We start from the raw sequence: 72,089 nt of genomic DNA on the forward strand, positions 1-72,089 counted from the left end.
ACTGTTCTCTTAAGTTAAGGTTTGTGATGTTCTTCTATACTTTTCTCTCCATTTTAGGTTCAATATAGATTTCAGATTAATCCTGCCTTGGGCCTCAGAGTATTAGTTCCACTCTTAGAATTCCATTTTATTTCATGCTTCATGTGCTGGATGGTTTTGACCTTTTCAACAATGTTAATAAATGCCACAGTGGTCTTTGACCTCATAATCTCTAAGACGACTCTGGAGAGCTCTGCTCAGAGATATAATACTCAGAAAGAACTTTTTGCTAGATTTGTAGAAAGTAAAGTGAGGACAATACCCATCTATGACCTAGAGCAGTCAACACTATGTGTAAGCAGCAAGTATTGAGGTATTGTCAAATAATAAATCAAATAATAATTAAATATAGCATGAAGTCAACTGGAAAAGGGAACTGGAAGAAATCAGATATTTTAGTTTAAATTGCCTTTGGGCTACTTTGTGTCTTAGAGAACAGAATCTGTCAGAATAAAGTATATTCCCCACTGTCAGAGGCAGCTGGTAACACAGTAGATAGAAGGTTGTGCCTTGAGTTAGAAGATCCAAGCTCAATTATGGTCTCAGATACTTACTAGCTATGTGACTCTGGGCATGTCACTTAACCACTGTCTGCCACAGTTTCCTCAATTATAATACGGGATAATATGAGCACCTATCTCCCAGAGTTGTAGGGGTTAGATGAGGTAATATTTGTAAAGCACGTAGTCAATTCTTGTTTCCTTCCCTCCAAAGGAAAAGGATAAATTATGGCAATGGTCATTGACCTCACGTCCAGTTTATTATCTTAACATTCTGTGAGAGAAAAAAAGGCAAAATGAAGTAAGTTCACTGAAATAGAGTATGTTGAAAGGGGGGAAATGGAATAAGAAATTAATTTGTTCTAAAGAAGAGAAACCAAGTAGGTTCTATTCATAGAACCATCTGTTCAAATTATGTATTTTCACAAACAGAGATCATTTTCAGTAATTTTGAAGAACAATTTTACTTCCTACTTAAATTAACTATGTCAAAAGTTCAAGACCCCCAGGTTGTCCTAAATTTACATAACAACTTTTGCTAAAATTAAAATTCCATCTGTCAACAATATAAATTTCCTACTACATAGAAAGCATTATGCTAGATGATGTAAGGCAACTAAAATTGTAACACAGATGTCTTGTGCAAGGTACCTTACAACTTAATTGAGAAGATAACAGGTATATATAGAAAAACATCCCCAACAATATGACAGCACATGAATGCCAAATGAATTGTGCAAGGATTACCAAACTGTAGTAGTTCAGATATTTTCAAGGCATAGGGTGGTTAAAGAATATGTCACACCAGAAAAGAAATTAGAGAAGGTCTTAGTGAAGGATTGAGGAAATTGAAGAATAGTTGGGGAGCCACCATAAGCAAACCATAAGCAAAGATACTGAGAAAGTTCTGATGACGGCTGGAAGCCAAGAGGGGGGTGAGACCCCTGCAAAGACCAAAGTACAGGGGGAGGTAGCCTGGAATGAATTCATGGACTCAAGCATTCTTGTGGTCAAGGTAGATTTATTACGTTTTTCAACAGGAAAGAGTTCTTAGGAAACCTGCAAACTTAGAGGGGTACAGGTAAAGTTTATATAGGATATTCAATACTAAAACATGTTCCAAATGCTCACTAGGTTATTCAGGGAGAGATTAGGGAGTGGTTAGTTCTTAAAGTAATAGGTACTTTCAGTATCTACTGCACAGGTATTTTACCCAGAGTTCACCAGGAAATAACCCAAGGAAGGGCTACCTGGAGATATGGTTTTAGGCCTGAAATGTCACTGTCAACCAATAGTCAGGGCTGACTGAGAAATACCCAAGCTGCTCTTATCAATATCTTGTGACATTGTAAAGGAGTTTATGTACATATAAGTCTAGGATATATATGATTAGTCAGTGAGTGGTAAATGTCATTACAACTCAGTGCACAGCCATTTCAACCAGGACACAGCTGGTTCAGATTAATAAATTCTATAGGTGCAGTTGGCTACTTTATCAGGAAGGGAGATAACACTTGTTACTGGGGCAGGTTGTGTCCCTGAGCTGGTGATAAACTGCCTGGGAAAGTGTTTTGAGACTAGGGAGAAATGTGATTTAAAAAAAAAAATTATTTAAGTTTTCAACATTCATTTCCACAAAATTTTGGGTTCCAAATTTTCTCCCCATTTCTCCCCTTCCCCCATCCCAAAACGCCAAGCATTCTAATTACCCCTATCACCAATCTGCCCTCCCTTCTACCATCCCTCCCTTCCCTTATCCCCATCTTCTCTTTTGTCCTGTAGGGCAAGATAACTTTCTATACCCCATTACCTTATTTCTTATTTCCTAGTTGCAAGAGCAACACTCAACAGTTGTTCCTAAAACTTTGAGTTCCAACTTCTCTTCCTCCCTCCCTCCCCACCCATTCCTTTTGTGAAGGCAAGCAATTCAATATAAGGCCATATCTGTGTAGTTTTGCAAATGACTTCCATAATAGTCATGTTGTGTAAAATTAACCATATTTCCCTCCATCCTATCCTGCCTCCCATTGTTTCTATTCTCTCTTTTGATCCTGTCCCTCCCCAAGAGTGTTGACTTCTAATTGCTCCCTCCTCCCATTGCCCTTCTTTCCATCATCTCCCTCCACCTTGCTTATCCCCTTCTCCCCTACTCTCCTGTATTGTAAGATAGGTTTTCATACCAAAATGAGTGTGCATTTTATTCCTTCCTTTAGTCAAATGTGATGAGAATAAGCTTCATGTTTTTTCTCTCACCTCCCCACTTTTCCCTCCACTGAAAAGTCATTTACTTGCCTCTTTTATGAGAGATAATTTGTCGCATTCCATTTCTCCCTTTCTCCTCCCAATATATTGCTCTCTTACCCCTAAGTTTCATTTTTTTAAGATATGATCCCATGCTATTCAATTCACCCTGTGCGCTCTCTGTCTCTCTCTCTCTCTCTCTCCCTCTCTCTCTCTCTCTCTCTCTCTCTATCCATCTGTGTGTGTGTGTGTGTGTGTGTGTGTAATCCCACCCAGTACCCAGATACTGAATAGTTTCAAGAGTTACAAATATTGTCTTTCCATGTAAGAATATAAATAGTTCAACTTTAGTAACTCCCTTATAATTTCTCTTTGCTTTTACCTGTTCATGCTTCTCTTAATTCTTGTGTTTGAAAGTCAGATTTTCTTTTCATCTCTGGTCTTTTCATCAAGAATGCTGGAAAGTCCTCTATTTCATTAAAAGATCATTTTTTCCCCTGAAGTATTATACTCAGTTTTGCTGGGTAGGTGATTCTTGGTTTTAGTCCTAGTTCCTTTGACTTCTAGAATATAATATTCCATACCCTTTGATGCCTTCATGTAGAAGCTGCTAGATCTCGTATTATCCTGATTACATTTCCACAATACTTGAATAGTTTCTTTCTAGCTGCTTGCAATATTTTCTCCTTGACCTGGGAACTCTGGAATTTGGCCAAAATGTTCTTAGGAGTTTCTCTTTTTGGATCTCTTTCAGGAGGTGATTGGTGGATTCTTTCAATATTTATTTTGCCCCTTTGTTCTAGACTATCAGGGCAATGTTCCTTGATAATTTCATGAAAGATTATGTTTAAGCTCTTTTTTTGATCATGGCTTTCAGGTAGGCCCATAATTTTTAAATTGTCTCTCCTGGATATGTTTTCCAGGTCAGTTGTTTTTCCAATGAGATATCTCACATTATCTTCCATTTTTTCATTCTTTTGGTTTTGTTTTGTGATTTCTTGGTTTCTCATAAAGTCATTAGCCTCCATCTCTTGCATTCTAATTTTTAAAGAACTATTTTCTTCAGTGAGCTTTTGTACATCCTTTTCTATTTGGCTAATTCTGCTTTTGAAAGCATTCTTCTCCTAAATGGCTTTTTGAGCCTCTTTTGCCAATTGAGTTAGCCTATTTTTCAAGGTGTTATATTCTTCAGCATTTTTTGGGTCTCCTTTAACAAGGTGTTGACCCACTTTTCATGCTTTTCTTGCATCTCTCATTTCTCTTCCCAATTTTTTGTCCCCCTCTCTTACTTGATTTTCAAAATCCTTTTTGAGCTCTTCCATGGCCTGAGCTCATTGAATATTTATTTTGGATGTTTGGGATACAGAAGCCTTGACTTTTATGTCTTCCCCTGATGGTAAGCTTTGTTCTTCCTCATCTGAAAGGATGGGCGAAGATATCTATTTACCAAGAAAGTAGCCTTCTATAGTCTTATTTTTTTCCCTTTTTTGGGCATTTTCCCAATCAGTTACTTGACTTTTGGGTCCTTTGTCAAGAGTAGGGTATACTCTGGGAATCTGTAAGATATCACTTCCTCCAAGGCGGCACAATCAAGTGTGTACAGTGGTCTGGGAGCAGCCAGAGATTTTTTTGCCCAGAATCCTAGCAGTTACCTCTCCACAGCCACCTGTTCTTCAGTTCCGCCAAGTCAGCACCGAGGGCTGATTTTCAGTTAAGCTGTGGGGACAGGGCCATCATTCAGTGTGAGACAAACACCAGCTCCCTCAGGGCCTCTACACAAGGCTGAGATAATATTAGCTCCTCAGTGCCCCCAGGGGTTTTTAGGCTACAACAATGCATGCAGGTGACTGTATGGGCTGCTGTGTAGCCTCTGTAGCCACTACCTGCTGCCAGAGCTATGGGAAGCCCCTTCTCCCTTCCCCATCACTGACCTTTGGTGCCTGTGGGTTGAGGGATCTGCAGACCTCTGCTGCTGGTACTGGGGATTCCCTGCTACTGTGACTGGAGATTCTGCCCCCAATATGTCCTCCTCCCAGAGTCACACCTTGCTGCACTGCCAAGGCTGGGCTGGTCGTCACACTCCCCTCCATGTCTGGTGCAACCAGCGTTTCCTGTGGGCCTTTCACGTCACCCTGGGCTTGAAATCTCCTCCATTCTGTTGTTCCCCACTTCTGCTGCTCCAAAATTTGTTGAGAATTTCTCTCTACAGGTATTTTATGTACTGTGTGAGGAGACCCTGCATATGTGTGTCTTCTACTCCACCATATTGGCTCCTCCCCTGAGAAATGTGATTTTTAAAGAGAAATGTGATTTTATAATTGAGGTCCACATGCATACACTCCAGCACCCCATCACAACCTTACAAGAAGTAACAGATGAGTTGTGAATCCCCATTAGTAAAGGGATTTTCCCATCTACAACCTGCAAAAAAGATCCTTGGCCTCTAATAGAGAATCTTCTTTCACAGAAAGTTTTCCAGTATTATATTGTTTCCCAGTGCATTTCACTGAGATGCCTCTGTGGTGAATGAACTTTGATCTTTGCTTTTATGATCTGCTGACTTTGGTAACAGCTTAAATCCTTTTTATAGGACCAATATCTACTTGGGTTCCACCTCCCCTAAAAGGGATTGGTTTTCCCCAAAAGGCAACAAAGCTGTTGGGAGATCTAATTGTTCTTTACCTTCTTTGACTCAGCTTCCTGGTCACTCAAGGGCATAAAAAGACTGGTAGACTTGGAATAGGGTATTGTTTTATTTGACGGATTTTTTTCTGTTCTTTTTTCTTCCCTAATAGTATTTTCCCCCAATTACACATAAAGATAGCTTTCAACATTCATTTTTGTAAAACTTCGAATTCCAAATTTTTCTCCCTCTCTCCTTTACATCCCCCTCCCTAAGTCAACAAGCAGATTTAGTGTATTTTTGAAGAAACCTAGAATCATCACATATTCTGCCCTGCTGACTAGAGTCTTTTCATATGAAGAGAGCAGAGAAGTTTATAGGCACTAAACATCAATGTATCCTTTTTGCATATCCCTTGCTATGTTAGAGCTAAGAAATCCTTCTTTTGTTAAATGTTCAGTGACTTCCATGAACCTCATTTCAACCCAAATTAACCCTGAACTAACAGTGTGCCCAAGTCAGACAGACTCCTTAAAAGCTCTATTCATTATTTGCCTGACTGACTCCCCTATACTCTGAACCTGCATTGACCCTGCAATTGTCACCCTGTCTAGTTCTCAAAAAACATTGAGACAATAAAATACAAATATATTTTAGGGACAGGAAAAAGTCTAATCTGACTGAAATACAGAATTCTGCTGTTTCTGGCCACCTACATTAGATATTACATGCAAAAGCTGGTTTATTTGGATTTAGCTATACCCTATATAGCTAAATGTAGTGGATAGAGTGTCAGTTTTGGAGTCAGGAAGACATGAATTCAAATTTGGCCTCAGATATTTACTAGCCATGTGACCTTGGGCAAGTCAGTTAACCTTATTTGCCTCAGTTTCCTCTTCTGTGAAATGAACTAGATAGAGAAAAGGCCAACCACTCCAGTAACTTTGGCAAGAAAACCCTAAGTGAGTTCACAAAGCTTTGAACATGAAGGAAAGGATTGAAAAATAACAACAATATAAATCTAAAGAAACAAATTTTAAATCCATAGGCTAACACAGCCCTGACACAGTGCTTTGATATTATCTTTGCCTTGCAGGAGATCAACTCTCACAGAGCACTACATAGAAAAAAAATCCATACATTTTCATAATTTATAAGAAATTCAGAAAGCTAAACTAGTCACCTGCTATATGACTAATTGGGCCACTTAAATTCCTGGAATTTGGGGGCAGCATGGTCTAGAGTCAGGAGACTTATGTTCAAATCCTCCCTCTGCCCCTAATTACTCCTGTGAAGTTGGGCAAGTCACTTAATGTCTCTGTGCCTTGGTTTTTCCACCTGTAAAATAGATGGTTAGACTAATCGATACTCATTTCAACTCTGTTTAATGTATGAACTGATGAACCTGTAAATCCATGCCAGTTTCTCTACAGACCAACCCAATAAACCACATGAAATTCATAATTTTTCTAATTAGTACTCTGGGATGCCATGAATGAAAGAACATTGGCTCTAAAAATTCTCCAGTTTTTGGGGTGTCCCAGGTCCTCTGGTCCATTATAACCATATATCCATACCTAAGCATTCCGCATTCAAAGATGAGTGCAATCACTAATATCAGACCTATATTTCACCTTGTTCTTTCATAGTTTACATTGGAGAAGAAATAATATACTCAAAAGAGATGTAGACTTCTGCATATGATCTACAAAATTTATAGAATATTTGATTTGGAAAAAATGAAAAAAGCAAAACTCAGTAAACATCCATGAAAAGAAATCCTTTCCTTTGTAGCAGACATAAGTGGCCTTTGCTTAAAGATTTCCAGTGAGGGAAGAATGTCTTATTTCAACATACCCCATTCTACTTCTGGGTTATTCTAACTACTGAGAACATTTTTGCCCTTTCTTTAAATCTAAATTTGCTGCTTTGCTACCTCTCCACCTTTTTCCTAGTTCAGCTATCTGGGACCAAACAGAGGAAACTTAAGCCCACTTTCACATGACTACTCTTCAAATACTAGAATATAGCTATAATGTTCCTTATACATTGTCTCTTATCCAGGCTACTCAAACATGGTAGCTTAGAGTCGTTCTCATTTGAGACAAACTCAAGGACCTTCATGAACCTGGTTGCACTCCTTTCTTTCTTCACTCTAGCTAATCAATATCCTTTCTAAAGTGCAGTGTGCAAAGTGGAAAATAAATTGCTGTTGTGGTCTGACTAGAGCAAGATACAGTAGGACTATCACTACTTTGTTCAAGATAAAACATCTCCTAGTCAGTTAGGCAAGAAAGTGGATGGTGTTGAACATGAAGCAGAACCATCCAAGTTTAAATCCTCTCCTAGACATTGATGTGCTATGTTACCTTGGATAAACCACTTACCTTCTTGCAGTCTTGGTTTCATCATCTATAAAATGTGAATAATTATTACTCACTTTGCAGGGTTGTTATGAATATAAAGTAAGATAATATATGAAAAGCACTTTGAAAATTTGAAGTACTATATAAATGTTAGCTGTTGTCATTGTCATCAATTTCCCAATGCAGCCTAAGATTGTATTAGGTCTTTTGACTGTCATATCATTGTAGATACCCGTTCCATTTCTTTCATTACCACTGTGGCTCTCTGTCTAGCTCAAAGGACTTAAATCTACAAGATACACTAGAGCTCATATACTCCAACTCCCAAATTTTATGGATGAGGAAACCAAAAAATAAAGTGGCTTTCCCAAGGACAAATACTAAGTAGTAGAGTTGAAATTGGACCCCAGATCCTCTATTTTCAAATTCAGTGTTCTTTTCCCTTCTGCATCTATTGCTGACTGCTTCATTCCTCTTTGGACTCTATTCTGGAGTCCTCAGACTTCCTTCTCCTCCATTCTTATAGGATTTTCACCTTGGAATCTATCTTTAAGAGTGTTTGCAGCAGCCTTCTAACACGGGAATAGCACTCCTTCCCTGCAGCATCTTCCTGTGATTGGTGTTTTCCTCTCAAAACTTTGACTCTTGAGAAACACCACCCCGCCCCCCAATTCTATCCTAATTCGCATTCTTCTCTGGAATTTGCTTCTGATTCTCCTGACTGCTTTCTCCAATATGCCTTAACTTAGGTACCTTCACCTTCTTCCTACACTTTTGGCTTCCTTTTATGGATTGACTTCCTCTTTCAGAAGGTGAGTTTCTCAAGGGCATGGAAAACATGTTTTTTATTATTGCTTCATTTTGTTTCCCCAGCTCTTACTATGATGCTTAGTACATAGTAAGTGCTTAATAAGTGTTTGTTGCCTTGCCTTGATATTGATACCTTAAAATAGCAGAGGGAGAATATTGACTATATATAATCAGAGCAAACTGAGTGGAGATGGTGGTTCTTTAAGTTCAGTAATTCTTTTTGCGGTTCTCTAGAACTAAGAGCAGGCTAAACTGAACATTAATACCTGTAATTCAGCTTAATCAGGGAAACTGCAGTATAAAGTCCAAAGACATAAAGTGAATTACTTTCGTTAACAAGATTTAGAAAGTCTATGCTTTCCAGAACATTAAATAGGCTTAATCTTAATCTACCTGATTATTATTAAACTTGAATCTCTTTTAGATGTTAAATATAAAGAATCTTATATTTTCAAGATAAAACAGAACACTTAAAGGATAACAGAGAGAGAACTAGCCCTACCCTTCCTCTCTCACTGTTCTTCCTACCCTATCCCCGTTATTAAATTCTAGTGCAGAATGACTACAGCTGGCACAGATTCTGAGGTCACAATGACTCTTACTTATGCTAAGCAGACAAAATGTCAGAATAAAATCATAGTCTGACTTTGGATATGAATCTAAAATTAGAGAGATAAAAGAAAACATTTGAAGTGTTGTATACTATAATTTTAATTTGTATCTTCTTATTCCTATCCAGAATATTGGGAACCTCATTCTATATCATGAATATTACTTGTTGTCTGAACTACCTTCCAATGAACTCATGCCTAGCTGAGGGGACTAAAGATGCATCTTAGAGATGCTACTCATAGAAAGAAGTGAACATGATATTTGCTTCATGCCTTGTTTCTCTTATATTTGTTAATACTTTAATTACTACTCAGCAGACCACAAAAGCTCCTCATATTATTCCATAAATGATTAACTATAATGCCATCCCTGTACTTGATCTCTACCAAGTACAATTTTTTTTGGTAGGGAAAGGGTCATTAATTGAAGAGGTGCCAAGTGAATTTCTCCAATGTACTGTAGAAACTTACTAAAATTTGACAGGTCTTGTCTAGAGAGAAGCCCTTCCATTATCCTTGCCATTCATCTGGCTATGACTGGAATATTATATTCAAGGTGAACTCAAAACTTAATAAAAATATGAAGAAGTGAATGGCATAATTAAATTAAATAATTGTCAAGTGTTGACCATGGAAGAAAACCACTGTGCTCTGCTAAGAATACTGCCTTACTAGGGTACCTATAGAAAACCATGAAAAAAAAAATCCTTAAATGCCATGTTCTATGTAGGTTAGGGGGAGATATAAAATGTACTTAAATAAGAAAACTAAAACCATACACAAAATAGTATGTATGCAGAGCCTTACTGGAGTCTCCACATGAACCATAACTACTAAGGATAGAATAAACTCATAGTATCTTGCCTGGAACTCTATTTGATTTTCCCTGTACAGACCAAATTTAATGACCTGATCTCATTACTACTTCCTTGTTTGTGACTTTCTGGATACCTTTAGGTTTACTTTTGAATTAATACAGGTTGTTGTTGACACATGCATTTCCACTGTTGCACTCTGAGTCAAAACTTTGCATTCTCATTAGAGAAGAGAATATTCTTTTCAATTGACTAACATGAATCTTGACAGTTGAGGGGGAGGTCACTAAGGTTGTGTCTAAGGGTTTGCTGGAAAATGTTTAACAACAAGCTCTCTGAAAAAAGAAAAAAAAGCATATATATTCATGTTTGTATGTAGATAGTATTATATATATATATAGCTATATAATTATACATATATACATGCTTTTAAGTTTAATCATCATTAAAATTTTCTCTATCACTTTCTTAAATATAAATAATCAAGGAAAGAATAAATGTTTAAGGTGTAAAGACTCATACTAAAAATTTAGCACTGAAATTTTAGCTGTTGACTCTTGGGAACCTGTGTAACCCAACTCCAGCATACCCTGAGTCATTTCTATAAGGAAAGTGGATAATTCACATTAGAAAACCTTAATGTCTGGCGCTTAGTTGGTTCAGGCCAGAGTGGATTTAGGTCTTAAATGAGTGGCCTGATTCCCTAATTTACTTTGTGTAGTGGCTTCAGGAAGTCTGCTGGAATTAAAATACTACTGAGTCATACTCAGAGAAACTGAGTTTCAATCCTGGCTTTATGTCATTTTACCTCATGAGACCTCTATTTCCTTATCGGAGGGATAATTGTAGCAGGACAGAAAGAGTGCTGACCTTGGAGCCACAAAGACCTGACACTTACTATCTCCTCTGACACTTACTATCTGTCTAATGACAATGGGCAAAGTACTTGAACTCTCAGAGATTGTTTACTCCTCTGTAAAGTGGGGCCAATGATACTTCTGTACTTTCCTCACAGGGAATATCTATGGCTAAATTAGCTGGGGAAATAATGGTCTAGATGTAAGTGTGTTAAGGAATATAAAATTCATCAGAATCTGTTCAAGAAAATTTGACATTGAGAATTATGATCAAATACTTTTGACAAATGCTTATGAGATGAATAGATAAATTACTTTTCCCGCAAAATGAAAACATTTGTATTACATATTAGAGTTCAATTAGTAGGAGAGAAAATGAGAGCTGCTCTTTGTCACTGGCAACTGATTCACAACAGATAGCTTGGGCAATAAGCAGAAATAATAGTAATGCTATTTGAATGTTGGTAAAACTGAGGTCAAAGTTAAGCTTGATTTGTTAGAAGACTTTTTAAAAATAAAAGAAGCATATTGCAGTGGAATTTGGGAAAGATGACCTCCAATCTGCCTCTGACACTATAACTAGATATGTGACTTTCGGAAGCAAGGTATCTTTCAGTGCCTTAGTTTCTTCTTCTTTAAATAGGATATATCTGACCTACCTAATTCACGAGATTGTTCTGAGGTTTGAATTTGTTGGATATGAATGATAATAAAAGTAATAAGGATAGCTTATACACATGTAATATATATATGTATATGTAAAATAGTCCTGTTATATTATATATATGATATTATGCATATTATACATACTATGCTATATATGTATGTATATACAAAAACAGAGAGATTGATTTAAAGTTTACAAAGGTTTTATACACATTATATTGAATCTCACAATAAACTTATGAGATAGGTGGTATTATTACCTATTTTTTTTTTTGTTTTTACAGACAAAGAGCCTGAGGTTAAGAGAATTTAAATCATTTGCTCAAGTCACACAGCTAAGAAATATCTGAAATAAGGCTTGGATTTGTGTCTTCCTGATTCCAATTCTAGCACTCTAAGCTGTGGTAGTGTTTTGTAAAATGAAAAATGCTACACAGATCTCAGATAATATCATTATATCAAGACAGAAACTAGGCCTGGTCCCAGACAGAGTAAGATAAAAACAATGATGGTTATCATTTCAATAGGTCAGTATAAATAATTGTTGGAGAAATAAAAAGATCTGTACCACTAGGAATATTATCATTAAAGTGATCATGAGTTCCATTTTTTTTCTCAGACCAGTTCAAGTTTTTCCCTTACTCTTCTGAGTGCTTTGATGATCCTGTAAGACTATTTAGTTGAACATATTTTCAGGGAAGATGAGACAGTAGTAGATACAAAAGCTGGATTCAGGCTTCTTTCTCCAAATTTAGGTCTTTACATTTCATCATGTGACCGTTGACGTTATAAAAGTGATAACACCAATGTGTATAGAACATATTGTAATTTTGGATTCTTTATGGGATAGGACAAACAGTCATAAGGTCTAAGTGGTGGAGAAGGTAGATGGGAAAGAGATGGCCTTAATAGGGAAAGGTAGGTTTGGAGGAAATTGAGCAGGTATTTGAAACATTTCCAGTAGATTCCAGCAGACACTGTAGCTTCTATGGACTTAAAGGTATTAGATTTAATACCTTTACTAAATCGCTTGCCTGGATGTTATGGGAACTATGTTCTTCCCTTTCATTCTTGTTGGAATGATTTTTTTTAAATGTGAGTTTATTGGCTATTGATGTGCCCTACCTAAAGATAAGAAGCTGGGTTTGATAACATCACAATGTATCTCACATCTTGCATTTTATGACATATTGATAACTTCATCATTTTTTATCTCATTTTTATTAAAGTAATAGAAACAATGAAGATGGGCTTTTTTTGCACAGTGTCTGGTACATAGTAAGCACTTAATATATGCTTCTTAACTGACTGGCTTACATCATCAATAAGTTCTTAAGAACTCTATGAATTAAATTTTTAGAAAACAAATCATATTTTTAAATGAAGTAGGGAAGGAAGCTATTTTAAAACATACTTCACAGTAAGAGAAATTGACTATTCATTTGAATAAAAAGTTATCTAAGGTAAAACCAGAAACAATTATTAAACATTTGTTATGTGCAAGACAGTGCTAGGTGCTAGGTAAATAAAGTAAAAATAAAATTAAAAAAAAAAACCAGTCCCACTTCCCTTCCCCAAATTAAAGAAAATACGTTCTACTCAGGTGAATACGATCAGTAAAGCATCTTTCCACTAAATGTAAATCCCACTTGTCAATTCTGGGCAATGCTATGCTTTCAGAAATGACATTTTAAAAGAATTTTTATTTTTCAAGTCTTTTGCTGAAAAGCAGACATGGTTTGGTTTTTGAAAGAAGTAAATGACTTATTTTATTCTTATAAATTATACTCCCTACCTATAATCTTTATTTTTAAAATACTATGAGCACTTTCAAAAACAGATAGTACATAGATGTCTCCTGTACTGACCTAATAGACAGTAATAGCTCATTTGTAAGTTTTATAGTCTAACAGTCTAATAATTCAATTCAAAACCCTTAATTAGGCCTTGGCAAGAGAGGACTCAAGGAGGGTTCAGTGGACTTGTTATAGATTATTAAATAAATAATGCTCATTCTTAAACAATATGCAATTAAGTGCCAAGCATTTATGTGCATACGGAAAGGTCTGCTATTTTTCTTACCCAGATAAGTTCAGTTTCCTTCACACTGTGGTTTTTTTTTTTTTTAATAGTGCTGTGGTTGCTCTTTCAGGGGCTTATTAGCTGCGAGTTGTAAAGGGTCTTAGACGAATGTATTATCTATAGAAAAAGGGGAAGCTGAGGACAATTAAGTTGCATTTATTCAAGAAAGACTCCTCTTCTGCTCAAGCTACTTATAATAAAGTCCCATTAAACAGGTGCTTTCAAGAAGTTGTTAATATGATTACCAACCTAAAATGAACCTTCTATTTAAATTTCCTAATGAATGCATTTTGCTCATAACTTGGTCCTCTCTGTTACATTTATCAACATGGAACTTAGTAACAAACCTTTCTTCCTCTCCACCTTATCCCATGGCATCTACCTTTTTGTTATCAACAGTCATTTAGTAAAAGTGTTGAAATTAAATTAAATGCTATAGTTCACTGTAGATCCATGATTATGTATATTCTTATTCCATATTATTGCTGCAGAGTACTTCAAGGTAAATTGTGTGAGTCAATCCTCATAACAAAACTGTATTTGGCAAGTGAAACATTTTAATGACCATTTTATATATGAAGACACTGATATTATTATTAATTATTATTAGTAATTATTATTCATGACAGTAATAATATCAACCTTTTATTTAGTGCTTTGTCTTTTAAAGAACATTATGCATATTACCTTATATAACTCTCATAAGATTGGGAAAAGTTGAATAACTTGTCCAAATACAGTCATAGATATAGTAAAAGGCTTCTATATTTCAACCTTTCAAATTACTTATAGAGAGTTATCATATTCCCTTCTCTCCAAGGATTTTCTGTTATGCTAAATATCCCTGGTTCCTTCAACCATTCTTCCTGTGCATGATCTTCTGTTTCCTCATCATCCTGAATGCCTTCTTCCAGATGATTTACAATTGCCAATCTCCTTCATTAAATGCAACATTCATAATATCTATCCCCCAATGACCAGAACAGAGTACAAGGGAGCTATCATTTCTAATTTTTTGAAAATTTTATCTGGAATTTTTCAGATAAAATTCTACCTAACCACACTTCCTCTGTCTTATGTGTGCGAAATTGATTTTTTGAACCAAATGTAGGAGTTGACTGACATTTATCTCCATTCAGGTTCATTCTACTAAATCCAACCCATTGTTCTAGCATGTTGGAGATCTTGATTCTTCCAGTTTATTGGATGTTATTCCCCATTGTGATAAATGAGCTATGATTTTTTCCAAGTCATGGAAGAAATATCAGCAACACAAGTTCAAAGAAAAATTCCAAGAGTTATTCCACTGTTTATTCCATCTACTCAATAATTTTGAACTATCAATGACTACTCATTAGATGTTGTCATTCAACTAGTCCCAAATCTTGTACAGATAGTTGTACTATTGTCTCCATAAAAATGCTGAATAAGAATAACTAGCATTTATGTAATACATTAAAGTTTGCAAAGCATTTTATATATGACATGGCAAAGTAAGAACTTGTTTTACTTGACTATGCATATTTGTAAAAATGAAGTTTACTTTTTTTTTTAATACTGAAGTGAAAAAATGTTAATTAAAAATAAAATTTAATTAAAAATATGATACATATTCCCTCTAGAATCCACTGTTTATGATGTTCATAGGTCTTTTATTATCCAGTAGTATATTATTATCCAGTATAACATTCTGTATTTCTCACTAATGAACCAATTTTTAATTCTAAATTCTTGGAGTTATTTTGAATTTTCTACCTGAAACTTATACCTCAATTATAGTATGTTTTCAGGTACAAAGACATACTAAATTAGAATATAATAAGATTTTTTCTTTCTTTTTTAAGATTTAAATTTATTTATTTATTTTTAGTTTTCAACATCTATTTCCACAAAATTTTGAGTTCCAAATTTTCTCCATACCTTTCCTCTCCCCCACCCAAATATGGCATTCATTCTGATTACCTCTTCCCCTAGTCTGCTCTCCCTTGTACCATTCCGCCCTCTTATCCCCTTCCCCTTTACTTTCTTGAAGGGTAAGATAGATTTCTATACCCCATTGCCTGTATATCTCATTTCCCAGTTGCATGTAAAAACAATTTTAACATTTGTTTTTAAAATTTCGAATTCCAGATTCTTTGCCTTCTTCCCTCCTCACCCACTCACATTGAGAAGGCAAGCAATTCAATATAGGTTATACATGTGTAGTGATGTAAATCACCTCCATAATAGTCATAGTGTGAAAGACTATTTCCCTCCAAATTATCCCATCCCCCAATTATTCTATTTTCTCTTTTGACCCTGTCCCTTTGCTAAAGAGCTTGCTTCTGACCTCACCTTCCCCTAATCTTCCCTCTCTTTTTTTACCCCCCTTTGTATTTCCTTTCCCCCTACTCTCCTTTAGGGTAAGATACTCAATTGAGTGTGAATGTTTCATCCTCTTTAAGCTACATCCAATGACAGTAAGGGTCACCCATTCTTTCTCATTTTCCTTCTATTCCCTTCAATTGTAAAACCTTTTTCTTGATCTTTTATTTGAGATAATTCATCCCATTCTATCTCCCTCATTCTTCCAATATATTCACCTCTCACCCTTAAATGTTATTTTTAGATGACATCCCTTCATATTCAGCTCATCCTCTGTCATCTGTCTGTCTCTCTGTCTGTGTCTCCATCTATCGATTCATCTATCTTTTCCACTAACTACCCTAATACTGAGAAAGGTCTCATGAATTAGAAATGTCATCTTTCCATGTAGAAATGTAAACAGTTCAACTTTAATATGACTCATTGCTTCACTTTCCTGTTTGTCTTGATTCTCTTGATTCTTGTATTTGAAAGTCAAATTTTCTAATCAGCTCTGGTCTTTTCATCAAGAATGCTTGAAAAGTCTTCTATTTTATTGAATTTCCATTTTTTAATCCTGAAGGATTGTATTCAGTTTTGCTGAGTAGGTGATCCTTGGTTTTAATTCTCATTCCTCTGACCTCTGAAATATTGTATTCTGAGCCCTCCAATCACTTAATGTAGAAGCTGCTAGATCTTGTATTATCTTAATGGTATTTCCACAATACTTGAATTGTTTCTTTCTAGCTTCTTGCAGTATTTTCTCCTTAACCTGGGAATCCTGAAATTTGGCTATAATATTACTAGGAGTTTTCCTTTCAGGTTCTCTTTCCAGAGGTGATTGCTGGATTCTTTCCATTTCTCTTTTGCCCTCTGGTTCTAGAAAAATAGGGCAGTTTTCCTTGATAATTTCTTGAAAGATGGTGTCTAGGCTTTTTTTTTTTTATCATGACTTTCAGGTAGTCCAATAGTTTTTAAAATTAATTAATTAAATTTGAGTTTTCAACATTCCCTCCCAGAATAATTTTGAGTTCCAAATTTTCTCCCGATCTCTCCCCTCCACCTGCCCCTAGACAGTATGCATTACCCCTTCTCCCAATCTGCCCTCCCTTCTATCACAACCCTCTTCTCTCTAATTCCCTTCCCTTCTATTTTCTTGTAGGGCAAGATAGATTTCTGTATCCCATTGTCTGTATGTCATTTCACAGTTGCATGTAAAAACATTTTTTACCATTTGTTTTTAAAACTTTGAATTCCAATATCTATCCTTTCCTCTATTTCCACCCATCCCCACTGAGAAGGCAAGTAATTTGCTATAGGTTCTACATGTGCAGTCATGCAAAACACTTCCATAACAGTCATGGTGTGAAAGACTAACTAAAGTTACCTTAATCCTATCCTGACCCCAATTTATTCTATTCTCTCTTTTGACCCTTTCTCTCCTCAAAAGTATTTACTTCTAATTACCATCACCTCCCATTTGCACTTCCTTCTATCATCCTCTCTACCTCCTGCTTATCCCCTTCCCCCCTGCTTTCCTGTAGTGCAAAACAGAGTTTCATACCAAATTGATGTACATATTATTCCCTCCTTAAGTCAAATACAATGAGAAAGGTTCACTCTTTCCCTTTCACCTTCCCCCTCTTCCTCACCATTGAAAAAGTTTTTTCTTGCTTATTTTATGTGAGATAATTTACCCCATTCTATTCTTCTCTTTCCCTTTCTCCTAGTATATTCCTCTCCATCCTTAATTTTATTTTTTGGATATCACCCCTTCATATTCAACTCACCCTGTGCCCTCTGTCTATATGTATATAATCCCTCCAACCACTACTGAGAAAAAGCTCATGAGTTACAAATATCATTTTTCCATGTAGGAATGTAAACAGTTCAACTTTAGTAAGCCCCTTATGATTTTTCTTTCCTGTTTATCCTTGCAGGTTTCTCTTGATTCTTGCATTTGAAAGTCAAATTTTCTATTCAGCTCTGGTCTTTTCATAAAGAATGCATTAAAGTCCCCTATTTCATCAACTGATCATTTACCCCTGCTGAAGTATTATATTAAGTTTGGCTAGGTGAGTGAATCTTGGTTTTGTTCCTAGTTCCTTTGACCTCTGGAATATGATATTCTAAGTCCTTTTATCCTTTAATATGGAAGATACTAGATCTAGTGTTATCATTCCTGACTGTGTTTCCACAATACTCAAATTATTTCTTTCTGGCTGCTTACAATATTTCCTCCTTGGCCTGAGAGTTCTGGATTTAGCTACAATATTCCTGGGAGTTTTTCTTGTGGGATCTCTTTCAGGAGGTGATTGGTGGTTTCTTTCAATATCTGTTTTCTATTTATTATCAGGGCAGTTTTCTTTGATGTTTTCTTGAATGATGATGTCTAGGCTCTTTTTTGATGCTGGTTTTCAGGTAGTTCAATAATTTTAAAATTGTCTTTCCTGGATCTATTTTTGAGGTCACTTGTTTTTCCAATGAAATACTTCATATTGTTATTTTTTCATTCTTTTGGTTTTATTTTATAGTTTCTTGATTTTTCATAAAGTCATTAGCTTCCATATGCTCCATTCTAATCTTTAAGGAATTCTTTTTCTTCAGTAAGCTTTTGAGCCTCCTTTTCCATCTGGCTACTTCCACTTTTTAAGGCATTTTTCTCCTTTTTGGTATTTTGGATCTTTTCTGTCATTTGGGTTAATCTATTTTTCAAGGTGTTATTTTCTTCAACATTTTTCTTTTGGTACCCTTTAGCAAGCCATTGATTCATTTTTCATGATTTTCTTGCATCACTCTCATTTCTCTTTCCAATTTTTGCTCTTCTCTTACTCAGTTTTCAAAATCCTTTCTTGAACATTTTGGATATAGGAGCTTAAAACTGTTTTATTCTTCTGTATGCATATTTTGGTCTTCCTTGTTACCAAAGTAAGATTCTGTAGTCTGATTATTTTTCTGACTTTTGCACATTTCCCTAGCAACTTATTTGATGTCTAAGATCTTTTTCAAGGTAGTTCTCTGCTTCCAGTGGGGTGGAGGATTTTACATCAGCTACTTGATCCCCCCACAGTCTTTGGGCCTGGAGCTCCAGAAACACCCACTGCCACTGCACTGACTGCTGCTATGGCTGCGTGGGCTTTTCCACCCCCTCTGCTGCCCTGGGGCTGGGGCCAGACCACTCTACTCTCCCACACTGATCTGACAGTTTTTTTTCCACTCATGTTCCATTTTGTCCTCTGTGCTTTGGGGTTGTGAAATCTGGAAACTATCACAGGTGGCAGAGATTCATTCCCCAAAGGCTTACTCAGGTCTCATCTGTATCAGTGTGATTTACATTAGACTGTACTCTGATCCCAGTTGGCACAATAGACCCTTCCTGTTGACCTTCCAGGTTGTCTGGTGTTGAAGATTTGCTTTATTTTGTCATCCTATGGGTTCTACAGTTACAGAATTTGTTTAGAGTCATTTTTGACAGGTATTTGGCTGCATTTGTGGGAATAGCTCTAGCAAGTCTCTGCATCTCCTCCACCATCTTGGCTCCCTCTTGTCCAATCATTTTTAAATTATCTCTCCTTGATCTATTTTACAGGTCAGTGGTTTTTCCAATGAGATATTTCACATTGTATTCCATTTTTTCATTCCTTTAACTTTCTTTTATAATGACTTGATTTCTCATAAAGTCATTAACTTCCATTTGATCCATTCTAATTTTGAAGGCATTATTTTCTTCAGCCAACTTTTGGACCACCTTTTCCATCTGACCAGTTCTGCTTTTTAAGGCATTCTTTTCCTCATTAGTTTTTTGAACTTCTATTGCCATTTGGGTTTGTCTATTTTTTAAGGTAATATTTTCTTCAATAATTTCTTGGGTCTCCTTTAGCAATCTGCTGACTTGTTTTTCATGGTTTTCTTGTCTCACTCTCATTTCTCTTCCCAATTTTTCCTCTACTTCTCTTAGTTGACTTTCACAATCCTTTTTGACATCCTCCCTGGATTGTGACCAATTCATATTCCTCTTGGAGATCTTGACGTAGGAGCTTTAACCCTGCTGTCCTCTTCTGGTTGTATGCCCTGATCTTCCTTGTTTCCAAAGTATGATTTTATAGTCTGAGCTCTTTTTACAATGTTTACTCATCTTCTCAGTCAAATACTTGACTTTCTAACTCTTTATCAAGGTAGAACACTGCTTACAGTGGGTGTGGGAGTTGGGGGTTGTTGTACCATTCCAGGCTTCAGGGAGTTTGTATCATTAACTTGATCCTCCACTGTCTCTGGTCCCAGAGTGCCAGAAGAAGTCTCTGCCACTGCTGCTGCTGCCACCACCCCCACTGCCCTGGGGCTGGGGCCCGACTTGGCCAGACCATGTGTTCTTATTACACCTGGGTCCCACAGAATTTTTCCACTTACCTTTTTGGTGTTTGTAGGTCAAGAAGTCTCAAAAATGCCATAGCTGCCAATGATTCAGTTGCCCAAAGCCTTCTCCAGCTTGTCTGTGCTAGTATGACTCATGCTGGACTATTCTCCCCCAGGTGAGAAAGACACATCGTGTCAACTTTCCAGGTTGTCTTGGCCTGGGGATTTGTTTCACTCTGTCATTTTGTGGGTTCTATAGCTCTAGAATTTGCTTAGAGTAATTTTTTACAGTTGTTTGGAGGGCTTTGTGGGAGAGCTTAAGGAAATCTCTGTTTGTTTTTTTTTCACCAGCTTGGCTCCACATTCCATTTTTTCTCTTTCTTAATGTGCATTATCCATTTATTAGTAATTAGGCCCTAACTCTCCATCTGAGATTTATTTAAATAATAATAAGTTAGGTAGTAACCTGAATATCTGAGTCTCTCTCTCTCTCTCTCTGTCTCTCTGTCTCTCTGTCTATCTATCTCTCTGTCTCTGTCTCTGTCTGTCTCTCTGTCTGTCTGTCTGTCTATCTGTCTCTCTCTCTCTCTCTCTCTCTCTCTCTCTCTCTCTCTCTCTGCTTATTTACAAGAGAAGTGTTGATTTTATTCTTGAGGTAGAACTTGAGGCATGCATTGTACTGGGATATCTTAACCATGCTGAAGTGGTTCTGAAATTCTAACATCGACCAAAGTAGTTGTAGAAGAAATGATTTAATAAGTATACATACCTAGAACACAAGCAAGAGTATTTGACAACGTTTGGATGATTCAAAATGCAATCAGTTCATTTCTTCCTGTTGCTCCCAGTTGCTAGAATGGTGGCTACTTGCAAGAAGATATTTAGTGTGTCCATGTACATTCCCATAATGGAGTTAATGGGGTCATATCTTTCTGTGCCATACATGGTCACTATTTCTGCAAGCTTAATGACTTTTGGGGTATCATATAGAAGGAACATGCTAAAAAGAACTAATCCACCATACATTTCCACAAAACAAAGACTAGCACCAAGTGCAGTGGTAGGCGGTAGAAACATAGATCTCAAAGAAGAAAAAAAGCAACCCAGGTCCACTCCCAGTGTGGCTCCCATGTTTAGAGATGTTTCACCTGGAGCACACATGGCTACAGTAGAGAGTCCACCCACAATACCTGCTGTATACCAGAGAGATTAGAGGATCAGAGGGCCACCCAACAAAGTCAGAGGGGCCACCACTGTACCCATGACATCAGAATGGAACATCCAAGCAAAATGTTTTAGGCCTGGGCTCTATTCATATGATGGTGACTGATTCAGCATTCTGACTTCAATCCTGGCTACAAAAGTTGCTCCAATTGTCAGTCAAGAGCCTTTCGTCATAAAGGTCATTAAAGCAGGTGATTGGCTAACTGCTAAGGCAGACAATGCTGTTAAACCAACACTCCATATGAAATACATATAGGCACATGAATTTTATCCTTCACATACTGTGGCCAAATTATTGCTTTTTCAATAGCCCCGATCTCATTTGATATTCCCAAGCCATAGAAGCAGAGTGCTCCAAAACCAACAGCATCTCCTCCAGCAACAAACCATCCTCCCATCTAATCAATTTTAAACACTCTTTCTGCTGATGGCTCAAATACTGCTTCCTTAATTTCTTGGTCAGTTTTTCCATATAAGACTCCAATTCTTGATTTGGTGGCATAGTCCCTGTTGGATTGCAAGAATCATTGTTTTGTCTTCAGAATGGAATTCCTCAGAACAAGAGAGGTCTTTGTGAGTCCTGGACAGAGAGTCCTGTAAGGTAGGATGGGGGTGCAGAGACACACAAACCTTGTGGCTAGCATGGTGTTGCAACAGGTTCATTGATTATTTCTGAAATGCCCTGCAGATCACCTCTACTGAGCTTGTGGCTTTGTGATCTGGTCCGAGTCGATCCCTTAAGGATCTCTGAAGTAAACATTTTATCAGAGAAGACTCTTAAAGTACCTACTGAGTAGCTACTTCTCTCTTCTTGTTGACTTTCCCAGTTGTATTACAGAGGCCACATTTTCTGGTTATCTAACTGTAAGTGACCTTTTCTTTAAAACCTGAGTTTAAAAGCATTTAGAAGCATCTTCCTCTTTATTCTCATTATCATATACCATTAGTTTTCCACTTTCCCTTTAATGAAAAGCCAGTGTTTTTCTTTCCCCTTAATGATGTGCTACTGAAGCTAAAAGTCTCTCCAAAGCAGGAAATGAAAAAAAAAAATGAACATTCTTTAAAATACTTGTGTACAAAGATTAAAAAATGTGTCAGATCTTTGCAAGTACTTGCCACAAGCAAGCCTAAATTATTGAAAGTAAAACACATTCAATTAAAATATTTTTTAAAATGTTTCTCGTACTTTCTTCATTTTACTTTGTATTGATTTTAATCCTAGTTTCTTACACTGTTACTGCTGCCATTCTGTCGAAACCAGGTACTTTAAGTGGCATCACTTCTTGAGGAGGGATTGTTTCCTTTCTGTCTTTATGTCTCAAACACCTATTATAGGTATTTATAATTCAGTCCTTTTACGTGATAGGGACTTAGTGAATATTGGAATAAATGAGTTATTTTAATTACTTTAGACATGTGTAGTCATGCTGCTCTCCATATTTAGATAAATTGTATTTGTTACTTTTTTTGTCATTATTTTGAGAGAATAATTAGAATAATTCATCATGCAGCATTATACTTTCCTAGACTCAACCCTGCTTTAACCTTCCTTTCTTGAAAATCTTCTGTCTTTCTTTGGCTTTAATAAAGCTTGGATTCTTGAAATACATTTCTTTAACTTTCCTGCTTTTTCAGCTTACACAGCCTTTTTTTACTTTGCCCTTTATGCTTCACATTTGGAATTAAAGACCTCATGACTATACTTTAATTGACCCTTTATTACAGCCATAATGTTTTATTGCTATTTTTGTCACCCTTCTATATATGTATAATGGTACTGATGATATGACAGATTTCAGATGACTTCTTGACATTTTAAAAGATCTCTCCACTATCTCATCACTATTTTCTCAGGAGCTATTCAATAACAAACTGGTTTTGTGTTCTGATTTTTTGTCATTTTTTCCATAGCTATGTGGAATAATATAATACATGGATATAGCAATCTCTCTATTACCACAATAAATGGATCTGGAGTTACTTATTAAAAAGATACATTTTTTTTGAATTTTTCTGTCTCATTTGATGTGACCATCACTGCGATCTATTTGTAGTTCTAAAACTTTGCTTTTTCATAGTTTGCCACTCTGCATACTTACCATAAATTATTGCACTCTTGAGGTCTCTATGAAACTTTGAAAATACTTGTTTGAAATAAAATGGTAGAAACATTTATGCTTTCTCTATCACAGTTGAAATGTATTCTTCTACTTTCTAATAACATCTTACACAGCACCGGCTAAGATTTCCTTTCTTAGGTACTTAAGAATTTAGGCTTTGTGGATTTCACAGAGCTTTAAAGGATAGAAAGAATCATAGAGACCAACCTTCTCGTTTTATGCTTGAAAAAATATTCTTAGAAAGGTTGTAACTTATCCAGGATTACAGAAGTTAATTTAGAGTTTGTGGTGGGGGGGGGGGGGGGAGGAGAGGAGAAGTCTTCCTGATTCCCAATGTAATTTTCTTCTTAGTAGACTTCAAAGTTTCTCTTGATTTATTTTTGAAGCATTTTTATTTGAATCAAGTCTGGAGATAGAATGCAAATGAATGTTGGCACCAGACAAGAACATGAATAAATTATTGAATTGTCTTATGTTTTGATAACAAAGATAATTATCCATTACTTCAGGCAATAGGATATAGTTTTATTACAGGCAGCAGGAATAGAGGAAAAGAGATGTTTGTGAATGAAGCTATGGAAGAATTGGTAATTGTATGTGGAAGGTAATGGAGAATGAAGAGACAAGCAGTATATCAAGGTGGAAAATTTGGGAGGCTAGGTGAATGGTAACATTATTCCTTAAAAGACTGTTGTTGGAAAGAAGATCTGATTTAGGGAGGAAGAAAACATACTTTGTTTTAGACATGTTGGATTTTAAATGGTATTGTGACTTCCAAGTAGAAATTTCCTATAGGTAGTTGGAGATGTGAGTCAGGAAATCAGAAAAGAAGCCTTAGATGAATATAAAGGTTTAGGAATCATTTAACTAGAGGAAAGACTTGAAGCTATGAAAAATGAATTGAAAATGAATTATGTAAATAAACTGAGGGTGAATGTGAAAAGAAGGAAGAGAAGAGGGACAAGGCCATAATTCTCAGGGAATATTCATCTTAAGTTTTGTGAAGTGAATAAACATTAGATCAAATCTAATATGATGATGTTTAGGGATAAACAATGAGGACTGAGGTTAGGGAGTGCATCCGCTATTTCAGTCTTATAAGGGACTTCTAAATGAGGAAACTATATTAATATAGTTAGGCACCTTTCTTACAATACAAAGTCTCAGAGAGTTGTCTAGAGTACTGAGAGGCTAAAAAACTTGCCCAGGGTCACATAGTCATGATGTGGAAGAATGCAAATTTAATCTTAGGTCTTCTTGGCTATAAGGTTAATTCTTTATTTACTTTGGAAGGGTGATGGATAATTGGATAAATGTAAAGTTTCATCTTAGCTTCAAATAATCAACTTCTGAATTACACAGTAGGGAAGGTAAGTATGGATAGTAATTAGTGGAGAAAAACACTTGGGGCTTTAGCAGGTTGCTGTTCAATATGTCAATAATGTGATATGCAGTACCCAAAGCCACTCCGAATTTAGGCTACATTAATAGACACATAGTTTACTTATAATGATAATCCATTTGGATTCTTCACTGGTTAGATCACAGCTGGAATATTGTATTTGGTTCTGTGGCACATATTATTTAAGGATAATTATAAATATGAGAACATTCAGAGGAGGATGACCAAAACAATGAAGAGCTTTGAAGTCATGCCAAATAAATATTACTTAAAAGAACTGGAGAAGAGATTACTTAAAGGGGACATAACAGTTGTCAAGGATTTGAAGGACTGACATGGAGCAAAAGAATCATTCAATGTGTCAAATGGCCTCAGAAGCTAGAAAACAGTAGCTAATGGAAAAGAAAAAGACTTAAACAATGTGAGGGAGTATTTATTTTAAAAAATAGAATTGCCTTAGATGAAAAGGAATTTTCTTAGAGATGGTGGGCTCTTCCTTATTGAAAGTGTTCAACCAAAGGTTGAAAGACTTCTTGTCAGGCCTGTCATACAATGGATTCTTGAAGGAGTGGGTTGAATTAAATGGTCTCTGAGGCACAATGTTCTAACCCTAAGAATTAATGATAAAGATCTAGTAAAGAAAAAGAAGAAAAGGTTTAAAGTCTGGTTGAGAACTAAGGATCTGGCTGTTCTTTCCTCTTCTTCTCATAGATCCATGTCAATTCCTCAGGAAGTTGAATGACGCAAAGGGTACAGTTATCAATACAAACTAGTTAGACCAGGTTCTCTAACCCAACTACAACAAAAGGAAAACATGAAGCTAAAGGTTAAAGAATACCCATGACTGTTTATCTTGATTCCAAAGGAATTTTTTAAATCCAATTTTCAGTTTTATGGTTGATGTTATTCAAAGGTCATTCATGGTATTTTATAAGAGGTATCATCACCTTTTGACCACTTCATCATAAAATCTCATAGCTCTTCACCTTGTAAAACCTTGAAAACCAGTCTGTTGCCAAATAGAGACGAATTCAAGTTCTGACTGTGACAAAAATTGTTTGAACCTGAGGAAATAATTGAACCTTACAGTGTTCTAGGAAACTATCTAAGACTATAAGTTGCAGAGAAGGTGCCAACACACATTGATACAGAACAACAATTTCTTCATCTGGGAGATTCTGAGTCAAATCAGAGGTTCAGTCACTTTCCCTATCTCATCCCAAATCTAGATCAAATATCATGTAACTCATGCTTTTGGAAATGAGCCAAAACAAAACCATTCTTTTCTCAGCATCTAAATAGTTTTGTTAGAAGGTTGATATGAGACATAAATGGTTGTTAGAAAGTTTGAAATAAAAAAAAATAAATTCACTGAACTGCAATGACTAACATTTTGCAGCTGTTTTATTTAACATTATAAACTCTAAAAATATCTGTTGAATTTGTGGATAATTTTGTGATTCATGTGTCTGGAATCTCTTAAATATTGGCAGGCAAAACATTTTCTTTAAGGAGGCTTTAGGTTTTTGTTGTATGTGTATATGTATTTTTGTGTGCAACTTTAATGAGGATATTATTACATATTCCTTTCTTCACAGACTTTGAATACTTCAATAGGATTTACTCAAAGTCATATGGGACTTAATTTACAGAGGCAAAAAATTAAACCACATTATATGACTCCCAAAGTTAGTCAGTATTCTTTTCATTTCAGTTCACTACTTCTAGTAATTTGATAGATCCACTATTCTGTTGATGTAACTCCCTTCCAATGCAGGATATTGCAATTTATGAATGTATTTTTGGGTTTTGAAACTCTTATTCTTTAAGTCTCAACTAAAATTCCATATTTTACTGGGAGCCTTCCCCAATCCCTTGTAATTATCAGATCTTTTCTCCCTTTATTATTTATTATTTATTATTCATCCTGTATATAGCTCACTTTGCATATGGATGTTTTTATGTTGTCTCCCTCAATAGATTGTAAGCTCCTCAAGGGCAGGGCTTGTGTTTTGTTCCTTATCGTATACTCAGTGCTTATTATAGTGCCTGGAACACATTATGTACTGAATAAATGTTTACTGATTGATTATGCATGTACTAATGTAAATCCTGTATATTGTGAGGGGAATTAACTTTCTGGTTTCTTAGGGGCAACTTTGACACTCAGGCTATGTGTTATCCCTAACATTTGCTGGCAGACCTACCTCCTTTTCCAGTCATAAATCTCCTTGATAATTTCTTTTGCTTACAAAAAAGTCTTTTTCCAGGGCTTAGGGTATGTTCAAGGAAGCCTAGTACATCTGGTATGAAGCCTAACAAGCCCTTTTCAGGGCTGCTTTACACCTATGGTATCCACCTGATTTACCCAACTCTCACTTGTGACTCCAAGAAGCTGTAGAATATTCAGTGGGCACACCTTGGTAAACTGTTTTGGCAGATGGGCTAAACCAGGTAAAGTATAACTGAGGGGTCTCAAACCTGTTGATGACTTAGGGGGTTGTCTACCCAAAACATGTGAAGACTACCCCACCCCCCAGCAGAATGGATGGATGAACAATTTATTCCAATACCCATGAAGGTAGCTGAAGCAGGCACCATGGAATGCTTAGGGTTTGGTTTGACATCGAAGATGCTAAAGTCATCCACTGTATTCCAAGCTATCACCAATCATCTTAACTTTTGTCTTGTCTTGACTTTGGTGATTCTGGAAGAAATATTTGAGGCTGAGAACTTTGAGCAACTCTGACTCATTTAAATCCAATTTGTACACAAATCAAAAGATGTCACCCATAACATTTTACCATTTTTAACTAACTTAAAGTCCTGTAGTGACAGGTAAGTGATGAAGCAGCAGGTAAAGATATATTGGTAGCTGTAGTCATAACCCTGCACATGATCAACCCATTTCATAGGATCATCTTCTCATTGGACTAATGATTGTACACTCTTTGAAGTCTCTGTGGGTGAGATACAACAAAGGATGGATCAATTATCTGCTGCTTGTATTAAATTTGGTCTAACAATTAACATCAAGAAAACACCTCTAACACCACACCATCTATATAGCAACCATCACTTATGGCAAATGGAGAAATATTGAATGCTGTGGATAAATTCACTTACATTGGCAGCGTAATTTCCAGACATGTACACTCAGATGATGAGGCACACATTGCTAGAGCTAGTTTAGTGTTTTGGAGGCTCCAAAAGAGGGTGTGGGAGAGGAGAGGTACCTAGGACTGCCTACCAAACTGAAGATCTACAGAGCCATTGTGTTGATCTCATTATTTCATGCCTATGAAACATACTATGAGTTGCTTCCATTTGAATTGTCTTAGGGAGATTCTGAAGATCATTTGGCAAGATAAGGCACCAGACATTGAGGTCCTTTCTCAAGTTAAATTGCCAAGCACTCAAATTCTATTGCAGAGAGTGTGACTCTGATAGACTGGTCATTTTGTTTGAATGTCAAACATGCATTTGCCTAAAAGACTATTTTATGAAGAACTCACACAGAGCAAATGCTCACATGAAGGTCAGAATAAGTGATAAAAGGATGCTCTCAAGGTCTCTTTGAAGAACTTTGGAATCAATTGCATCACATGTGAAACACTGGTAAAAGGTTGCACAGCAAGTCATGGCCATATCAAAGAAGATGTGTTGCTTAAAAGCAAAGCAGAATTGCAGTAGATCAAAAGAATCATGAGATGTACAAATTTAGACATCTCCACTCCAAATATTCATGTGGATCTTTTGTGCCTTACCTGTGCCAGTACTTTATGAACTCGTATTATTCTGATGAGCCACACCTGAACATACCGAACCTTGATCAACATAGTGATCCCAGTTTGGTCCTCTTTCACAGCAAAGGACAACTCACCAGTATGCTATAGTCTACTTATGCCTACATCTCTTTATTATTATTTGCATTACTTACTATTTTGATCTTTGGAGATTTGAGTGCTTTATGATTTGTTTTTATCCAGCACTAAATGAAGAATATTAGAGTTAAAAAGCTGTGGTTTTGTTTCAGCGAACAATTTGTGGTTGAAGATTCTATGCAGTTTTTCAAATGGTCCTCATCTCTTCATCCTGTTCATTTCTGTGCCCAGCTCACTGTCTAAAAGCAATGTCTGTCTGATGCATATTATGCATTGTACTAACTCGGTAGGTTCTTCTTACAACTGTATATTATGGACAAAAAATCTGGACAAAAGTCCTGCCAACTGTTTTTTTTTCCTGTTCTTATTGTCAAAAAAGCTCTTTTGATTATCTATCTATATCAGAGTCACTTATTGCAGCAATGTAAATGAGGGCTGTATGAGTGAGTTCTAGAAGTTTAAAGTTAGGATACTTGATCATTTCCCTACACATTTACATTTAATAAATAATGCCATAAGTTGAAGGAAAAATTGATTCATAAGCCAGAATTCTTATAAATCAGGGAAAAAAATCATGCACAAGATTTAAGTGTCCATATGACATATATTAAAGGTTATTGTTTACAGCCAGGTATAGATGGAAGTTATGCTACAGTACCCAAAGTCTGTGTAGCTATTGAGGTGGCAGTTCCAAAGGTGTCTTCCCAGTTTTCCCCAATTTGTTTAAGAAAATTTTCATTTTTGATGCATATTAGGGATATTCTTTCCCTTTTGGTGACTCTGGGCTGTGATTTGTGGATAAACAAAGCATGACAATTTCTCTAATTTTCAGTTACGTATATTGCAAATTTTTGATAGTATAATACTTATGCTGTGGACAAATTTGAGCCTGTTCTCAGATGGCCAGGGACATGCTCTTAGATGTGAATGGGCTTCAGAGAGGGTAGTGATATCAAACTGGAAAGAGTGCTGAAATTGAAATGAAAATCTTAAAGTCCCAGGACCTGAGTTTGAATTCTGGCTCATTCTTGGGCCTTCAATTTCCTCCTGAAAGTTGACAGGGGGTTACTAGAAGACTGCTAAGGTCTTTCTCAGCTCTAAATCTTTGATATCAAATTCTCTCCTGCACAGGACATCATGGACTCTTAAAAAGAATGGCATAAGACGACACCACAGTTTGTTCATGATCAGAATTTCTGATTTAACTCTTGACTTTCTTGTGCCACTATCCTTACAGTGGTGATAGTGAACAAGCTAACATTTGGCCAGAGCCTTTTATTCTTCATTTCATAATTTGGGCTGTCTTGCATCTAGGAGATTGATTATCAGAAAATTGTCCAGGGCTAGAATAGGCCCTAACAGCATCACAATGTGACCTGAGTCTGTCAAGACGAAGGGATTGCTTTGAGGCATTGCCATCTAAACTCCTGAATATCTCTTCCTTTTATCAGCTTTGCAGAATGAAGTCATTGATGTTCCTTGTGGTCACAGACAGTGATATCAAGGACTTTCAGAGAATGTCAAAGTCTATTAAGATGTAATAGCTCTTCAGGGGAAACAAATCCAAACAGAAGCCTGTTACCATTGTCATACGCAATAATTAGTTCATTTTTATATAATTTCTTCAGTTTATGTCACTGAAAATGAACATTTCTAGCATACTGGAATTTTTTTTTTACTCAGTTAACAAAAGTATATGCCACAAATTATGCCTGCCAACTTCCTTTTTGAATAACTGTGTTTCCTAATTTAATCCAGGAATCCCATTAAACAAATTTTAGAATATCTTTGTAAAGTTTTGTGAAAAGTTTAAAAGCATGCCTATTCTGCAAATTTCAATTTTGAAATTTTCCATTAAATTCTATAGTTTAATAGTTCCTCTAAAAAAATCCCCATTTTTTGTCAGTATGAATATTTTCTCCACTGAGGCAGATTGCATTTCAATTCAATTCAATTTAATTTAATAATTGCTTATCAAATGTCTATCATCACCTAACAGCAGAGTCAAAATGCTTGCTGAGTGTGATTGGGTGGCAACAAATTATAAACAAGAAATTACAAATGCAATGCAGAGTAAGGAATCTGGCTGCAAAAAAGATGCTCACATGGGGACGCTGATGGCCCACTGGATACCTGTATTGCCCTGGCAATATTCACAGCACCAAAGTTGACAGATATTATGCCAGTGTAGTATGGAATTGCAAAGTATAACAAACTCTCCAAAAAGAAGGCAGCAGAAAAATATTTATGCAGACACCAGAAAGCCATATCCCCAAACCAGAAAGCCATAGTGGTCATAGCAACCAAGAAGTCAGTATACATTATCGCTACAGGGTCCAAAGCCATTCCAAGCCTCCTTTGGCTCCCTGCTTGGGCCTTTCCACAAACTGACAAATACTCTGGAGCCTAACTGCCTGCCTCCTCTCTCTCCTTCAGTTCTGACTGCTCTGACCAATTTCCTCTCAGCTCTGCTCTAGCTCTGCCTTTTCCTGCTCCATCCCTCCTGTTCCCTGTGACTTAGATTCATGTGATTCAGGCTTGCATATGATTTGAGCAGGTCAAATGGACCTATTAATGGATGGGAAAGATCTTCTCATTAAAAATCAAAGTTACATTAACAATAAGCAAAAATGCATTATAATACAGTACCCCAAGAATATCCATGCCATACATTCCTTACGTTAAGAGAAAGCAAGGAAATATTGGAAGAAACCCCCTGTGGTGAACTTGCAGGAGGGTGTGGATGGAAATCACCCTGGATGGACAGGCACACATGGGTTGCAATATGAATGCTTGGAAGAAATACTCTAATGGGCCAGATTCCTCATTCATTAGAATATTTAAGTAAATATAATGCACTCCAGTAGATGCTATTGACAAAAAGAGAATGCAGAAACAGTCCATGTTTTCAGGAGTTACTATGCAAAATACAATAGTAATAACAGTACATCACCTCATGACTCACCATTGGGATGATACACTTACTCTTAAGTTGACTTATCCAGGCATGGCAAAGACACAGAGTCCATTGTCTGGTCAACATTGAATGCCTTTTCTATATGAGAGGGCTTTCCAGAACTTGTGTTCTTCTGAAATAGACTTTAAATCTAGGATATCCTAATGAGGTGTTATCTTAGGATCTGAGTAAAAGGAGCCTTTTTATATCTCCTATCTGTAAGATAGGATACATAACCTAGAATGCAGGACACTTAAGTAAATGGTGTTCTGCAGTGATATATGTAGCATATATTTGAGACATAGCTTTGAAACATTTAAGAACCAAATGGCTGATTATAAAGCACAAGCTATACCATATGCAAATAACCCATTACCTTGATTTTCTGCAAGAGGTTGGCCATATAAATTAATTTCCCTGCGATTATTCTTTTTATAAAAGCAAATGTGATCATTAAGGGATGTGAGCTATTAGGAAAGAAACAGCCAAAAGAAAAACGGAGAGATGAGTATGCTAATGATGTTAGAGCAGCGAGGGGAGCTGAGTAACCTGGATAAATACTAATGTTTTGTTTCATGGTCTTACAATTTGTCCACTGTATTAAGAAAATCACTGTCACTAAAACATTCATTTCACTAAAGCAAAAGTGACTGATGTTCATTAAATTGGTCTTAAGACTTATTTTATGACTTCATGTCTTCAAAACTGTTGCTTTCTTGATGTTTCCCATTTCCCCACAAAAGATACGTTTTAGATTTCTTACCTTCAGCTTCCATAAGGTGAAAGAGAGAATGCATGGCATAGAAGTTAAAAGACCAATCTGGGAGTCAGGAAGACCTGAGTTCAAGTTCTGCTTTAGGCATGCATACTAAATGTTTTCATGGCTATGTCACCTAACTTCTCAGAGCTGCAGAAAACTCTCCAACTAGATGTTAGAGTTTCCTGTTTGCATTGGTAGAGGGAGTTACTATACATCTCAGGTCCATGGCCTTTTTGCTCTCTACAACAACCCTCTTCTCCTCAAGGTAAATCAATGAAAGGAAGTTAGAGGTTTTATGAATCAAAGCTTACAACAAATATGGTTATATGTAATATTTTTAAAAGCAAACAAATCAGATAACAGTTTGGTACTGTTCCCAGCAGGCATGTACTCCATGTGTTCCTAGTTCTTTTGTTTTATATAAAAAAGTTAAAACCCTTAACACCTTATTTTTTTAACTTGATCATTGAAATGAGATATAAACAAGGGGATATTTATGTGTATAGCTCATTGCAAATTAAAATTTAGCTTGAAGCTACAACCTTCGTATTAGAAAAAATCACAGAACCAATTTGGACATAGTTTTCAGTTGCTTTAGTTGGATGTGGTCTCTCTATGTGTAGGACCAATTAAGGTAATTTATAATACTGAATCTAGAGTGGAAAGGCAAAGAGCCTGACCCTGAAGGGACCAGGAAGGAGGTGTAGTCTTTTATTCTTGGGGGGGGGGGGGAGTGTATGTAGTTCCACACATTGATGGTGAGACTGCTTTAGCTAGGCTTGTTAAGCTATAGAGACATTCACTCTATACATTATGAAATGGGCCCAGAATACAGTATATTGAAAGTAGGGTGAGAAACACACATATACAAACATACATGCACCTGTATGCATGTGCATATATACACACACAGACAGAGAGACAGAGACATAGAGAAAGAGAGAGAGGCAGAGACAGAGAGTTGGGAAAGTATAGTTATATTTAACATGGTAACTTAGGTCTCCACTATCTTATCACCCACTCCCCCTCCCCAAAATACATATCTTTGGATAACATGTTTTCTGATCATTTCCAAGGGAGGTACTTAAAAAAATAATTGCTGCATATGCATTTCCTATTCTCTTAAATATCTTATATACTGTGACCTTTCTTAGTACACATCAGGAGAGACCAGACTGAAGGAATGAGCCAGTGATGAGTCTGTAATTCAGATTCATCGTCCAGCTACATATACGATTACATGCTCTGAGGCTGCTCACCCTTCCTGAAGGGTGACCTAATGGGGTCTCAGGCATAGCGATTTGTACTTCCACAGTGTTTGACCAAAAATTATGGTCAGAATGATTTTAAAATGGTACTTCTGTCAAGCATGTAGACACAGACTATAAAAGATATTTAGTCTTGAAACACCTTTTCAATAAATCATTTTTATGTAATGTTTCAACTTACATTTCTATAGTGCTTAGGTTAAAAATTGCTTGCTTACACATATGATTTCATTTGGTCCTAGCCACAAACCTGTGAGGTGGGTCAGGTAAGTACCATTATCCAAAATTTAGAGATATGGAAATTGAAACTCAGTGAAGTTCAGTGACATGGTCAAGGTCGCATTTCGAGTTATTGGAAAATCCAGAAAGAAACCCTGAACATAAATACATTTACTTTAACTCAAAATCCTTCTGAATTATTTGATTAAAAGAAAATCCTTTTTATGTGTGGAATTGTTAAATATTGCCCATATGGACTACTCATTTATTTTCTGAAGCAACGAAATGCTATCATATTAATATATAGATATCTACACATGTGCATATATACATGTATATATTCATTCTCAAACATAAGCATGCATATACATACATATATATGTATGTGCTTATACACACACAGACCCACACACACATACATACTTTTAAAATAATTTGACCTGTCCTGATTTTCCCTTAAATTTTGGAAAACTGTATTCTTTCCTCTTAGCACTGGATAAAATAAACCTTACATATTCTTCATTTTTTACCACATCTTGGTTTTGGAATGGGCATAATAAAAATGGCATGTCCATTTCTAAGATTTATTCCCTTCATTGTATGGGAGAAGTATTGTATTGGAGGAGAAGGGGGTTTTTATATTCATTTTTGTGCATAGGTTAAAAAAAACTTCGCAAAAATGAAATTGGACTAAGACTATGAGATGGAATATTGGTTTTGGAAAAAAAGCTTTACTTCCATTTTCACTCATTCTTCCTACAATCATTTAAATCCCCACATTATGCTTTGAACTGCATTATATTCTACAGACATGAATATAAAAATGCAATGGTCCCTGTCATTAAGGATAGTCAATGTATTGGGGTAATACAATGAATTCTTTGATAAGGGAGAGTCCCATAATGGAGAAGAAAAGGTACTGTCTCTGGAGATGGAAGACCTGGGTTCAAAGGCTTCATTTCATCCCTTCTTATACGACATGGGGCAAATCACTGTTTCCTGCCCTTAGTTTCCTTATCTGTAAAATGAGGAGACTGAACTAAAAAGACACTTGAGGTACCATATGCATCTAAAATAATGTTCTTTTAAACCTATATACAATATAACCCAGGAAATTGCCTCAGTTCCCCAGTTTCTTTTGGAAATAACATTAAAATGAGCCTCTAAAAGCATTCTGGAGCAATAAAATCCACTAAAAGACAGAGTGAAAGTATTTTACAGTGCAAAAACACTTAGAAGGACTTCAGAAAAGGTGTGTCTCACTTGGGTGAAAGGGGAACAGGGCACAGCAAAGGCAGTATATGGGAAAACTACTGGCAAGCTACAGCTACAGCACAGATCAGCAGATGAGACTCCATGGTAGTGGTTCAGCAGGATAGTGGCACAGCAGGTGAACTATGAGGCCTTCAACCTCAGAACAGTGGGCAGATTGCCAGCTGCAGAACCCAGGGCACAACAGGTGTGACTAGGCCAGGCCATTCCAGTGCACTGGATAAGCAACCATCATCTCAAACCCTGTCACAGAAAGTCAGTGACCAGGCCCTAGCCCTCATCACAAAAAGCTTACAACAGTGCCCTCTGTACTCCAGGAGCCCTCTGTACCCTCTGCACTTTTAAAAATGAACAAAAAACACAAAAGAGCCTTGACCTTGTGGCAACAGGGAAGATCAAAACAGAAACCCAGAAGAGAACAACAACATTAAAATGCCTACATGTGAAACCTCAAAGGGGAATATGAATCGGTCTCAAACTCTAAAAGCCTTATTGGAAGAGGTCAAAAATTATTTTAAAAATTAAGTAAGAGAGGTACAAGAAAAATTGAAAAAAGAAATAAAAGGTACACAAGAGAGTCACAGCTTAGAAAAGGAAGGACAAAAATTGACTGAAGAAAATAACTTAAAAAAAAGTCAAATACAAAGGGGGCAAAAGGACCCCATGTGCAAACGTATTTATATCAGCTCTTTTTGTGGTGGCCAGAAATTGGAAACTGAGGGGATGCTCATCAATTGGGGAATGGTTGAACAAGTTGTGGTATAGGAATGTAAAGAAATACCATTTTTCTATAAAAACTGATAAGCAGGTGAGTTTCAGAAAAACCTGGAAAAACTTACATAAATTGATGCTGAGTAAAGTGAGCAGAACCAGGAGAACACTATACACAATAACAACAAAATTGTGTGATGATCAAATTTTATAGGTTTAACTCTTCTCAACAATGACATATTCAAGAGGCTCATGATGGATAATGCCATCCACATCTAGAGAAACAATCAAGGCGTCTGAATGCACATCAAAGCATACAATTTTCTCCTTTTTTCCTATTCTTCATGCTTTTTCCTTTTTGTCATGATTCTTCTTTCACAATGTAACTAATGGGGATATATGCTGAATCTTGTGCATTTATAGCACATATCAGATTGCAAGGCATCTTGAGCATGGGGAAGGGTAGGAAGGGGAAAATTTGGAAATCAAAATCTTATAAAAGTGTATGTTGAAAACTAAAAATAAATTTTAAAAAAGAAAAAAAAGAATTAGAATTGGCAAAGTGTAAACTAATGGCTCTATGAGGCATCAAGTATCAGTAAAACAAAATCAAAAGAAGAAAATATAAAATATTTCGTTGGAAAAACTGACTTGGAAAACATATGAGAGAGAGAGATAATTTAAGAATTATTGGACTACCTGAAAGCCATGATCAAAAAAACAAAAAAAAAAGAGTCTGGGCATCGTGTTTCAAGAAATTCTCAAGGAAAATTGCCCTAATATCCTAGAACAAGAGAATAAAATGGACGTGGAAAGAATCCAATGATAACTTCCTGAAAGAGATCCCAGAATAAAAAAATCCAAGGAATATTATAGTCAAATTCCAGAATAATTAGGCCAAGGAGAAAATATTGCAGTAGGCAGAAAGAAACAATTCAAGCATCAAAGAGTCACAACCAGGATTACACAGGACTTAACAGCTTCTACACTAAAGGATTTGAAGGTTTGAGATATGCTATTCCATAGGGAAAAGAAGTTTTGATTATAACCAAGAATCAACTACCTAGCAAAGTTAAAAATAATCCCTTAGGGGAAAAGATGGATATTCAATGAAATAGGAGACTTTCAAACTTTCTTAATCAAAAGACCACAGCTGCACAAAAAATTCACCTTCAAATACAAGATTCAAGAGAAACATATAAAGATAAACAGGAAAGAAAAAATGATATGCAAAAAAAGTTCAAACTGTTTACACCCCTAAAGGGGAAAATGTTACTTTTAGCTCATAAGAACTGTATCCCTTTTAGGACTTATTAGGGGAATATATAGACAGAGCACATGAGTAAAAATTGACTGATGCTATGACAAAAAAAATTAAGAGATAAATAAGAACACTGCACTGGAAGAAGAGGAAAGACGAAGACATAATGGGATAAATTAAACCATATGAAAAGACACAAAGACATAGTACAGTAAAGGGAAAGAAGGGAGGGGGGTGCACATTGAACTTTACTCTCATCAGATTTGGTTCAAAGAGAGAATAACATACATACACAGCTTGGTATAGAAATTTATCTTACACTAAAGGGAAGTAGAAAGGGAAATGGGAAAGGAAAGGGAGTGATAGAAAGGAAGGTAGAAGTGAGAGTGGAGAGATGGCTGATAGAAGGGAGGACAGATTGAGGCAGGCAGTGATAAGAAGCAAAAAGAAAATTGGTGAGGAGGGATAGGATGAAAGGAGAGAGAAAAATATAAACAGGAGGAAAAATAGGTTGGAGGGAAATAGACAGTTAATAATCATAACAGTGAATGAGAATGGGATGAACTCTCCCATAAAATGAAAGTGGAAAGCAGAGTGAATTAAAAACCAGAATCTTACAATATGTTGTTCAAAAGAAACACAGTTGAAGAAGAGAAATATACACAGAGTAAAGGAAAAAAGTGGGAGCAAAATACATTATGCTTCTGCTGAAGTAAAAAGAAAAAAGCCAGGGGTATCAATTCTGATACCAGATAACACAAAAGTATAGGTAGATATAATTAAAAGAGAAAAGGAAGGAAACTAGATCTTTCTGAAGGGTACCATTGACAATAAAGAAATATCAATACTAAAGATATATGTACCAAGCAGTATGGCATACAGATTCTTAGAGGAGAAGTTAAGTTAGTCACAGGAGAAACAGACAACAAAAGCAAACTAGTGGGGGAACTCAACCACTTCTCTGAGAACTAGATAAATCTAACAAAAAACAAACAAGAAAGAATTTAAGGAGGTGAATAGAATTTTAGAAAAGTTAGATATGATAGACTTCTGGAGAAAACTGAATAGGGATAGAAAGGAACATATCTTTTTCTCAGTGGCACATGGCACTTACACAAAAATTGACTGTATTATGGCATAAAACCCTCACAACCAAATGTAAAAAAGGCAGAAATATTAAACAAATTCTTTTCAGATCATGATGCAATAAAATTACATGTAATAAAGGGTCATAAAAAGATAGATTTAAAATTAATTGGAAACCGGACAATATAATCCTAAAGAATGAGTGAGTCAAACAAGAAATGATGGAAACAATAATAATTTCATCAAAGAGGATGAAAATAATAAGACAACATATCAAAATTTAGGGGATGCAGCCAAAGTAATGCTTAGATGAAATTGGATATCTCTAAATGACTACATAAATAAAAAAGGAAAAAGAACAGATCATTTAATTGGGCATACAACTTAAAAAGCTAGAAAAGGAACTAATCAAAAATCCCCAATTAAACAACAAATCAGAAATTCTTAAAAATCAAAGGAGAGATTAATATTATTGAAAATGTAAAAACTATTGAACTAATAAATTAAACTAAGCTCACTGTATAAAAAGAAACAATAGGATAGATGAAGCTCTGGTTAAATTGAGTTTTCCAAAAAAAGGAGGAAAGCTAAATTCCAGTCTCAAAAATTCAAAAAAAAAATGAAGAGGAAATCAAATTAGTAACTAGGAGGTATTTTATCTACATTTACCAATAAATTTGACAATCTTAGTGAAATGGATGAATATTTACAATTAATGGAAGAGGAAATAAAAGATATCAATCCATTTTAGAAAAAAATTGAAGAAGCAATCAATGAACTAAGAAAAAATTTACCAGAGTCAGATGGATTTACAAGTGAATTCTATCAAACATTTAAAGAAGAATCAATTTCAATATCATCTAAATAAACTATATAGAAAAATAGATGAGGAAAGAGTCCTACTAAACTCCTTTTATGACAAAAATATGGTGCTGATACCTAAACCAACTGAGTCAAAACAGAGAAAGAAAATTACAATCTTACAAAATTACAATTAAATAAATTATATTTAATGAATATAGATGTGAATATTTTAAATAAAATATTAGCAAAGAAATTACAGCAACTTATCAGAAGAATAATACACTATGACCAGGTAAAATTTGTACCAGTAATGCAGGGCTGGTTCAATAATAGAAAACCTATCAGTACAAGTGATCATATAAATAACAAAACTAAGAGAAATCATATGATTAATGAATGCAGAAAGATCTTTTGACAGCATACAGCACACATTCCTATTAAAAACACTAAAAAAACCACCTTAGGTCCTTGAAATCAGTTCAGTTCCCTGGACCACTGTTTTCTATAAAATACTGATTAAAAAATAAAATTATCAACCAACCAAATGAAAAAAAATTCTGCTCTACCTACTTTTTAAGGTTGTCACACACACACATATTTGTTGATTGTATATAAGGTTGTTGATCATCTGATATCTAAAAAGGTTTTCTAAACATTTGCATACACTTTATGTTCTATCTATGGATTGATTTAAAGCTTATCATTGGAAGTGAAGACCTGAGTTTATGAATAGTTTGGTTACTTCCTAACAAGACATCCTGGGGCACTTAAGTCACTTAACCTTTCTGACTTCATTTTCTTTCTACTCAGAGCCACTATCCTAATTCAGGCTCTCACCATCTCCTACCTGGACTATTTAGATAATTTTGACTACTTCCTTTCTGAAAAACAAAACAAAATAAATAAAACAAAAACTCCTGGTATTATTTATTATTGTAATGTTTTGCAATCTGGGTCTCACCTGCTTTCCCAAATTTTAATACATATGACTCCCCTTCATACTCGGTCATCTAGTCAAATTTGCTTTCATAGGGGATGAAGCCAGGATAGCAGAGGAATGGCAGGGATTCTCCTGAACTCCACCCCAAACATCTCCTAATACCTTTACAAATGATTCTAAATAAATTCTAGCGCAACAGAACACCTCCCCCTCCCAGAAAAAAAGATGGAGTGAAACAAACTTTCAGCCTAAGACAACTCTGAAGGTTGGTAGGATAGAACTGTTGAGCTAGGGTAACAGTGAAGTATAGTCCTGTACATGCCAAGCCAGTGCAGATGCAGTCCCAGCAAACATGAAACAAACAAGGCCTCTTGGGACAACTGAATCATTGGCAGCAGTGGTGGTTTCCATAACTCTCAGCCTATAGATGCCAGAAAGCTCAGAATATCAGCAGGTCTGTTGCACCAGAGTAAGAGTGGAGTAGAATCCAGTGCAGGCCATGCCAGCACAGCCCTGACCCCAGCAAACCAGGTGGTGACTTTGGGAATGACTGAATCAGTAGTGGCAGGGGCAGCAGCTGCTTCTGGGTCTTTCAGCCCACAGACAGTAAGGGGGTCAAACAAATGATCAGAAGGAGATTACAAGTGTCTTTTTACTACCATCGAGGCTGAATTCTGTTGTTTTATCCATACTCAGATCCAGGTCACAGTCCTGGGTGGTAATCCCAGGGTGAGAAGGTGCACTAGAGCAGCAGATCTTGCAGCCACAGTGGAGGGGGAATGCTCACCACAATTTCAGGACAGGAAAGAGTGCTTATGATCTCTCATAGACAAGAGCACAGGCTCGGAGTGTTGCAAATGCCTCTCCTTAGATGATACCACCTTGGAAGGACTGAAAACTTATAGGTCCCTAGAAGTATCTCTGAAAATAAGTGCACAATGCCACTCCCCCAACTTGTGACAGTGTGCAAAATCTTAAAAAGCAACTAATAAACTGGGAAAATGAGCAAACAACAGAAAAACTCTGACTATTGAGATATTATGGAGACAAGGAAGATCAAAACATACAGAAAAAGTCAAAGCTCCTACATCCAAAGCCTCCAAGAAATATGAATTGGTCTCAGGTCAAGGAAATGTTCAAAAAAGATTTTGAAAAGTAAAAGAGGTAGAAAAAAAGTTTGGGAAGTAGAATAAGAGTGATGCAAGAAAATATTTAAAAATGACTCAACAGCTTGATAAAGGAGACACAAAAAAACTGAAGAAAACAGCATTTTAAAAAATAGACCAGACCAAATAGTAAAAGAGGTCCAAAGAATCATTGAGGCAAAAAATGCCTTATAAAGTAGAATCAGCCAAATGGAAAAAGAGGTCAAAAGTTCACTGCAGAAAATCATTTCTTGAAAATGAAAATGAAGCAATTGGAAACTAATAATTTGATGAGAAATTAAAAAAAAACAATAAAATGAAATCAAAAGAATGAAAAAATAGAGAATAATGTGAAATATCTCATGGAAAAAGCAACTGACCTGGAAAAAAATCCAGGAGAGAAAATTTAAGAATCATTGCACTCCTGGAAGTCATGTTAAAAAAGAACATAGACATCATCTTTCAAGAAATTATTAATGAAAACTGTCTTGATATTCTAGAACCAGAAGGCAAAATAGAAATAGAATAAATCCACCAATCACCTCCTGAAAGAGATCCGCAAAATGAAAACTGCCAGGAATATATTATAATCAAATCCCAGAATATCCAGGTGAAGGAGAAAATATTTCAAGTAGTTAGAAAGAAATAATTCAAGTGTCATGGAGCCACAGTCAAGATAACAAAAGTTAGTAGCTCCTACATTAAGGGATCAGAAGGCTTGGAGTATAATATTTTTGAGGGCAAAGGAGCTAAGATTACAATCAAGAATCACCTACCTGGCAAAACTGAGTATAATTCTTCAGGGGGGAAATACACATTCAGTGAGATAGAGGACTTTCAATCATTCTTGATGAAAAGGCTAGAGCTCAATATAAATTTTGACATTCAAATACAAGACTCAAGAGAAATATGATAAGTTAAGGAGTAAAAGGAGATCATAAAGGACTTCATAAGTTTAAACTTTTACATTTTTACATGGGAAGATGATATCCGTAATTCATAAGGCCTTTCTCATTGTTAGGGTTGTTAGAAGGAGCACCTATAGACAGAGGGCAAAAGTATGAGTTGAATATGAATATATCATATCTAAAAAATAAAATTAAAGGATAATAGAGGAATATACTGGGAGAAAGAGTAAGGGAGAAGTAGAATGGAGGTAAATTATCTCACATAAGAGACAAGAAAAGCTTTTTCAGGGGAGGAAAAGGGGGTAGAGGTGAGGGGGAGTGAGTGAACCTTATCAGAATTAGCTCAAAGAGAAAATAAAATACACACACAATTGGGTATAGAAATCTATCTTACCCTGTAGGAAAATAGGGGGTGGATGGAAGAGTGGGGGAGGTGATAGAAAGGAGGGCAGGTTGGGGTAAGGAGTAGTAAGAAGCAAAACTCTTTTGACAAGGAACAGTGTGAAGGGGGAAAAAATAGAACAAATGAAAGGGGGAATAGGATGGAGGGAAATACAGTTAACAATAGTAACTATGAAAAAATTGAAGCAAATTTCTCTGATAAAGGCCTCATTTCTCAAAGATATAGATATATATATCTCAAAGATGTATCTCAAAGATTTATCAATTAAATTGATAAAAAGAAGAGTCATTCCTCAACTGATAAATGATCAAAAGATATGATCAGTTTTCATATGAAGTAATCAAAATTATATATAGGTATATGTAAAAAAATACTCTAACTCACTATTGACTGGAGAAATGCAAATTTAAACAATTTTGAGATACTGCCTAATATCTATTAGATTGACTAATAGGACAGAAAAGGTAAATGATAAATGCTGGAGGGAACATGGGTAAAATGAGACAAATGCATTGTTGGTGGAGTTATGAATCGGTTCAACCATTCCGTACAGCAAAGTGAAACTATGCCCAATGGGTTATAAAACCATATATAACCTTTGACCTAACAATACATACCACTACTTGGTATGTATCCCAAAAGAGATTAAAAAAAGGAAAAGTACCTGTATGTACAAAAATATTTGCAGCAGCTCTCTTCTGTTGGTAAAGAATTAGAAATGGAAGGGATGCTCATAAATTGGAGAATGGCTGAACAAATTATGTATGTAAATATGATAGAATAATATTGTACTATAAGAAATGATTAGTAGGATGTTCTCAGAAAAACTTGGAAAGACTTGTATGAACTAAGGCTAAGTGAAATGTACTGTGTATAAAGTAACAGCAGTATTGTAAGATGATCAGCCATGAATGACTTAGTTATTCTGAACAATACAACAACTCAAGACAACTCCGAAGAACTTATAATGAAAAATTCTACCCATCCCCTGAGGAAGAACTGATGGGGTCTGAATATAGATTGAAGCATTAAAAATGATTTTCATGTTGTTCCTCACAAAAAAAAAAATAATAAAGACCACTAGATTTGTTATCTGCTTTTGCACAGGCTGTTTGCCCCTAACCTCCTTACCATCCCTTTCCTGGAACACTTTCCTTGAACATTCACATATTCCTGTCCGAGTCTCCATTTTTCTTCAAAGTTTAGCTCAAATGCCACTTCCTCCGAGATGTCCTAATCTCCAAATAGCCTGCGCTTCTCCAAATATATACATTTTGTCTTTCCCACCCCCCATAAATTTAATCTCCCTGAGAGAAGAGATTGTTCCATTATTGCTCTTGGTATCACCACTGCCTACTAGCACAGTTCAGGCATGATAGGCAATCCAAAGACATTAATTGATTGATGGTTTGATTCTTCTGGAAAATTGAGATGGCATTTTCTCTTCTTAATTGATAGGGTCATAGTAAGGCTCTCTGAGGCAACTTTTGTGAAAATATTCTATAAATTATAAAGCTATATTACTTCGTATAGATATTTATCTAATGATGTGTTGTCCACTATGCAACAGACATGTTGACCCTTAGCACCCACTGTACAACCTGCACTTTGGCTGAATGAGATAGAAAGTCGAATAACATTTCCTGCTCTGACTATGGGCAAGGGAGCAAATTATTTCACATTTAGCAGATAATACTCACTGAGAGAAGCATTTAGACTCACAGCTCTGTTCATATGTTTGAAGATAAGATAATGTTCCCGGCAATTTTCCTCCTCTTTTCTTCTAAGTACACCTACTGTGATCAACAAGTTCAGATTGTTCAGATTGGTTCTGGGCCCTTCTCAACAGGAAAAAAACAAACAAAACCTTCATCCTTTTATGACCAAATTAAAAAAAATTATACTTCTTATGTTTTAATCAACTAAGGAACACCAGTAGTAGGAGATACATAAAGCAATCAAATCAGTTTGAACATTCCACACTAAATTTTTAAAGTTTTAATATAATTAATTTCAAACATCATCAAAATTGCTTGCTCTGAACAGATGGCTACAAAATGGAAAATAGTTATTAATGCACTAGAGAATAAATGATGTTTGAAAATGTTTGGAAGTATTGTATTCCAAATCTGAAAGGATTTTTCTTCCTAAGACATCTGCATTTTCTTCTGGGAACTCTTTGTCTCATAATTAGGGAACATAGCCATTTACTACAAATAGAATCAATATTTAAACCCTAATACTTCAGTGTATTAATAGCAGAAGCAGGCTAAGTGTGAAAGTTTGGGTACACTGTTAAAGATAACAGGTTCTGTTCTCTATTGTAGGCCCAGGAGAGCACGTAGCCACACTCCTTCTAAGGAGACTGAGCTTTACTAGAATTGCATAAAGAGTATATATTTTGTGTGTTTCTATATCTCTGTACATGTACACATATGAGTGAGTTTGTAGATAGTTAAGCTTTATTATAACTACTTGAGAAAGACTCTGATCAGGCATGTATGGAGAACAAAGTTCTTTGTTTTATTTGAAAGCACATATTATTTCATTTTTCACTTAAATGAGTTGACAGTATTATTCTTAAGGATGATTTGTTGACCAAAAAGATTAAATTGTTTTTAAAATGAAATCCCTTATCACATATATTAATTTGACACTGTTTTCTTCTAACTCCAATATCTCAGGAAATATCAAAGGACATGTAATTTTTTTCATTAATGAAGATATTTCAATTATTAGGATAATTCAGATGGGAGGATATCAGTAATGAAACAAAAATCCAAAAGGAGAAAAGCTTCAATCCTCTCTTAAAATTGTTTTTTTAATGTGGAAATATTTTTTAAGTTAAAAAAAGAAGATGTATCTCAAACGTTCCACAGAGTATCTGGCACATGTGTGAAGAAGCACAGGGAAACAGTTTTGTGTTCAACAGACTTTTTTTTTTAACATATAATAAGCAGATTGGCCAAGTACATAAGCTTTGGAAAGTAGGCAGCTCCTCATCATTGAACATAAAGACTGAAGAGCCTACTTTCAGAGATACTCTTGAATGGGTTCCTGAATTATTTGTGAGATTAAAGTCCCTTTCTATCTTATGAGTCTAAATTTTTTTAACTTTATATTTATCTGCTTTCACTCAAAGAAAATGTTTTGAGAACCATGAATGGTGATGGCTTGTCTTTATCTTGACCTTCTTTGACTCATTTTAGATTTGGGGGCTTTATATTGTTTTAGTATTAAAAGATGATTTAATTATTTAAAAAATTGCATTATTATGCCATGATTATGTAGCAAAAATTACATAACTGTTATAACAATAAAGTCTGAATGGCATAGCCCGGGATAGAGGTATTATTTTTTGTCTTGGCTAAGAAGAGAATTTTCAAATTATTATAAAATAGAAATTTGATTTCTTATACCTTTAAATATCTAAAAATATGGGCAAATATGTTTGTAATTACTCTTATTAAATGGTTATGCAATACCAATACTTCAAGGATTTATGCTTTTCTTTAGAAACTCCCTTCAGTAATACAGTTTCCAAGACTTCCAAAATGCAGTATTTAATTTCAGACTGTTGCTCGAAATTCAGTGAAACTCCCTTTGGTCAAACAGCTAGCAAGCATAAGGAGTAAGGTGTAGTACTCTAATATGCCATGCTTGCTCTATGTGATGTCATTGGAATTATTGAGGGATGGAAGGAAGTATAGAAATAGTGTATAGAGAGCCAGATAGCCTCGGTCACTCCAATCCCCCCTACTAGTTGTGTGTGACCATGGGTAAGTAATTTAATATCTCAGAACTCAGTTCAGGTTCTGGAAGGTCTTCCTATCATTTAAATTACATATCCAGGTATGAAGATACGCATATGTATTTATGTGTACATACTTACCTTTGATAGGCAACTAAGTGGTGCAGTGGACTTCCTGGAGTCAGAAAGACCTAAGCAAGTCACTTAACCATTATTTGCTTCTATAGCTCATCTGGGAAATGGAAATGACAACAATACCTAACTCTCAGGATTGTTGTAAGGGCTGAATGAAATAATAATTGTAAAATGCTTAGCAAAATACTGGTCACATAATAAGTGCGACATAAATTCTAGCTATTATAATGATGAAGATGCCTATAGAAAATACGTTCTCCAAATGCATCTTAGCACCTTACCTATAAGAGACCTAGATTTCTACAGCTGTCTTGGTCATTTTAAAGTAATTTTTATATGTGCATACATATACACATATGTTTATGAATATACAAATACGTATATCACATATGTGTATTTATACCCAATTAAGGTATAAAATAGCAAGATTTTAATTCTAATATTAAATAAGTGACTGATCTGTGATTATAAGAACATTAAAATCTTTAATTTCTGAAATGCTTTGAAGAAAATCTTACCTTTTGTATATCAGCGTGAAGAATTTTTGTGGCAATGAAAAATTAGTTTTCTTTACACTTACTTGTTGAGGGGAGTTTTGTTTTACTTTATTCATTTTTAATGCAGGTGATAATATTGAAGAGTTACATCTATATTGGCAAGGCATTTGAGAGTATTCAATGTGCAAAGGTTTTGTTCCCCTTTTCCCGTGCCCCAGACACATCTTTAATAAAGTAATAGAACCCTGAGGGTCAAACTGGCTTTTCTTATCTGGAATCTTCTACTAAGCAAGATATAATACTGATTGCTTCTGAGTAACATTGTAAAACTCCCATAAGGTACCTAATAGTGCAGCACTAAAGCTGCAGTCCTTCCATATCAATTCACTAGATTGTCAAATTACAGGACATTGTAGCCCTAGTTCTATGTTGCACTTGCTGATGAAAGGGAAACTAAAGCCAACATAATTTCGGTATTTTCAAATAAATTATTTAGACTGTAACATCAAAATTACACGATTATGCCAGAAAGTTTAAAACAAACACGTCATCCAGGCCATTGCTAGTATAGCTCTACCTAGGAAAATCACAGCTACTTTCAAGAGATAGTTTCTATTAGACAAGCTGTATCATTTTGCAAAACTCTCTTGCCATTCTGGATTTTTCAATTTGCATACAATTTTGATATCCCTGTCTCTAAGCCTTATCTATGCGTGAGCATTATTATAAATTATCCTAGGGAAGTAATGGCTAATCGGCAATTATCTTTATTTTCTTAATTTACACTAACACTTAGGTTGTTGATGCTGGCAGCATTTCACTGGTAAGTTTAAAATGCCTTTTGCTGAATAGTTTAGATTTGTTTTTAAAGACAAGGCTCTAAGAATAGCTTATCTTGTGATAAAATTCTCATCCCCCCAAATTCCTAAAATAAAGGTTCAGAGTAAAGACTCAAGTTATGTCCCCAAAATGATTAGTTTTATATTATGTAATCTTGGTTCATTTTTTTCATAGATGTAGCAACAGATAGGAAAAGCACATTTGGAAAATGGACTAATCCCAACTAATTATAAAAAGGCTTTTGTTTCTTATGTACATTTCCAATCATGGAAGTATTCTATAAAACAAAATAAAGTCTTAATATATAGGGTGTCCCAAATAGTGCTGTACATTTTTGAACTTTAATAGATTTAATAGCTAATAATGAATGGATCAAATAGAAAAAGATAGGAAAACTAAATCTGAGTAGTTTGGAAATAAGAAAGAGAACATTGTTAATGCACTAAGATTTTTGAGACATGTTATATTCAGTTCAAGTAGAATTATAAATAACCCAAGGTCCATTTACACACGTAAAGAGAATGAAGTCGGATTTGGATAGAGATAATCAATAAATATTGCTGTAGTCCAAACCTTGACAGGATTTTGGTTGGGCTGAATTCAGATTTACTGAGTTTTTGCTAAGTATCATGAGCAAGTCACTGTGATTGATGGAAAGATCTATGTAAAGAGATTCAATTCATGGTCCCTGCCCTCTGGGAACTTGCAATCCATTTGGGAAGAAAAGATTTACATACATGCATGGAGAAGAGTGCTAATAAAGGAAGAACTAAATTTGTGTAAAAAGTTTACATAATCAAGAGCTATGGTTGGTTCTTGACAATGAGGGAATGAAAGCAAGAAGTAGTCTCTGTTTTGTATTTGATTTCTTGTTTGTGAACACCCAAGATTAATTTTTTCTCCATCCTCTCCTGCATGACCCAGTCATTTCTTTGTTTCTTTTTCCTTCTCTTTTTGTTAATTTATCCCCTTCTGTTCTCTTCTCCTTGCTCCTCTTTTCTAAATAAATTATTGAGCAACTCATCTTCTCAAAGCCCAGTAAGAGGTTGGGCCTAGAAGTGAATAATTCTGATCTTGTTTCCCCACCACAGTATCTGAATTAATAGGTGAAATCCTCTGAATACTGGGCAAAGAGACTTGCCACTTCTGTTAACACATTTACCCCTGTATTCCAGAATCCTGCATCAAGAAATGACCATTTAAAAAAAATAAAGCATAGACGATATTCATTGTAGAGGGAGAACATGGAGGAATATAAAAAAGGCCTAGGCTCTAATCCCAGTTATACATCCACAGAACTATGTAAAGTTGTTTAAGTCACAACATCTCTGGGCTTTAGATTTATTTAATTGTAAAATCAGGGAATTAGAATAGTTAATCTTAAAATATCTTACCATCTATGAAAATCTAGTGAAGAAAAACATACTGTGGTCTTCAGTTTTTGCTACTTATATTTTGTGTTTTTCATGTGCAGTTATAAATTTCTTCCTATTATATCTAAGAATGAAACTGAAATAAGAGCTATTAGCAGGGAAATGCTTAACCAGAATGACTTCCTCTTGCCACACACTTGAGGATATATGACAGCACCATTTCCTGATTGATCATCACTGTGTTTTCCTCAGATTTAGGGATAATTATGTCAGTATGAAGAAAAACTTTCTTTGCACATTTGAGAGGGGGGCATCAAAAAAGATTGATGTCTAACAGGCAGTCTCATCTATACTATATATGCAAATATTTTTCTTTAACTTGAGGCTATAGCCATTTTTTCATAGTGTTTATTATTGTTCATTGCTTTTGGAATTTTTTGTTGCACAAGACTTGGATCCTTCAGTTTATACATGATTCAAGAATGTAGTTATTCCCCCCAGTGGTAGAGATCATAACCCACTGGCGATACTCAACCTATGCAATGCTTGTCCTGGTCTTAATATTTCACATGGAGTCATTGTGATGGGGACTTTTTTCTAAAGCTCTTGATCTTTCATGGATACCAACATAAGAGCTGATTTGTCTATTGATTATCTCTCACTCTTATTTTTATGACTGGTAAGAAATGTGTTGGTTTTTTTTTAATTAAAAATTACCCTACCTGTTCGCCCTTGTAACATGAGTTAGTTGTCCATTGGCCAACTATGGGAACTGAAATCATAACAATAGGCATTCTTTCTCTAAGTGTAGTCAGAAGACAAAAGGAAGTTGCATCTAAATCAAAAGAGGACTTATTGGAGAAGTATTAATATATCTACATACACACATTATTTGAATTACAGGTATGTATTCAAAAATTTAATTATGTAAAATTTGGTATTTGGCTCCATGGAATTCATTGTCCAAACTCTGTCTCTCTCTGTCTCTGTCTCTGTCTCTGTCTCTGTCTCTGTCTCTGTCTCTCTCTCTCTCTCTCTCTCTCTCTCTCTCTCTCTCTCTTCCTCCCTCTCATCCGCTGTACCTAGTAGTACCCAGTAGTAAGCACCCTGACATACATGGGGTGGGGGTGCGGGGAGTCAGGGTCTGCTGTCAGAGGTTCTTTGATCTGCTTTTAATTAAGCAAGTAAATGGCAAGTGCCATATACCATCTTGAAAAAAAATGATTCTATTTTAACAGAATGAAAAAAGAAGTTCCTAATATAGGAAATATTTCTGAGATAACAATCTATATTATAGTCTTGCAATGTACTTGTTAGAACAAAGATTAAAATCAATATTAAATTAGAAGAAAAAAATTGATATTGTGTGAATTTGAGGGATCTGTTCCTGACATTTGAGCAATCTAATGATTCTGAAAAAAATGAAAAATGGATGAGAGAATATATATTATCACAGAGTACCACCATCTCCGAAGAAGTGTAACCTATGCAAATTCATTGCTATAATGAAAAGAACAAAATAACTTAGAATACTTTGAGTCAGCAAAAACAAGGGTCCTTGTCAATTAGAGATCTGAGGGTCAAATTTGCAATATCCTATGGAGAAGAATGGTAGGAAATTATGAGAAAATTCATCAAATAAAATAGCCAGAAGTTGAAGATCTAGGAAAGAACCAATTAAGAAATTCTCAAGACACATAAGTATAGTTGCAAATATTCTTTACAAAAATAAAGACTTTCCTAAGTGAAATGATATTCATTGGGTTATGCCAATATAATACTACCTAAATTAATGAATATTGTCATATAACTAGGATTCTAGAAGGCACAATGGATAGAATGTTAGAAAAATGAAGTATTGAAATTAGAAAGATGTGGGATTTTAATGCTCCAGATGTTCACTAGCTGTATTTTTTTCTGGAAACAGTCACTTTATCTTAGCCTCAGGTTTCTGATCAACATAATGAGGAAAGCCATAGTCGTTACCTCACAAGGTTGTTACAATTCAAATGAGATAGCATATTAAAAGTGCTGTATAATTCTAACATCTATTTTGTATAAAATGTTAGCTATTATTATATCAACTATCAAGGGGTTATATGGAAATACATACACATTTATATATGTGTACATATGTACATATATGTATATACCTGCACACACATATATAATATTTATAAAGTGCTTAGCACAGTGCCTGACACATAGTAAATTTATATATGCACACGCATATTTGTATATACGTTTATTTATGTACGTGTATGTATACACATTCCTAATACCTTTCTGCCCCTGCAGTAGAATTAATTAAAATAACAACAAACATCATATGCAGGAATAGAATGTATCATATCTGAGGGGAAACTATATTAAAAATTAGGAATAAAGGGGTGAACACACTTAAAAAGCTCAAAATATATTAAAACTCAGTAATCATACATCTACACCCTGCTCCCTTGCAGAGGTGGGATCTCTCCACAGTTTTGGAACATTTCATGTATTTTAGAAATTGTTGTGTATTAATTAGTTTTTCTGATACTTTCTCTTCTGTGTCTTTAAAAATATTTTTTGTTTTATGGTATGACTCCCTGAAAGGAGAGGGATATTAGGAAAAATTAAATAGTGTGAAAAATGGAAAATTTCAGTAAATTTTGTTTAAAAATACTTAATCAAAACAATTTTGCAGTGGTTAAAAGAAAAGTCAATTAATGGAATAAAGTCAATTAAAAAAAAATCATCCCTATTTGACAAGAAGTTTTGGGAAAACTGGAAAGCAGTTAAGCTCAAGCAGGTTAGAAAAAAAATTTATACAATATGTATTTTATTATATATATTACAAGTCCAAAATACTTATGTGACCTACTTAAAATTATTATGTATGTATTTTTAAAAATTGATATAAATAGAAAACACCTTGACTAAGTATGACTAGGCGAAGAATACTCCACCAAACATGGGATCAAAAATGAAATAGATAATTTCAATTCCATAAAATTAATCTTTTCTAAAAAACTAATGCATGCTGGATAAAAAAAGATAAATTTTAAGTAATTATATTTTTTGGAGAGGGAGAAAATTTTGCAGTAAATAACTCTGATATATCAGGAATTAATACACATGTATAAGACCCCTAGTCATCCTTCAATAGAAATGCAGTCAGTGGTGAACAGATATTTTCCAGAATATATAGTAGAATGAAAGAATGACACAAATAACTCATAATAAAATAAATGCACATTCAAATAACTCTGAAGTTTCACCAAATACCCTAAAGATTGACAAAGATGGTAACAGATGAAAATAGACAATATTGATGGAGTTATAGGAGGACAGGTACACAGAAAGACTTTTGGTAGAACTCTGAACTGGTTGAACCATTCTGAAAAGCAAATAAGAATTATATTTTTTAAAAGTGACTAAACAATTTATAATACTTAATAAATTGATCCCACTGCTGGACATATATTTCCAAAGGAAATGTCAGTCAATACATATGAAAATATTCATAGCAGCATTTTTTGTGTTAACAAAGAAATAGAGTAGGTACTCATTTATTGGGGAATGGCTAAACACTTGCAACATACAATTTTAAGTAAATATTTTTCTACATTGAGAAATGATGAATATGAGGAATATAGAGAAAGATAGAAGAAGATTTATGGAATATAGGGGAACAGATTCACAAAATAATATAAATATGTACATATATAAATGGCTACAATAATGGAAGTGAAAATATCACTAATATAAAACTCAACACTATATACATATAGAACATATCTGGTTCTCGGAAAAGAGACAAAGAGTTGAACTGTTTCTTTTGTTGAGGAGGGGGATTAGGGTATTCCGGAATTTCATACGTTGTCAAGCATAGTCACTATGTTGGTTGATTTTGTTAACTAGTTTTCTTTAGTATTAGTGAAGCATGAAGGATGTGGTGGTTGAGGTGTGTGGAGCCAGTGAGGGAGAGGTTACATTTTTAAGCAACTGATATAAAAGCAAAACAGTTTTAGAAGAAAAATCAGTAGAAAGAGGGAAAAAACAAAATCTTCACAGAAATCTTGCTGAGACACCCAACAAAGCAAAATCAAAGTGAGCGTATTTAAGGATGAACTCACAAGGAGGGTAACAGAGATAAAAATGGGAAAGTTCTGTCAAGATTTCTACAACAAATTTCTTTTCACCATCATCAATACTAGAGTCATCATATTTGGACTCAGATCTAGTTTTCGCTATGTTTCATGAGGAGATAGAAAATAAGTTAAGGAAAACAAGATGACAGAAAAACTACATGCACTAAATCAACTATATACAGTGAAAGTATGTGCTGCAGGCAACAAAATTGTGAGGGCAGAGAGAGAGCAAGTTGCAAAGCATATGAAATACAATAAAAATTATAAAAAAAATTCTGATGTTATTTTTAAAATGCACCATTGAACTCCATATGAGAAAATGTCAGTACTGAAACATAAGCCTACTTTCCCATCTTTATGAAAATGTTATGAAATTTATTTCATATGCATTGAGGACTAACTTGAGGAAAATAAAGTATTTGCTGCCTTTCACAAATAGTGAACATAACAGACCACAATTTTAGCCATACAACTGATGGAATATAAGCAAAAAACCCCAATTTTTCATAAAAATGTCTTTGGTTTGATAGAAGAAAATGATCCTTTGAGACTTTCCTCAAATATCATGGTTACACAGATATTGGTTAAAAAAACAACACTGTTTTACATGAAACTGGGCAATTTCCACTACTTTCCAAGGGTTCCAAGCTATTTTTTATCATTTCAATTTGTCTTTTTTCTGCCCATTTTATTGTGAAAATGAAAGACTTGGAAGACCTTTAGAAGATCCAAGAAAATTCATAATTCTCATTGGAAGACATAAGAGTAATTAGGAAAATATACCAAAAACAACAACAAAAAAGGACACCTATATTGTGCTTCCAAGCTGTGTTGCAGGGTTGCCTAGAAAGATTTCAGACTCAGACCATCTCCAAATGAAGCAAAGGCATTTATTGAGAATTATGCTGTCAATGGTGGGCTAGGCTCCTTAGCAGAGCCAGTAGTTTAGCAAAGACAGGAATTTTTATAGAGCAAATGAAGCTATTAGAATACATGAGTATTAAAATATGAGGAATTTGCTAATTTGGAGAGGGGTCCTAGCCTTGGTGGAACCTCACATGTGGCTATACAGAATAAATACAGAAAACCCCACTGAGGGTATTAATGTATGATAATGATATTATAATAAACCTTTCTTCACCAAAAGTTTACCTAAAGGGCAGGTTTTGTTACTACTGTGCAGGTACCTACTTAGGAAAAGTCCTATGTTTTGTGGTCAATATCCTTCTCAGCATCCTGTTGATACTTTCTTATTGGCTGACCGTGTCTAAAACTAGAGGGTTGTGGTTGGGGTTATGGACACATCTGCTGTTCTAGCGAGGAATATAAGGAATTTGGGATGTTGGGGCTTGGGGCAATGGCCAGACCCCATCATTTCCCCCTCAAAATTGGGGCCCAAATTCATTTGGGAAAGGGATGAAGGTCTCACCTTCTGTATCCAACTTCTTTGAGCTGAAAAGAAGGATAGAGCTGTCCCTGCCTCAGTGGGTCCCGAAGGTGAGGTTGACTGAAACAGAGTATAGGACACATCCAGGGGATCATGGTTGGGTATGGGGCTGGTAGCTACTATTCACTACCAACTGTAGGTGAATGGCCTGTAGTCTGGAAAACACAAATCTGAGAAACAGCTTCAATATGCAGGGTCCAAATATAAAGAGCAGCAAAATAGTTAGAAATAATATCAGAATAGGGGAAAACAAAGAAAGAAACCAAGTGCCGCATTAAAATCATTTACATTTGGCATTCAGGGTTATCTGATTTGTTACTTTCTTAAAAGTTTCCACTGATTTCCAATTCTTTTAGGAGGATCATCTGCTACTGAGGATCCAACTTTATATACGAAAATATATGTAGCAATACTCTTACTGATAGAAGCTTTACAGCCCTAGGTTCAATAGTTATACAAATGAATTTGCTTATAAGAGGCTGACTTTACTCCAATTATGATAAAAGATTTGGGAGGATACTTAAGTAATTATTTCCAAAGCAGTGCAAATTAATAAGTTGTTCATAATAAAACACATCTATAATGAAATTGACTTTTATTCCAAAATTACATCCCATTAAGAAAACTGATTGCGCTGAAATTCTTTTTCCCAAACCAAGCTAAAATGTTTCTGATTTAGTTTTAGTAATTAATAAAATAACATCAAGGTCCCTCCATCAGTTGCACCAACACTCATCACCTATACAATTCACTTTAAAATGATCAAATCTTTTGTGATTGCAAATTATGGGTTTTGTTATTTAGTGTCATATATTTCTCAGGTTTCTCCTAATTCATCCTGTTCTTATAGTACACAATAGTCATTACATTCATAGATCTTAATAGGTGTAGTCATTAACCCATTGATGGATATACCTTCTGCTTCCAGTTTTATTTGCAAGATCAAAAAATGTTGTGAAATATTTTTTCATTTATGGGACCTTTATTACTTTCTTCTCTTTGGTTAATTTGCTCTTTTTGTGACAAGGGTCAATACCAAAGAACTCTTCAATTACTAAAGTGAGCAGTAAGACTAAACTTTCAGCACCCTTATTGTCTTAAACTCTATTATTAATTTTTTACACACATTTGCTGTCAGTATTCATTAGTTCATAGAAATTTGGAATTGATGTAATTATCCAAAGAATTCAGTAGAAAGCTTAAATAATCTTGGATAAAATTTCCTAGTTGGGTATACTGCTTTGCCAGGGAATACCTGGCTTACATTTTATTTTTAAAGCTGCCAAACAAATACATTCATTACAACCTATAATAGAAAACAGTTTCCAGGCCATCACCTTCTACATTATGTTTTATCTCAGCATTAATTTTAATCAAATTATAATGCACTTGCCATTAGTGTGTCTTCCTCCAGCCAAGGATCTCCAAGTATTTAGCAAACATTAATTAAGAAATACAAAAGCCTTGAAAGACAAAACATCATTATCTCATTTTTGAAACAGAAAGAATTGTAGAATAGAGAAACTACTAATATGTATCCCAGTTGGGCTCTTTAAGAAGACTTTAACACTTTTGATTCACAATGGTTATTCAGGAAGAGAGATAAAGACTTAAGAAATAAGAAAAAACTTAAATAAAAGAACCCATAAACTAAAGGTGAGTCAAACTTTCTTGCCTTGCCCTTGAAGAATAAGTATGCTTAATTTATCTCAGTTCTTTCAGACTTGGTTTTAATGAGGCCTAAATGGTTCTTAAATTCTCAATTTGTCCTTTTAAGTATTCCTGTTTTCTATTACTACAGGCTGCGTCCCAGGCCATCAGTCGCCTCAGCAATAGTTGCAGTAGGTAATAGAGAAAACAGGAAAAGAGACTAAGAATGAATGAATAAAAAACTAATTACCACTTCTAAAAGCAATTCAAAACCCATGTTCACCTAGTTAGGTGTGCAGTGCTTACTTCATTTCTGTGAAACACTATCATCATATTCTAGCAGAATTTATATTTTTATTAGCAAAGAAGTTTACTTTAAAATTAATAGAAACTAAGTTCTTATTGCTACAATAGAAACAGACAAGGTTATGGATGGTAACATAAAGGTAAGATGCATTTTGATTTCATTTTCTATACCCACTCTTGCCTCTTCATATCTCAGTGGTAATACATAACTTTGCCCCATCTGTGAAATATTAAAATTCTCAGAACATGTTGATTAGATTTTAAATGACATACCAAGTGACTAGGTAGGTCAGAAGATTTGTTTTAGGATTATTTATTTAGATCTGGGAGAAACCCTAGAGTTTATCAAGCTTTACGTTAAAATTCTAACTTTATAGATAACAAACTGAGAAATAGAGGGAAAAACAAGTGGCACAGTGAATTGATCAGGAATTCCTGAGTTTAGATCTGGGAATAGATACTACAACTGTGTAATCGTGGGCAAATCACTTAACTTTTCTCAGTCTCTTTCTTCATCTGTAAAACAAGGAGGTTAGACTCAGTGGCCTCTATGGTTCCTTTTAACTCTAAATCTGTGATCCTATAATTAATTTTCCAAGGTTTTAGATATAGTAAGGAGTAGATCTGGAATTCCAATCCGTGTCATCGAACTCCAAATCTGGAACTCTTTCATTAAGTCAGTTCATTTAACAAAACATTTAGTTATACTTTACTTTTCTTGTTCAATATAAATAATAATTTCCCCATATTTCATTTACGACAGTATTTTGCATTTTTCTTTTATTTCCACTCAAATAACCTCTAATCTGGTCCATACTTTCTTTAACTTTCCTATAGCCTCCTAACTTCTCTCTGCATCTTCATTCCCTCCTTCAAAATTCATCCTCCACAGAGTTCTCACATTGATATCCCTAAAGTAAAACTCTGACCATGGCACTCCTGTACTTAGAAATCTTCAATGGTTGTCTGTTAGTTCTTGGATAAAATAAAAATCTTCAGCCTGACATTTAGTCTCCTACAATGTTTCCCATCTATCTTTCTGATCTTATTTTATCTTACAGTCCATTCTACTAAAACATGAAATACCTATTCCTAAAAGTCACCAATCTATGTAAAATTGTGTAATAACCACAGGATTTGTGTGGAAAATGGAGTTGAGGCGAAACACTCAAAAAGTTTATTGGTTACACATAAAAGCATAGAAATGTAATAAAAAATGGTATCACCATTTTATACATGCTAAATGGTTAAGAAATGCATAAATTTTGCAATGAATTGTGGCAGCCTCTCCAGTCTCAGCTGCTGCTTGGCTTGAGTCTTTCAGTGTGGGACTGGAATTATCACCTTTTATGGATGAGTGAGCAAGGGGTGGGGGTGTCATTTATTTGGGGGTGTTGAATAAGTGGCTTTTATATAAAAAGTTCACAAATATATGAAACAATAGCAGAACCCAAACTTATAGAATAATCTATACTTAATCGAGGTAATTGTTAGATGTTTGAGGTGTGTGCACATATGCATTTTGTGTGTTCCTACAGATATGGTTCTGTTGGCTGCAGTTTTCTGTGCTATGTCCTGCTTTTCTCAGACCAAATACATTAATCACATTGTAGTAGATTTCTTTTCAGAGCAAACATTATGGCAGAAATGGTGATATTTTTCTTCTTACTTTTTCTATCCCAGTCAAACAGGGCCACCATCTATATTTCTATCAACTTATACTGTGCCTTTGCACAGATTGCATCCCTCATCTAGAATGCACTCTATGCTCTCCCTAGCGTCCATTAAAGCACAGATCATGTGCCTTCTCTGATCCAAGGATTTTTCTACTACCCTAGTTGTGAGCACTTTTTTCATCCTCTGGCTCATTCTTAAGACTGCTCCACTCTCACGTTAGTTGCCTTGTCCCTGGGGATGACATCACTGGGTCTGACTCAAAAACTGGTGAGTTGCTGCTTAGAACTGCTATATCCTGAGAAGGCCAGTAATGTTTCTTTGGCTTACACTACGGTCTGCTCCATTCCCGCAATGATCTCTTCCACCTTCATACTGGTTGTGTGGCCGTCTGGGACCAACTTGATAATTTGTGCTTTCTTACCTAGAACTGTCATGACACGAAGACTCACTTTCCAGCCTTCTCCATAACCATAGCCCTCTAAAACTCCTTCAACTGCTGTTTTTCGTGGGAATGACGCCATCCTGAGACTTAGTAGTTGGTGAGTCTTTGTCTGAGACTCCATGTCCTAAGAAGGCTTTAAACTTCGTCTCACTCTCTATTTGATTCCTTCTTGAGAGTAGAGACAATCTTTATCTTCTTGTTTTTGTAACCCTAGCATTTAGCAGAGTTCCTGGAATATACTAAATGCCTAATAAATTCTTTCTCTATTCTCTTCACAGGCAGTTACGTGGCATAGTGAATAGAGTTCTGGGCTAGGAGTTAAGAAGAGGTGAGTTCAAATCCAATCTCAGATATTTAGCAGTTATGTAATCCTGGGCAAGTCAATTTACTCCACCTCATTTTCCTCAATTATAAAATGAGTTGGGGAAGGAAATGACAAAGCACTCCAATATCTTTGCCAATAAAGCCCCAAATAGGGTCACAAGGAGCTGGACACGACTAAACAACAAAGTCATCTTTATATATCCTAATGTCGTATTGCTGTTTCTAGCAAAATACTTGGTATTTACATATATGTATACGTTTCTTTCTCCATATTAGAAAAGAAGACCCTTGAGAGCAGGATTTAGTTTTTGTCTTTGTATCTCTGGCATTTGACATAATGCTTTGCATATAGTGCAAATTTATTTAATGAATGTCTATTTAATATATTCAATATATATTTAATATATTCACTGGGCTTAAAACAAAAGAAAAACTGCTCTGTTTCTTTTAAATATAATCAAATGAACTGGGAATCAGATTTCAGAGACTTATAATTTACCCTAGACTTTCTATTTTGTTTTCATTTCTTTGAACTTCTATAAATTGGGAGGAAACAATATTTATATAAAGACCATTTAATAGTGGCTCACTTTCATCCTTTTTATACAAGTATTTGAGAAACACAAGATGAAGGTGAGATTGGCCATTACACTGTGAGGTAAATGGGTGTTTAAATGAGTTTCTATGTGTTGATCATGTCATTCATTTAAAAGAAAGATACAGTTTTACAGTTGTTTTGATTGCTTTCTCCTGAGCTTTTCCCTCTTTTTACAGAAACTTTTTCTCAGTCTATGATATTTCCCCTTATGGAGGAAGAAAGAAGACTGTTTATACCACTTAAATATAAATATAGAGACAAGATTTGTGTGTGTGTGTGTGTGTGTGTGTGTGTTGCCATTTGGAAAAAAATGATGTAATGTTGTTATGTTTTTTCTCTATCTGAAAAAAGGAAATATATGAGTAATTTAACTCACAGCAAAACTTTTCTTTTGTGATTTTGTGTCCAAAATTGACCCAATTTTGAAAAAATGACACATTTTTCATATAACATTGATCTTTTCCTAAGATCTTCACATGTGTGATATTTTCTTCAATTCAGTCCTCCGGAAAATGTTGCAGGTCATGCCCTGCATCTTCAAGTTTGCTTCAAATAGAATGGGCAGGAAGAATTCAAATTTGGGAAAAGTACAAACCACTTGGAAAGCAGACTAATGTAGTCAGAATGTCCTTTGACAACATATAAAAATTTATGTGAAATTTGATTATAACCAATACAAAACTACCATCGAATATATACAACATTCATTAATATCATTTCCATTCAAGAGGGGGTACTTGAAAAAATACAAGTAGTACGCTCGTAATATGCCATCTATATCAATCTCCATCATTCATTTTTCTAGGATTCAGCATGGAAGATAGGTGGTGCAGTGAATATAGTGCTGGGCCTAAGTCACAAAGGTTATTCTTCATGAATTCAGACACTTACTAGCTGTGTGACCCTAGGCAAATCACTTAACCCCCACTTGCCTCAGTTTCTGAGATGGAGCAGGAAATGGAAAAGTACTATAATATTATTGCAAGAAAATTCAAACAAAGCCAAATGGGATCATGAAGAGTCTGACATGACAGAAGTATGACTAAACAGCAATGTTTTTTTTTTAATCAATCAAGGAAAATGTGACTTTTTTCCTCCCACTTCCCTCCCTAGCACCCATTAAGAAAGCAAGTAAAAGAAAACAATAGTTACAAATATAAATATGATGTGTATGTATGTGTACATAGATGTATATTATAAGCATTATGAGTATTGATGATTGCACTTTAAAGAGAGGTAACAGTAGATATAGATATAGAGGGAGATGGTGTGAGATGTAAGTTCATAACTGGCTGAATGGTTTAGCATATCACTGCAATATCACTTATAGAAAGCTTATCAAATAGACCAATGAATTAATTGGATGCTCTACCTTCCATTTGGCAGACTGATGCTCTTAGGAAGTCTTACTTCAGTGTTCTTTTGGAAGCTCTTCTACTTCTGCTGAACTACCCCCCCCCCCCATACCTTTCCCTATACTTTCTAAATGTCTTATGTATTGTCTTTTTTGTCCTTTATTTCTTGTACTGTTATTGTTTGCTTTCAGTAGAAAAAGCTCACCCACTAGTCAGAGAGGAAATTCTTTATTTCTGGTCTGTTGCTATTTGTTTTTCAGTTGTAAATGACTCTTTTTGATCCATTTGGAGTTTTCTTGGCAAAGATACTGAAGTGGTTTGCCATTTTTTTCTCCAGCTTCCTTTATAGAAAATGAAACTGAGGCAAATGGGGTTAAGTGACTTTTCTAGTGTCACACAGCTAGTAAGTGTCTGAAGCTAAATTTGAACTCAAGAAAATGAGTCTTCCTGACTCCACGACTGGCACTCTATCTACTGTGCCACCAAGTTGCCCCCTATTTTTTGTCTACAAACTATTTACAACATATCTGATCTAACTCTTCTTGAGTTTGTCTTTATTCTGAAGTGCTCTGGGGCTGATTTTTATATAGTTTGTGTCTTATAGCTGCTTATGGAATCATTTTTAAACTTGAGGATGCTAAAATTTTGGATCTTTTAGTAATTAAGTTCTCATTGTATTCTAAATACTGTTAGACATTTAAGTGGCTAATAAGTCCTGCCTTGACAGATTATTGACTTTTAACTATAAAAGACTGAAAATATATCCAAACATTGAAAACATGCTTTAGAACTCAATTAGACACTAAAGGAGGTCTCTAAAACTGACACTGTATGCTCATTAGTTCAGGTAAAGATTTGTAAATCTTATGACATATTATGGACCTTCAAAAGACAACATTACAAAGTAGCTCTAACATATATCATGAGATTTTCTAATGTTTTCTTTGAAGGTCTAAATGTGATAATACTTTGTTGTAAAAACCCATTGTATAATGTGTTTTCTTGGATACTTCATGAACTGAACACTCAAATAGAGAGCAAAATAGACCTACTAATGAATTCTGGTTGCGGCAAGCAGTATTATAAAGACACTTCGCTGTCGGTAAATATAAAATGCTAGCTTAATTAGTTAGCCACCACCTGTCTGACATGCTAGACGCTGGCATCCTGTACCTGTAGTACCTTGATCTGCCCTTGTGATTTACCCATGTTTGGTCCAGGCAGCCTGAGCTCTCAGTAGGAGAGGTAGACGCTGGATTGCAACATTTATGGTATCATTTCCCTCCCTTGGTTATTTTGGGGACAATTCTATTTTGGGCCTTAGTATAAAGATTTTCCCCAACAAAGCAGAGGAAGAGGGAGGGAAGTAAAAAAAAAAAAAAAAAACCGTGTCTTAAATACAAACATGAATCCACTATAGGATAAGTAGTTGTATTCTTGCACTGAAATAGTAAAGAGTCATAAAATGATTAGAACAAAACCTAGTAACTCACCCTTACTTTTATAGTCAGTTGGGAGGTTATTATTAAAATCTCCTTCAGATATATTCAGTTTCTTTGTAACTACTTCTAATTATTATCTTATATTTTGCTTCTACTATCCACCACTCAATCATATCGAAGTCTCCATTTGATCTGCCTAATTTTTTGACTGCTGCCCCCACAGCTACTCCTATGTGTATTATTCTCTACCTTGACTGAAAAGTGGAGGGACAGGCATGCATATGGTCAATTGAGAGATCACAAAGAGGTCACAAAGGAAAGAAGACACAAATTGGAGGCACAGGTTTGTCCAGGAGGCCAAGAGATAATTTGTTTCTGCCTCTGTCAAGTACATATGCATGATATCATGATCTGTCCCAATATCTCAGAGACTTGTCCTAGAACTTAAAAGTCAGCTTAAAGAAAAAAGATTTAGAGGTGAGAATTACCTCTATAGCTTACCTACAGAGCTTAATTTCCGTAGCCTAGTAAAAGAATTTTCATTGCCATATAATATGAACTCAGAGGTCAGTCAGATTTCCTTACCTACTCTGAAGTAAGGGTGATGGGAAAAGCCCCTCTACAATACATGCACTGAATCAGGCTTACCTCAAACTTTTGTGATCTTGCCTAGAATATCACCTGAGTGTGTTCTGAAGGGGAATTACCTTTAAAAAATGTTGATAATAGTTGTGCTTTCCTAGAAAAAAATACTAGTATTCCCTATGTAGTGTAATTTGGATGATGTACTATTTAACTGTTGAAGTATGACAGTTCTCTAAGTTAGATATTTCAAATATGTGAACTCAAGCTCTTATAATTTCTCTGTATAATACTTAAAATAATGACTCTAAATGACAATATTCTAATTTTGACCTGAAATCTTCTCTTTTAGAGCTCATTTCATTCTATATAAGGATGCTGCTGCCCCATGAGTGCTTTTTTTTGAGGCATAATTATAAAAGTTTTTCACACAAAATTTTTGCAACTTAAAAATGTAAAACCTATTAAAAAGGCACAGTGCTGTATATTATTAAAACATCTTTGTACTTAGTTGGAAGACTATTAATACTGGTTCTGATTCCAAAATTAATACATTTTTTTCTAATATTCTTTTGAGTAACACTGTCTTCTAAAAACTGTACATATTGTGCTATTTGTCACCCAAGGTCAGAGTGCCCAGCAGCCATATGCTCTGTGTGCCCTAGGGAGCCACTATGAACAGACTCCTATGGGTTTCCCACAGTATTTGGACCAAATTGTTTCCTAACCCATTTCCTGTAGTCAAGAAAAAATAATTGCTGATGGGAGACAAAAAAAACAACAAAAAAATCCAACTCAAACCCCAAATTACAGCACTTGAAACCAAATACTATAGCAAGGTTGGGGAAACAAAATCTTCCCTGACATAGTCATGACCAAAATGCAGAGCCTCAGGGGCCCATTCTATCAAAAAGGACCCTTCACTAAAGTAGTTTCTGCATCATTTGGCTTGAAATGGAATAAAAAAACAGAAATAGGGATTTATACAAAGTAAATTTCACTGTTTGCTTCTCAATTCAGTGAGTTTTTCTTTGGTATAACCTGTCAAAAACCCATCCGGGCCATTGTTAGTGAAATCTAATTTTGTCAATAATGACTTTATCATATTTCTGGTGAGCCAAGGCTGGCTAAAGTCAAGAGCAGAATTTCTTGGGTGCCTTTACCTTTTTTTAAAAAAAATTAAATTTCTTTTAATTCAGAAAAAGAAGATTTCAGGAGTATGAGAAAAAATGGTCAGCAGCATGGGCAATCTAATCCTTATATTGTAAGAATTAGTTTACTAGAGATAACTCCAGTGAAGCAGGAGTGAAAAATTCCTTCTGTTCTTTGCTGCCCACCACACACACACACACACACACACACACACACACGCATGCACGCACATATATATATATATAGTGCAGACTTTACCTACTTCCATTGATTTAAAATAAAGTTAAGAATTTAATTTTCTTCGTTCACTTCTTAATTTCAGGTATTGAATTATTGACAGTAGAATGTTAAATATTTCAATACTAAAATATCAGTTGACTATGAGCAATTTCTTCCAGTTCTTACTAAAACTCACCACTGTGGTATTTAGGTAACCTTGGGTTCTCAAAGATTATGCTAGTGAGTTGTAAGGGCTAGTTGGTTGTCTTATGCTGGAAAGGTTTTGAGTATAAATCAGTGGATGATTGTCACCTTGGTATCTAGGACCAGACTAGATAAACTGGATCATCATTTGAAATCATTCTACCAGTTCAGGAAATTTTATTGCCCATAACAACTAATGATACATTTACTTAATGATTAATGGGTTATCTTCTTTAATAGGGAAAGGAGTATCCAGATGGATGAACTTGTAGAGTTTATCAAAAATCCAAGTAAGATTTTGAAAAAAAAAGTGGCCCCAGAGAACAGAAAGTTTTGTAACAATGAAATTGACCCGTGCCACTAAAAACATTTAAAGTCAGGAAAAGGACTAGTGGGAGCTATGATTTGTGAACATGTATATGTTTGTGTCTGTGTGAAACAGCCTCATGTTAAAGGGATGAGTTAATGCTAGAAGGAAGAGATTGGGAATGATTTTATGGGATATATTTGGGGCTGGGAAAAGTGGAAAAAAATTCAAATGACAAGATAGAAAGAAACTGGAACTTGTAGGGAACAAAAGAAAAAACAAGTCACAGGTGGGCAGAAAATGGTTAGTTTAACAGTCATGGTGAGGCTTGTAGTATTGATAAAAAAAAAATAAAACAAGAGAGACAGTCATTACTGTGTAATATATTCAGGGAAAAAATATCCATGTTTTAGGCAGTCAAAATTGATACTCAGTTTCTTGGGGTATTTGTGATGAAGATTAGTTTTCCATTATTTCTGTTGAGGTGCAAAAGTATTACAAATGACCTGATATATCATGATTCTATTTGAAGCCAATCATATGTGCTGGCATCTTCAATCAAATTGAGCATACACTATTTGAGCTAGATTAATCCAGATAAAAGATGCAATTCTTTCAAAATCAGACTCCTGATTGTGATTAGATATCTCTCCTCCATGCTACCAAAGCCTCTTCTGTACTAGCATAATGAAGAAGCTGAGCTGAGTTTTGAAGCAAGGAGACAGGTGGTAAATCCTGTGCAAATATCCTAGAAAGAATTCTGTTCTGGGACTGTATCATCCTCATAGAGAGGAAAGAATTTGCTGAGCCCCAGGAGTCACACCACATCTCAGATATGATTTAACCAGTGATATGAAAACCTTACAGACCAGCCAATTCTCTTGAAGCTGAAACCCAACAGTTCACAATATAACTGAGTGATGTGGCCCTAGCTGTGAAACCTATTGCAGCTTAATAAATATTTTGAGCCATCTGAGTAACTGCTGTGTCTCCTCCCCAGAACAACTAGAAAGGAGTTATTCATTATACTCAGAATCCAAGACAATGATGAAAAGGAAAAAAAATGAAATGTACATTGGGTGTTGGAATTATCAAACTGTCTAAGTATTGAAGCACTCCTTGATATAGTGCACACTCTTTTTTTTTTGATGACTAATTCAGATCTCAGTCTCCCCTTGCCATTTCTCTAGCTACCACCAATGTAATACACACATATGCATTACATTGATTAAATATATGTGTAACATATATTTGTTATGCATTTGCACACAGATACACAATTGTGCTTTTCATACTCAAATCCCTGAAGGAAAGATGAATCTTGCAGTAGTTTTTTTCTGTCTTTTTTTTTTTTTTGTAATCTTATCAAGTCAACCAAATGCAGATAAGCTGATTAACATGGAGGGTTCAGAACTGGAAAACAGAACACTAACAATCTCTCGTTATCTGCAAATGTGCAAAACAGCAGCTGGTAATCACCAATCAAAGTATATAGATCAACAGCAAAAAAGAAAACACTGTGGATGTTCCCAAAGTCTAAGTCCTGGCACCTGATTATGCTGATGCATGGTGCATCATCATGAATTCAAATATGTGTGAATCATAGTATGACTTCAAGGTCATGTGAAGTGTTAAACTTGGGACATGATACTTTTCCTGGTTATATTCAAGTTGCAAATGGTATTATAAGTTGATCCTGAAATTTAAAAAGCACAACAAAGAAATATTCCCAGAAATAAAGTCATAGTAGATAAGGGTTATTATATATCACTTAAGATATTAAAGAACAACATTTTTGGGAACTGAGTGGAAAACCTAATGTTACTAAACAAATATCTGCATTATGCTTCCTATGAAATGCTTTTTACCAAACTAGTTTTGAAAGGCTTTAAAGTTTGCTGTGGTATAAATTAAATGGAACTTTAGATTTAAAGTCTTTGGACTTGAACCTTGGTTCAAGTCCAGTTACTGACACTCATAAACTACGTGACCTGTTAAGCCATGGATGAACTGCAATTTGTACTAATGTAGGAGGGTCCTACACTGGGAGATCTTACACTGATAAAACATTCATCCTTTTCCTTAACTTGTCCAACAAGAATTCAAATAAAATAAAATAAACAAAATGCATGTCACCAATTTGTCCAATTAACCAGTAGTTCAGGGAAAACTGTCCTGAGGTCCTAGAACAAGAAGTTAAAATAGTCATTGAAAGAATCTGCGGATTACCTCCTGAAAGAGAGCCAAAACTGAAAATGCCAAGGAATATTGTAACCAAATTCCAAAATTATCAGGCCAAAGAGAAAATACTATAAGAAGCCAGAAAGAAACAATTTACATATCATGGAGCCAGTCAGGAGTATGCAAGATCTTGCATATTCTACATTAAAAGATCAGAGGGCTTGAAATATGATATTCCATAAGGCAAAGGAACTTGAAGCACAACCAAGGATCAATTGTCCAATGAAACTGAGAATAATCTTTCGGGGGAGGAGATGGATATCCAACAAAATAGATAACTTCCAAAACTTTGTGATGAGAGGACAAGAGCTCAAGAGGACAACATCTTCAAATACAAGACTCAAGAGAGGCATAAAAAAGGTAAACAGAAAATTAAACAAACAAACAAGATGTTATTCAATAAGGGCAAACGGTTCACATCCCTAGAAGGGAAGAAAATGCTTGAGAACAGTATCTTTACTGCAGCATTTAGAAAGGGTATACATAGACAGAGGGTGTGGATTTAAGATGACTTTGATGTGCTGATAAAGGAAATCTACATGGTGAAAAGGGATTGTAATGGGGGAAGAGGAAAAGAGGAGGCAGATTTTAAGGTAGATCAATTATTTTTAAATTATCTCTCCTGAAATGTGTTTGCCAGATCAGTTGCTTTCCATTTAGATATTTTACATTTTCTTCCATTTTTTCATTCCATTTTTTCTTCTATTTTGTTTGACTGATTCTTGATGTCTCAGAGAGTCATTAGCTTCCACTTTCCCTGTTCTCATTTTAAAATGAATTGTTTTCTTCAATTAGATTTTGTACTTCCTTTTCTATTTGGTCCATTTTACTTGTCTTCAGTGAGTTTTTGTGCCTCCTGTTATTTGGCCAATTCCACTTTTTAAGAATTTGCTTCCTACAGTCAATTTTTGCCTCTCCTTTTCCTATTGACTCTCTCTTTCATACCTCTCATTTCTTTTCCCAATTTTTCTTCTACCTCTCTTATTTGACATATGAAATCCTTCTTGAGACTTTCCAAGAAACCTTTTTAGACTGGAGACAAGTTCATATTCTCCTTTGAGGTTTTGGATGTGAGTGTATGGATAATGTTTTCTTCTGCATTTACATTTCCATCTTCCCTGTCCCCAAAGAAAGAATCTATGTTCATTGTCTATTTCTGCTTTTTGCTCATAATGTTTGCCTATTTCCTGGCTTTATAGTAGAGCTCTCCTACTGGAGCACAAGGGGCACTGACCCAAGCTTCTTGTGCTGTGAGGTTAGGGACCTAGTCACTGGCTTTGTGTGCTGGGGTCTCAGGTGCTGGCAGTTGGAGGATATAGGAGTCTGGAAGCTTACTTGGTGCTGAGCTGAGGTCAGCAACATTTAAGCTCTCAGAGTCGGGGTGAAATCTGGCCCCTGGAGGAGGCCCACTCACCTGGGCTGCTCTGAAGCACAGGAAATTTTGTTGATTGAGAATGCCTGTCTGTCTGCCAGGAGTTGTGCTTCCTGGAGTTGTGCTGAAGCACTGGGAGGTTTTGCTGCTGGAGTCTACTGGTTCCCCTGCCTGTGCCAAGGCACTAGGGGGTTCTGGTATTGACATATGCCTGCTCCACCACTCTGGGGCTTAGCATCTCCCACTGGTTTGCTGCAATGGGCCTTGCTGCTCACTTGTTAGGACTTCTCCTGTCCTGTACTGTTTCCCTTGCACCAAAACAAGAAAAACATTTCCTATTAATCCTCCAACCTTCCTGGTTTAAAAGACTGCTGCACCCTGTCTTTCTGTTGGCTCAGCTGTTCCAGGGTTTTTCCTATGGTGATATTTTCAGAGTTTTTAGAGGTCAATAAGGGAAAGTGAGACCAAATTACTTTTCACTCTGCCATTTTGGCTCCCAATTCCATTAGAAGCAAGTTGGCAGAAACTTAGACCAAAATCTGTCACTTTATACAGAGATAAGATAAAAATAAATACATCACTTAAACGTAAAAGGTGATTCCATGAACAAATTAGGAAAGCACAGAATTGTTTACCTGTCAGGTCTATGGAGATGGGAAGAATTTATAACAAGACAAGAGATGGAAAGCAGTATAAGATATAAAAAACAATTTTGATTACATCAAATTAAAAAGGTTTTACACAAACAAAACCAATGTAGTCAAGATTAGAATGAAAGGGGGAAACAGTGGTTGGGGGTAGAGTACAGCAAAGTTTCTCTGATAAAGACTTCATCTCTCAAATATATTTAAAAAGATAAAAGTCATTCCTCATTTGCAAAAGAGTCAAAAGATAGGAGCAGTCAGTCTTCAGATGAAGAAATCAAAGCTATCAATCACATGAAAAAATGCTCTACATCCCTATTGATTAGAGAAATGAAAATTAAAACAACTCTGATGTATCACTTGAGATGTATTAGATAGGCTAATATGACAAAAAAGTAAATGACAAAAGTTGGAGGAGATTTGGAAAAACATTTGGTGGAACTGGGAACTGATCTAGTCATTCTTAAGAGCAGTTTGGAACTAGGCTCAAAAGGTTATAAAACTTATTATACCTTTTGACCCAGCATTAACACTCTAGGCGGGAGCCTTGAATCCAAGAATATGTTATTTACAAGAGACAGAAAGACACATACACACAAAAAGTTAAAATAAAGGGATCATTGTACAATATTATAATATTGTACAGCAATCTTGTAAAGGTGATCAACTGAAAGACTTAGCTAATATGATCAATACAGTGATCCAAGACAATTCAGAAGTACTCATGATGAAAATTGGTATCCACCCACAGAGAGAAAACTGATGAACTCTGAGTGCAAATTGAAGTATAATTGTCTTACTGTCTTCACCTTTCTTGCTTTTTTGTGATATGACCAATATGGAAATAGGTTTTACATTACTTCACATGTATATTGGGTGTCATAATGCCTACCTTCTCACAGTGGGTGGGGGAAGGCCTGGAAAGTGGGAGGGAATTGGCAACTCAATTATTTTAAATGTTATAAGAAATAATAAATTTCAAAAATATCATAGAAGGCATAGGAGTAAGGGAATAAAATATATTTATTTGTATGTTCTCAATACTTAATCTATTTGGAGTATATTCCTATTCCATTTATTAAACTATGATTGAAGTATAACATGTAATAAATAGTTGCATGAATAAGATATTTTATTATAAATATGTTTAATATTTTTAATAGTTTTTTGGTCTAGACCTGGATCAGATGCAGTATTTCAAACCACATCCTAAACCTAAGATGAGCCTTCTAAGTGCTATGCAATGTTGTTTCTCACTCCAAGCTTAGGATCAGGAAATAAACCTTACATTGTGGAGATCTGATTTTTGAGTATCTATCTCTTCCATGACATTTTCCCCGATGCTCCCCCACAGAAGTGGTTCCCCCCTCCCATAATAATAATAATAATAATAATAATAAATAAACAATAAATTGTAACAACTGACTTTCACATATCACTTTACAATTTAAAAATTGGCTTTCTTTCAACAACCCTGTGAGATAGGTAGTACAAATGTTATTGTTGCTATTTTATGGTAGTAGAAATATTTTCAGAGAGATCAGGCAGCTTGCCTAGGGTCACACAACAATCACAGTTTTGGGGAGTTTTCACTGTACTGATTTCCCACATAATGAATTACCCTAGTTTGCATTTTTGTTAACTATAACCATTGCTCATTGCCCCATTATTTTGAAAACTCCTTGAGGGCAGGGTCTTTGTTCTTTTTTATGCAGCCTGTACTAGGCACAGTGTCTCATACATAGCAGATGCTGTTGAATTAAATTCTTCTAAAATGGAATTGTTTTGTAATTATGTTATGAGAATGTTCTGGAACTTTGGTAAAAATGTACCAGAACATTCTCATAACATAATTACAAAACAATTCTATTTTGAGAACATGATTCTTATATCTTTACTTGCATTTTGTTTAAGAAAATAAAAGGACATTAAGAAGTTCTCTTTGCTTGGCATTGGAAGGAATGTGATAGAATGCAAACCAGTGTTCTTATTCTTTTGGAAGCTCTAATCATTTATCAATATATTTTTGATCACAGCACAGAATGGCAGAAAAAGTAACAGATTTGGAATAAGAAGATAAGGGCTCAAAATTCCCTTTCTATTTTTTTTTTTTAATAGGATCATACATTCGTAGATCCATAGCTGGAAGGGACATCAGAGGAAGTCCAGTTCAACTCTCTCATTTTCACTGATCAGGAAACTGAGACCTAGATAGGTAAAGCAATTTGTTCACGGTCTCATAGATAGAATATGTCAGAAACTGAATATGAACTCAAATCTATTAATCCTAGAACTGATGTTTTTTTTTTCCTTTGAGTCAGTCATTGTTCTCTAAGATTCTTTTTGGCTTTAAATTCTAGGATGCTATGATGTATCATGCATAAAACACTTCATTAGTTGTCTTCTTGATTCTCAGCAAGGATAAAAACCACTAGAATTTCATTCCTCTCCTCTTCATCTTCCTTTTCCTTTCCCACTTTTCTCTCAAAGCCCAAATGGTCAGAAAGGTTTTGGGGATGGGAAGGGGGAAAAATAGGCAGGGAGCAGGTCAGACATCAAGCATTGTAATAAGAAAGTAAAGTACTCTGGTTTCTTCTTCTTCCTGGACTGTAAGCCTTGTGTGGAGCCCTACAGAAAAGAACTTGAATCACAAATGGATTTTCATTTAATTTTTAAAAGGATCTTACCATATTTTTGTTCCAACAAGGTTTATATAAAATGTTCCTGAT

The 72,089-nt window shown here is 35.3% G+C and overlaps 1 pseudogene; it reads right to left on the reverse strand.

Moving 5' to 3' along the window:
• Positions 1-21,131: 21,131 nt before the first annotated feature.
• Positions 21,132-22,174, reverse strand: LOC140531260 (growth hormone-inducible transmembrane protein pseudogene; annotated as a pseudogene).
• Between the last annotated feature and the right edge of the window lie 49,915 nt (positions 22,175-72,089).

The sequence above is a fragment of the Notamacropus eugenii genome, chromosome 3 (genome assembly GCF_028372415.1).
Source record: "Notamacropus eugenii isolate mMacEug1 chromosome 3, mMacEug1.pri_v2, whole genome shotgun sequence".
In the NCBI taxonomy this organism is placed as follows: Eukaryota; Metazoa; Chordata; class Mammalia; order Diprotodontia; family Macropodidae; genus Notamacropus; species Notamacropus eugenii.